A 71,826-nucleotide genomic window follows, 5' to 3' on the forward strand; every position below is an offset into this window, starting at 1 on the left:
AAGGTTAAGTTTTTATTTGGTCAAGTAGTCTAATCACCCCCCCTCTAGACATACTTTCGATCCTACAAGTGGTATCAGAGCTTTGGTCTCCATTTGCTTTGATCTCCATAGCTTTTGGTGGTCATAGCCTTGGTTTCACAACCTAGGAGAGTATGGCGTCTAGCGAGGGAAATTATCACCGTAGAGGTCCTTACTTTGATGGTACTAATTTTGCTAGTTGGAAGCATAAAATGAAAATGCATATTCTTGGACATAACCCCGCCGTTTGGGCTATTGTGTGTGTTGGTTTGCAAGGTGACTTCTTTGATGGGAAAGAACCAAACCGTGAAGCTACCGCGGATGAGTTGAAGATGTTGCAATACAATGCTCAAGCTTGTGATATTCTCTTCAACGGATTGTGCCCCGAAAAATTCAACAAAATCAGCCGCCTTGAGAATGCAAAGGAAATTTGGGACACTTTGATTGATATGCACGAAGGTACCGACTCCGTCAAGGAATCCAAGTTGGATGTGCTTCAAAGCCAACTTGACAAGTTCAAGATGAAGGATGGTGAAGGTGTCGCTGAAATGTACTCTAGGCTTGCTCTCATCACAAATGAGATTGCCGGCTTAGGAAGTGAAGAGATGACCGATAGATTCATCATCAAGAAGATTCTAAGAGCCTTGGATGGAAAATATGATACCGTGTGCACATTGATCCAAATGATTCCCAATTACAAAGATCTCAAGCCAACGGAGGTGATTGGAAGAATTGTTGCTCATGAGATGTCACTTAAGGATAAAGAGGAACTTCACAACAAATCAAGTGGTGCCTTCAAAGCCTCATGTGAAGCCCCTACATCATCAAGTGAGAAACAAAACTTCAATGAAGAATTAAGCTTAATGGTGAAGAACTTCAACAAGTTCTACAAGAGTAGAAGCAAAGATAGAAGCTTCAAGTCAAGGTCCTACAATGACAAAAGATCTTCTAGTCGAGAGCGAAACTGCTACAGTTGTGGAAGACTCGGACACTATTCCAATGAGTGTATGGCTCCCTACAAGAGAAGAGAAGATTCTCCAAAAAGAAGAAGCAAAGAATCACCACCAAGAGAGAGAAGGAGTAGAGATGATCGTTATGAACGAAGATACTCACGGAGAAGCAAGGATTCGAAAAGGAAGGAAAAATCATCAAGGAGCTACACAAAACGAAGACATCAAGCTCATGTTGGTGAATGGGTATCCGGCTCCGACTCCGACAGCCACTCCGAGAGAAGTTATCACTCCGACTCCGAAGATACTCAAGATGAAGGTGTTGCCGGTCTAGCACTTGTGTCAACCAACTCCTATGACATATTTGACTCACCAAATGAAGGAATTGGAAGATGCTTCATGGCCAAAGGTCCTAAGGTAACACACCCCGAGTATGTTGATTTCAATAGTGATGAAGATGACTTGTTAGGTGATGATTTTCTTGTTGACAACTCTAGTGATGAATACTATGATGAAACGTCAATTAATCATGCTAATCAAGATAAAACGAATGACAATGATAAGGAGAAGATTGAGGCTCTAACTAAAGAACTAAACACTCTTAAGTTAGCTCATGAAACTATCTTCGAAGATCATCGAGAACTTTTAAGAGCTCATAAGAAATTACGCTTTGAAAAGCTCAATCTTGAGCAAGAGCATGAGTTCTTAAAAGCAATCAATGATGATCTCCGCAAGAAAAGTTCTTCTTACATTGCCAAGCGTTTACTCTTATCCACTTACATGCCTCAAGTCAAGTCTAGTAACAAGAACAAGAAAGATTCTTCCTCTAGCAGTAACAATGATCATGCTAAATCCAATATTGTTGCTTCTAGTAGTTCTCTTGATTCCACTAATGATTCTCTTAGCCAAGTTACACTTGAGCAAGAAAATATCTTATTGAAGGGAATTATAGAGAAAGGAGTGTACAAAAGTCTTGCCGGGAGTAAGCAATTCGAGGAAATTGTACGCAAGCAAGGAATGCACCGGAAGAATCAAGGTGTTGGCTTTGAATGAAAGTTCAATGCCAATGGAGTTGAGTGGGAAGAAGATCAATACCCCAAGACAAAGTTTGTTCCTCAACAAGAGAAGTATGATACTTCTCTCAAGGGGACACAAGCTCAAGATGATCTTCCACCACAAGACTACAAGCAAAAAGGCAAGGACAAGCTTCAAGAGGAAATTGATGCATTTGAAGAAGCTCCTAAGACCTTAGTCAAGTGGATTCCCAAGACTACCTCAAGTTCCACTTCATTAAGTACGACTACAACTCCAAGGATTCCCATCAAGATGGTGTGGATCCAAAATAAGAAGAACTAGAGAGTTCTTGAGGGTGACTCCGCCAACATACTTCACTCTTATCATTTTGGCAAGAACAAGTGCAATCAACTTCCATATCTTGCACTAGTTCAAGGAGTCACAAACCCTCTTGTTGGTAAGACAAGGGACAAGGTAACCTAAAAGTTTTCATGGACATCATCTTGTGTGTGCATCACTCTATGTCTATGGATATCCTTGTTTGTTCCTTGTGGGACTAACCCATGTAGGTATTGAAAGTGCAATTCACTCAAATGGATAGCTCCAACTGATCTACATAAACATTGAGCATCCACATCTTCAACATCTACATGAAGTCATCATCGACAAAACCCGAGGTTAGTTCATCCCTCTAAAGGGGGGATATCACATCTAGGGGGAGCTTTACTCTAAGACTTGAGCTAAAGCAACTCTAAAGATGTGAACACAACAATGCTTTATGTAAAAGTGGTAACCCACTTGAGCTTAAACGATGAGTATGACCTATGATCAAGTGTTCTCACTTGACTCCTAAGTCAATATACTCATATATAGATGACCTTGTCATCGCAAATTGCTTGATAGATGCTAGAATTGGTTGTGCATGCTTTGTCACATATTTCATTTGCCATCTTATTGTGTGAGCATGCTGGTTGCATATTTTACTCATTCGAGGACATTCACTTGTTGTTTTGATTGTTTGGTTTTATTTCCTTTTGCCAAGTGTATGGACAAGAATGCCTAAGAACCTCCTCTAGCTATCTATGCTTTTCTCGTCTCAAAATCTATTCATGCTACATCACAAAATTTGATCAAGTCAGATTCGAACCACTCTGTGTGAGGAGCGCTCGAAGTCCCCGATTCGTCATAGACTTAAACTTCCAAAACCTCTTTATGATTCTCGGTCTGACCGATACCCCACTTTCGGTCCTACCGAGATCATTAAGTTGATCTAGGTTTTCGATCTCGGTGCAACCGATTTGAACCTTTCGGTCACACCGAGTTGCAACAACTGTATACAGTTTTGCATCTCGGTGCCACCGAGTCGTTCCACTCGGTCACACTGACAGGATCGGGCTATATATAGTCACGGGCAAAAATTTGGAAATTTCTCCGAACCCCTTCGCCCGCGCGATAGCCTGCTCTGCCAACTTGGTCTCCGAATCGTCTCCTCGCCGCCAGCCGCCTCCAGTCGCTGGTCTCCATCGCCGTCAACGGAATTCTACCCCGCCGTTGCCGCCGTAGCGAGTCTCCACCGAACTAGGGTATGGACTCGATCTTTGTGCTATTCTCCAATCCGATTCTTAGCACATTGTGATCATCATGATTCTTGCCACGATTGAAACACTCCTATCTAGTCAATGCGCTCGTAGATTAGGTTTGATTCGAAAATTTTAGGGTTAGGTTTCCGCCGAAACCATCTCGGACCCACCGAGTTGAAAAACTCGGTCCCACCGATTTGGCTTATGCCATTGCACAAGTGAGACTCAGTATGACCGAGAATTACTTATCGGTGTGACCGATTTTGGAACTTTTTGAAACCCTAGCAGTCTCGGTGCCACCGAACTGTGACTCGGTCTGATCGAGTTCACTAGTTTAGGTTCCAAAACTGCTTCGGTACACCGAGTTTAAAAATCGGTAGATCCGAGATGATTTCAGTGGGAAACTAAAACTAAGTTTTTGGATCATTCTTTTGCAAAAATCTCTGCATTTTGTGATGCTCATCTATTCTACCTCATCTATAAACTATTCACAGGGTCAGCAGACAGCTTGTTCATCATGTCAGATCAGAGTGACAGCCAGAATGTGTCAGAACAGCAAGTGCACATGAGTGAGGGCACTAGTCCCTCCAGCTCTTCAGATGATGGCAGCAGGAGCACCCCCAGCAATCTGCCAAAAGCTGCCACCAGACAAAGGAAGAAGAGAACTTCAGATTCTGAGGATGAAGATTATGTGGCAGAAGAGGAAGCAACTTCCAAGAGAGTTGAACCAGCTCAAGGCACAAAGCCAGGGTTAAAGATCAAAAGGCCAGCAGGTAGGCAGCCTATGCCAAAGGCCAGAGCCTCAACTCAGATTCCTGAGCCAGTTGCTGCTGAAGGCAAGAAAAGGAAGGAAAGGGTCAAGAAGACCGTAGCCAGAGTGCTTGGAAAGGCTTCCATCATGGAAGAAGAGGAAGAAGAAGAGGTTGCTGCACCAGCACCTAAGGCACCTAATGTAACACCCTCGATGCGACTATAGCTCCCACGTGTCGAGGCACGACTTAGAGACATAATCGCATTGAAGGCATATGTCGCAAGTTAGGCAATCTTCACAACATCCCATGTAATATGAATAATAAAGGGGAGAACGTAGTTGGCTTACACTCACCACGTCAATCAAGTACATAAATAACATTACATCATCCAAAACACTCATGGCCCGACTACGGCGCCAAAATAGAAGAAAACCCAACATGCGACAACGGTCCCAATCACCCCCAACTGGGCACCACTACTGATCATCGGGAAAGGAAACGTAGTATCGTTGAGAGTCTTCGTCGAACTCCCACTTGAGCTCATACGCATCTCCTGGAGCGGAATCATCGGGCCCTGCATCTGGTGTAATAGTAATCTGTGAGCCACAGGGACTCAGCAATCTCGCACCCTCGCGATCAAGACTATTTAAGCTTATAGGAAAGGAAAGGCAAATATATGTGGAGCTGCAGCAAGCGACTAGCATATATGGTGGCTAACTTATTCGCAAAGGAGAGCGAGAAGAGGAGACAAAGCGCGAGCGAGAAACTAGAGAGCAACCCGCGCAAACATTACTCCAACACCGTGTCCACTTCCCGGACTCCACCGAGAAGAGGCCATCACGGCTACACATTCAGTTGATGCATTTTAATTAATTAAGGTTCAAGTTATCTACAACCGGACATTAACAAATTCCCATCTACCCATAACCGCGGGCACGGCTTTCAAAAGTTCAATCCCTGCAGGGAAGTCCCAACTTAGCCCATGACAAGCTCTCACGGTCAACGAAGGAATAGACCTCCTCCCAAGACGTTCCGATCAGACTCGGTATCTCGGTAACTCAAGACACTTCGACAGGTTAAAACAAGACCAGCAACACCGCCCGAATGTGCCGACAAATCCCGATAGGAGCTACACATATCTCTTTCTCAGGGCACACTCAGATTGTCCTAGGTACGGGTAGGCCAGCCCAGAGTTGCCCCTGGCGGCCACCGGTAGCTGACAGGTGGACCAACACTCAGAGGAGCACTCGCCCGGGGGGGTAAAATAAGATGACCCTTGAGTCTGCAGAACCCAAGGGAAAGAAAAAGGCTAGGTGGCGAATGGTAAAACCAATGTTGGGCATTGCTGGAAAAGCTTTAATCAAGGCGAAATATCAAGGGGTTCCCATTATAACCCAACCGCGTAAGGAACGCAAAATCCGGGAACATAACACCGATATGACGGAAACTAGGGCGGCAAGAGTGGAACAAAACACTAGGCGAGAGGCCGAGCCTTCCACCCTTTACCAAGTATATAGATGCATTAAGATAACATGGCAATATAATGATATCCCAACAAGTAAAAAAAGATGTTCCAACAAGGAACGGCCTCCAATCTTCACCTGCAACTAGCAACGCTATAAGAGGGGCTGAGCAAAGCGGTAACATAGCCAATCAACGGTTTGCTAGGACAATGGTGGGTTAGAGGTTTGACATGGCAATTTGGGAGGCTGACAAGCAAATGGTAGGCATCGTAGCATTGGCATAGCAAAAGAGCGAGCAAACTAGCATAGCAAAGATAGTAGTGATTTCGAGGGTGTGATCATCTTGCCTGCACAGTTGTCAGAGTTGACTGGATCCTCAAGAGCAAACTCAACGGGCTCCTCGTTAGCGAACTCGTCTTCCGGCTCTACCCAAACAAGACAAACAAGCAACAAGGATACAATCAACCACGTGCAAGGATCAAACGACATGATGCAATGATGATATGCTATGCGGGATGCGATGCGGGGTGCAAAATGCAAGATATGACAGGAAATGCATGAAGCTGGCCTCAACATGGAAATACAAGTGTGCCACTGGAAAGATGAGATGAAATTGCTTGAAAACGATATAAAGAACGCCGGAATCGGAGTTACGGTTTGGAAATGGCAAGCGATTCAAAATTGACACCGGTCTGCGATTTACAGCAAGTAGGCATCTAAATGCAATGAGATGAACATGCTACAGCCACCAAACATGACAACAAAACACATGGCAGGGATGCACACAAGATGCTTAACAAAAGACTAGCACTGAGCTACGGCCAATTCATCCATTATGAGGTCCAAACAAGCATGTCAAAAACGCAAATGCAAAACAGATTTCAGACTTAGTGAAATTAACACTTGTCTGAAATTTCAGATCACGAAGCCCTCTTCGGAGCAGCAAAACAACATGATACATGACCTGATTAAGACAAGTAAGAACATGGAATGGAGCTACTCAACAATCTTAACAAAAGACCCAAAGTGACCTGGGGCCAAAAGGGTTCACAAAATATACTAACGGGCACACGAACATAGCTAAAACACAATCAGTTTTCAGACTTAGTGAAAACTGAGACATGCTGAAACATAACTCACGAAGGCATGTTTACGAGCTCGATGCACTCACCACGGTGCAAGTCATGACAAGACAAGCATACATCCTTTAAGAAGGCACAAAATACAAGCTAAAATGGCAAGAAAAATGGCATAGCATGCACGGATCAACTACAATAACATCGGTAAAATCGCAAACAAGTTGACCATCTGCCCAGATTCACCACGAGGCAAAAGTAGAGCTTGATTGACTCAAGTTAGGGTGCTCCATAATTGCAAGTAAATACATGGATGGATAGAGCATAACATGATTAACAAAACTCCTTTACTGATCATCCTCAAAAGAGGCACGGATCACTAGGAAACAAGCTGAACATATGGCATCATGAACTAAATAATCCCAGACTTAGTGAAAACTACTAAGTCCCTAAAAACAGATTTACCGGATGCCTCACTTTGCAAGCTTGCACAAGTCACCACACACATCACAAAAATGCATGGGTTGCACCTCTGGAAAGATAACAAAATGCTTAACAAAACATATAAAGGACTCACAGGCATATCATGCACACAACAATCATGGCAAAAATGACAGAAGTCTAAGATGAACTAGCAGATCTGACAATTAACTCATGAAGCCTCCTTCTAACAGCATTTCGGGCATCAAGATGGACTCAAATGAAAATGATGCAATGGAATGAAACGATGTACTCGTCGAGGCGAACATTTTGATATGCTATATGCATGAATCGGAGCTACGGGTGCAAAGTTACGGAGCCTCGAACAGAGCAACTTGGGCTGAAAATTTAAAGACTTAGAGAAAAAACAACCCCAGATCTAGGGTTGCACGGAAACCGAGGCGCGGCGCTGCACTGTTCACGGAGGTCGCCGGAGATGACGGAGACGACGGCGGCTGGAGCGGGACGAACAGCGGCGAGGTCTCCCGGGCCCGGACCTCACCGGATCCGGCCGGCGGGGGTCGGAGAGGCGGCGGGGACGGCGCGGCCGGCCGCGGCGTGGCGCGGCGATGCGGTCCGAGCTCACCGGCGCGGCGAGGTGGCGGTGGCGCGGCGAGCTCCGGCTCGGCTCGGGGCGGAGCGGTGGCGAGGCGGCCCGCGGCGGCGATGCCCGCCTGAGCCGAGGGAGGCGGCGGAGAGAGGAGGCGGCCTGGCGGCGGGGACTTCGGGCTCGCAGGGGCCCGGATCGGGCCTCCCGGGCTGGCGGCGGTGGTAGGTGGCGGAGGCCACGTGGCGCAGCGGGATAGGGCGGCCGCGGTGTGTCTGGCCGGGTCGGACAATGTCCGGCCGGCGCGAGGGGATTTAGGGTTTCGGAGAGGGAGAGAGAACCGAAAAACGGGGGGTCTATTTATAGGCATAAGTGGAGCTAGGAGAGTCCAAATGAGGTGCGGTTTTCGGCTACGCGGTCGTGATCGAACGCTCTAGGACATGGAGCAGAGTTTGGTGGGTTATGGGCCAAATTGGAGGGGTGTTGGGCTGCAACACACACGAGGCCTTTGCGGTCCCTCGGTTAACCGTTGGAGTATCAAACGAAGTCCAAATGATACGAAACTTGACAGGCGGTCTATCGGTAGTAAACCAAGGCCGCATGACAAGTCTCGGTCCAATCCGGAAATGTTTAATCCCCACACACGAAAGAAAGCTAGAACTGACCACCGGAGGAGAACGAAGCGCCGGAATGCAAAACGGACAACGGGGAAAATGCTCGAATGCATGAGATGAACACGTATGCAAATGCAATGCACATGATGACATGATATGAGATGCATGACAACGACAACAACACACGGAGACGAAAACCCGAACCCGAGGAAATAAATATAACTTAACGCTGGAAACGGCAAGAGTTGGAGTACAAATTGGGAAAGTTACATCCGGGGTGTTACACCTAAGCTTATGGGTGATGCTATCAGGACAGGGGCTGCCACATCTAAGCCCAAAGAAGCACCCAAAGCTGCCTCCAAGCCCAAGTCTGCACCAAAGAGAAATACAAGGAGCATACCTACAGCTGAGAAGAACAAGGCCCCAGTGCCTGAAGCTGCAGAAGAAGATGATGAAGAGCAAGTTCTTAGAAAGCTCAAGCCCAAGATCCCAGACCACAACGATGCTCATCCTGTGGCTGAGGATATGAAGCTCAGGAGAGACTCAGGGCTGAGGAAGTGGAGAGAAGCAGATCCGTATGCTTTAAGGAGGAGGACTGCTGTTGACTACAGGTTCCACACTAAGGAACAGCAGGACTTCTATGAGACAGTTTTGTTGGACAAGAAGCCAATTGTATGTGATATGAGATGGGTCGACTGGCAATACATCAAGGACAACGAAGAGTACTACCCTGGAGTGATTGACAGCTTTAATGCTTGTGGAGTTGCAGACTTTGTTGGGCAGAAGCTCACAAAGTGGAATGAGGAGCTTATCATGTAGTTCTACTCCACAGCACATTTTTATCTAGATGGCATGATTATATGGATGTCAGAGGGTACGAGGTACCAATCTACTGTTGCTGAGTGGGCATAGCTCATCAATGCCCCAGAGGAGCATGAGGATGACTTGGATATCTATGCCAAGAAGAAGATGGACCACAACTCTATGTCCAACATGTACAAGGAGATTCCAAATGAAGCTCTTGAAACATTCAAATTTGGCTCAGTGCATTATCTTCTGTCAGGGCTGCCAACAATTAATTGGATTTTGAGGCACACTCTCTTGCCCAAGTCTGGAGATCACAAGATGATCAGAGGCCATGCAATCAACTTGCTACATATCTTTGATGTGCCACAGAAGTTCAAGGTGATGAGCCTCATGGTAGAGACAATCAAGAGGACTGCAACAGATCAGAAGAGGAGCTGTGGGTATGCCCCACAAATTCAGGAGCTCATTAACTCCAAGATGGGCACGGGCATATACTTATTGGACAAGGAACACCTGCCCATCCGTCTAGATTTTGAGGACAATCAAGTTGTGATGACTGAAAATGAACCATCGTCTGCACAAGCACAAGCAAAGAAGGAGAAGGCAAGGAAGGAGAAAGCTGCCAAGATGCCAACTCAAGAGGAGGCATCTGAATATTTCCTGAAAACCAAACAAGAGCAGCTTGGTTACCTGATTGCATCCACTCTGCGGATTGAGAAAGGACTAGCCACCCTAACTCAGAACCAGGCAAGCCTAGAGAGAATCATGGAACAAAAGTTCTATGACTTGGATGTCAAGGTGACAGAGATTCATACTGCAGTGGAGCAGCTCCAAGATGATATGCAGGAGAGGAAAGGGAAGACAACCACTTATGCCTTTGCCAGAGTGCCACGAGGTCCGAGGTCATCTGCAGTGCCAGTTCCTGACACAAGAGCAACTGCCTCAGCTCCAGCCGTAGCACCAGTCCAACCTGCTCCAGCGTCTACTTCAGCTCCAACTCCAGCGTCTACTTCAACATCTACAGAAGCCTTCGTCCTTGGAGTGATCCGGACTCCACCACCACCTGAAGATCAAGCCTGAGTGTCGATCTAGCACTATGCATTTTCTAGGAACTTTTTGGTAACTTGTTGCCAAAGGGGGAGAAAAATGTATAGATCATAGGCTTCGAGAGAGAGAGTGTTGCTTTTTTCTCTCTTGCTTTATTTGGTGGTTTTTCGAACTTTATTTGCTCTTGAGTGCTTGAGATACTACGTCATTATCTGTGAGACATTGATGATCATGTGTTTGATCATAAGCTACACTTAATGTTTGCTTAATGCTATTATCCTATCTATCTTATGTGATCATTCACTATTCTTGGTGATGAGTGCATGTATTTCATTCTTATCATTTTAAGCGCTCCACCAAGATGTATGTGACATGGAAGAGTAACCCATGACTCTAACTCTTTGTGCATTTGCAGTCCAAAGCAAATTTTAAATATGCACAAATTTAGGGGGAGCTCTTACTTGTCACATACTTCTCAAAGCGACGATATATTTCATGCTTATTATCTTTTGTCGAAGCTTTGATCTATATGTTGTCATCAATTACCAAAAAGGGGGAGATTGAAAGTGCAACTATCCCTAGGTGGTTTTGGTAATTCATAACAACATATAGCTCATTGAGCTAATGCTATTCCAAGATGATTATTTCAGGAAAGCTCAATGATTGGCATGGCATGGATGGTGAAAGTGGAACCCTCAAAATGCTAAGGACAAAGGATTGGCTCAAGCTAAAAAGCTCAAGACTCTTCATTTCATATTTTAGTGATCCAAGATCACATTGAGTCTTTAGGAAAAGCCAATACTATCAAGGAGGGATGAGGTGTTGCTTAATGAGCCTCTTGCTTCATGTGCTTAGTGATATGCTCCAAAATCCTCAGCTACTTTCCCATATCCACATATGACCTAAACCCTAAGCCAAACTCGGTCCTACCGATTCTTTCTATCCGGCGCCACCGAGTTTCACTTGTCATAAGCCACTGCCAAACCCTAGCAATTCGGTTCTACCGATAGGGATCTCGGTCTCACCGAGATGGGATTGTAATCTCTCTATTTCCCTTTCGTAACTTTTCGGTCTCACCGAAAGAGCGAATCGGTCCCACCGAGATTGCAATGTAAATTCAGTGTTTCCTTTTTGTAACTTTTTGGTCTCACTGAAAGAGCAAATCGGTCCCACCGAGTTTGCCTGGCCAACTCTCTGGTTAGCTAATTACCAAATTCGGTCTCACCGAGTTTGTGTAATCGGTCTCACCGAGATTACGTTATGCCCAAACCCTAACCATATCGGTCCTACCGAGTTGCATGTCAGTCCCACCGAAAATCTCTAACGGTCACTAGGTTTACCTTTTCGGTCCGACCGAGTTTGTTGATTCGGTCCCACCGAGATTGGAAAACTGTGTGTAACGGTTGGATTTTGTGTGGAGGCTATATATACCCCTCCACCTCCTCTTCATTCGTAGAGAGAGCCATCAAAACACATACACAATTCCAACTCATATGTTCTGAGAGAGAACCACCTACTCATGTGTTGAGACCAAGATATTCCATTCCTACCATATGAATCTTGATCTCTAGCCTTCCCCAAGTTGCTTTCCACTCAAATCTTCTTTCCACCAAATCCAAATCCTATGAGAGAGAGTTGAGTGTTGGGGAGACTATCATTTGAAGCACAAGAGCAAGGAGTTCATTACCTACACACCATTTGTTACTTCTTGGAGAGTGGTGTCTCCTAGATTGGCTAGTTGTCACTTGGGAGCCTCCGACAAGATTGTGGAGTTGAACCAAGGAGTTTTTAAGGGCAAGGAGATCGCCTACTTCGTGAAGATCTACCGCTAGTGAGGCAAGTCCTTTGTGGGCGATGGCCATGGTGGGATAGACAAGGTTGCTACTTCGTGGACCCTTGTGGGTGGTTGCTTCTTCGTGGACCCTTTGTGGGTGGAGCCCTTCGTGGACTCGCGCAACTGTTACCCTTTGTGGGTGGAGCCCTCCGTGGACTCGCGCAACCGTTACCCTTTGTGGGTTGAAGTCTCCATCAACGTGGATGTAGGATAGCACCACCTATCCGAACCACGGGAAAAACATCCGTGTCTCCAATTGCGTTTGAATTCTCCAAACCCTTCCCTTTACATTCTTGCAAGTTGCATGCTTTACTTTCCGCTGCCAATATACTCTTTGCATGCTTGCTTGAATTGTGTGATGATTGCTTGACTTGTCCTACCATAGCTAAAATCTGCCAAGAACTAAAATTGGGAAAAGGTTAAGTTTTTATTTGGTCAAGTAGTCTAATCACCCCCCTCTAGACATACTTTCGATCCTACAAGTATGCTGAGGCCGAACACCCGGTGCCCTTAAGCGACCAGCTGAAACAGCTGGTCGAGCTCCATAAGGTGGCCGAACAGGCCATGAAGGGCCTCATAGTCCGGCTGTGGCCTGGAGAGGCCATGCCTGGGAGCTACTTCGGGCTGGTGAGGCGGCTGGTGGAGGCCTGTCCAAGGCTCGAAGTCATCATGCGCTCTGTATGCATCGAGGGTGCCCGTAGGGCGCTTTCCCGTGCAAAGGTGCACTGGGGCAAGCTGGATGCTGAGAAGCTTGTGAAGGACGGGCCACCGCCGGGCAAGGAGCATCGCAAGCCCGAGATGTATTATGAGGGCGTTCTGAAGGGTGCTCGCCTTGTGGCGGATGAATGTTCCATGAATGTAATTTTTCAATGAACTCGCTCGTTTTGTCATGTGCGCTGAAAACTTGTTCATGTGCGCTAAACAATGCTTTTTGAATTTAAAATATTACCTTCTGTGCGGCCGTTTATCAAATTTGAGAGATGGCGAGTCGTCGGCTTCTGCCCCCATGGCACGAGTGCTGGGGTGTTCGGGATAAACATGAGCGCTCTTTTTCCCATTCTTGGGTCCTTCGAGGGAGGCGCTCAACACAACGAACAAGGCAATCGGACTATAATGCTTGAACACTCTCACTTAGCCATAGAATTCTATAATTTTAAATTTCGGCGAAGCCCCTAGTGTTCGGTAGACCGAGTTCGGGGCGCTATCCATGCCTAGGCCAGATAAAGCCGACTCCTCGCTCTAAGCGGCATAGGTCTTTAGGGACTCGAAAACCTCTCGAACAGCGACCAGCTCTCGCCTCATCATGACGGTCAGTTTTAGCTTTCTCTACTGAGGTGCTTAGCCCAGCTCAACTGGGGCACAATCGCAGTAGTTCTCCTAGTGCTACCTTAGCCGATATAATGGAATGTAAGGTACCAAAACATAGGAGCCGGGCAAACCTAACTATTGACCCAAGACATGATTCGGAGCCGATGCATATAATGCTATAAGTTCGGGGTGCCGCACTTGTGAAAGTGTTCGTACTTCTCACACCATGTTGTGGGGTACTTAAGCCCCTGGCGTATTGTCCGTACCAAAGTGTACGGGTGCAACATGTCATTAATGAACATATATTCGTAAAAAAGAGGTAATGCAATAATAGACGGAAGCTATGCATTGTTTATTTAAAAAAGCTGCGATCAAAGCAGAATGATACAAATAGTGCGATAAGCAAAAGATGGGACTATCAAATATGTCCTTTCCAAGGGCGAGCTGCGGAATGTTATGCGAAACAGGTATACTGCTCGTTATAGAGACCACCTTAGAGTTCCGTAGTGCGGCGTAGCTTTCTGCTTCCCTGGTTGTATCGTTTGTGCGGCAATTGTACTACCGGACAAGCCCTCCGAAGAATGGAGTCCTGAAAATAAGAGAAAATTAAGAAATCGGCAGCCCCTAGTGCGGTTTAAGCCGCGTTTCGGGCGTGCCGTGATGGTGCCCCTCCCCCTGTGCCCATGGTATTTCTAGAGCGTAGTTATGTACGCGCAACACTGGTTTCACAAGTTCGTGAGGGCTGGGGTTGGGGCCGCATTGCTACGCTTGCTCGGAACGTGCCAGGCGGTCTTGTTGTAGGTTACTCCGGGCGCGCTTGACGGTGTCCAGACGTTTAATGGCCGGACTGGAGAATTGCCTTGAGAGGCTGCTTTGTACTTCCGCTGCGATAGCCGCCGTATGCTCCTTCGTTCGGAGAGAGCGTTCGGTGTTTCCATTGACCGTGATGACTCCTCGAGGGCCTGGCATCTTGAGCTTGAGGTATGCGTAGTGCGGCACCGCATTGAATTTGGCAAATGCGGTTCGCCCGAGCAGTGCGTGATAGCCACTGTGGAACGGGACTATGTCGAAGATTAACTCCTCGCTTCAGAAATTATCCGGAGATCCGAAGACCACTTCAAGTGTAACTGAGCCTGTACAGTTGGCTTCTACACCTGGTATGACGCCTTTAAAGGTCGTTCTGGTGGGTTTAATCCTCGAGGGATCGATGCCCATGTTCCGCACTGTATCCTGATAAAGCAGGTTCAGACTGCTACCGCCGTCCATAAGGACTCTAGTGAGGTGAAATCCGTCAATAATTGGGTCTAGAACCAATGCGGCGAATCCGCCATGACGGATGCTAGTGGGGTGGTCCCTTCGATCAAAAGTGATCGGGCAGGAAGACCATTAGTTGAACTTTGGGGCGACTGGCTCCATCGCGTATACGTCCCTTAGCACACGCTTCCGCTCCCTCTTGGGGACGTGGGTTGCGTATATCATGTTCACCATCCTCACTTGTGGGGGAAAACCTTTCTGTCCACTGCTGTTCGGCGGCCGGGGCTCCTCCTCGTCATCGCTATGCAGCCCCTTGTCTCTGCTTTCGGCATTTAACTTGCCTGCCTGCTTGAACACCCAACAATCCATGTTGGTGTGATTGGCTGGTTTTTCGGGGGTGCCATGTATCTGGCATGAGCGGTCGAGTATTCGGTCCAAACTGGATGGGCCCGGAGTATTTCTTTTGAATGGCTTTTTCTGCTGACCGGGTTTAGAGCCTCTGAATCCGGCATTAACTGTCGTATCCTCAGCATTGTCGCCGTTAATGCGGCGCTTTTGCTTGTTGCGACATGACCTGCCACTATTGTCCTTGGTATCCGAATTACCAGGGCTCTTGGTCATGTTATTGCTGCGAGCTAGCCAGCTGTCTTCTCCCGCACAAAAGCGGGTCATAAGTGTCGTGAGGGCTGCCATAGATTTCGGCTTTTCCTGTCCTAGGTGCCGTGCAAGCCACTCGTCGCGGATGTTATGCTTGAAGGCTGCTAGGGCCTCTGCGTCCGGACAGTCGACGATTTGATTTTTCTTGGTTAGGAACCGTGTCTAGAATTGTCTGGCCGATTCCTCTGGCTGCTGAATTATGTGGCTTAGGTCATCGACGTCTCGTGGTCGCACATAAGTGCCCTGGAAATTGTTGAGGAATGCAGCTTCGAGGTCCTCCCAACAACCAATTGATTCTGCTGGCAAGCTGTTAATCCAATGCCGGGCTGGTCCTTTAAGCTTGAGTGGGAGGTATTTGATGGCGTGTAGGTCATCACCACGGGCCATGTGGATATGAAGGAGAAAGTCCTCGATCCATACCGCAGGATCTGTTGTGCCATCGTATGATTCGACGTTCACGGGTTTGAAACCCTCGAGGATTTGATGATCCATTACTTCATCTGTGAAGCATAGTGGGTGTGCGGCGCCTCTGTATTGGGCTACATCACGACGCAGCTCAAACGAGCTTTGTCTACTGTGTTCGGCCCGGCCGAATTTACTGTATCCAGCGTGACGAGTACCGTCTCGTGCCGTGGGGCGCCCACGTGATCCATAGATCGATCTTGTTTGCCTTGCCTTGTCCTCCAATATATCTCGCAGGTCTGGCGCATTTTCCCATGCCTTGGTGGTTTTTGAGCGACGCCGGGGTGCGGCTTGAGTGGAGGGCCGAGAGGCCTCTCTGTCGCGGCCACGGGGTGGCCGGTCGGCCGCATCATGTGTTGGTGATGTAGGTTTTAAGTGCTTCCTCCTCTAATTGGGGTAGCAACCTGCGCTTTGGGTAGCTCTTGGAGGGGCGTTCGAGTTCATACTCTTCGGCCGCAAGGACTTCAGTCCATCTGTCGGCTAGCAAATCTTGATCAGCTCTAAGCTGTTGCTGTTTTTTCTTGAGGCTGCTCGCCGTGGCCATAAGCCTGTGTTTGAAACGCTCTTGTTCGACGGGATCCTCCGGCATGACAAATTCGTCGTCGTCGAGGCTTGCCTCGTCTTCGGAGGGAGGCATATAATTATCGTCCTCGACCTCTCTGTCTGTCGCTCTCTCATGAGGGCTGGCTTCTCTATCCTCCTGTGCTGAATCTTGCTGGAGGTGGTTGTCTTCGGCACTGTCCGGGGTGTTATTATCCCCCGTGCCGGAATCACCGTTTTTGTTTTGGCGGGATTTAGAGCGGCGCCGCTGACGCCGGCGCTTAGGCTGCTTCTTGGAGGGGTCATCCTGCGCTGTTCCATCGCCATTGCCTTCTTTTGGGGTGTCCACCATGTATATATCATATGACGAGGTGGCTTTCCAGTGCCCTATAGGTGCTGGCTCTTGATCGTCTCCTGCATCGGCGTCCATACCGTCGATGTCTTCGGAGTCGAAGTCGAGCATGTCAGTTAAATCATCGACAGTGGCTATGAAGTGGGTGGTGGGTGGGCTTTGAATTTCTTCATCATCCGCATCCCAACCTTGCTGACCATAGTCCGGCCAGGGCACTCCTGACAAAGAGAGAGACTTTAGTGAATTCAGAATATCGCCGAAGGGCGAGTGCTGAAAGATGTCCGCGGCGGTGAACTCCATGATCGGCGCTCAATCGGGTTCGATCGGTCGGGGCGCGGAGGTCTCGGAGTCTGGAGAGGAGTCCGGCTCCTTGGAGTCATGGGCTTCGCAGAGAATAGGGCTGGTGTTCGGCTCGATCGCCGTAGAGATTGCAGCCCCCGAGGTGGTGTCTAACCACCCATCCTCGGTTGGTGTGATCGGCTCCGAGCTAGGGGTCGGAGCGGACATAGGTGCGGCCTCCAGGGCACTGTTCGGCGGCAGAGCTAAATCATGCCCATCGTGATAGTGCGGTGCGCTCGGCTGTGGCTCGAATCCGTCGAAGATCAAGTCTCCGCGGATGTCGGCCATGTAGTTCAAACTTCCAAAACTGGCCTGATGGCCAGGGGCGTAGCTTTCGATCTGCTCCACATGACCAAGCGAATTGGCCCGCAGTGCAAAGCCGCCGAATACGAAGATCTGTCCGGGGAGAAAAGTCTCACCCTAGATCGCATCGCCGTTGATGATCGGAGAAGCCATCGGGCCTAAAAGTGACGACACAGAGGAACTCTCAATGAAAGCACCAATGTCGGTGTCAAAACCGGTGGATCTCGGGTAGGGGGTCCCGAACTGTGCGTCTAGGCCGGATGGTAACAGGAGGCAGGGGACACGATGTTTTACCCAGGTTCGGGCCCTCTTGATGGAGGTAAAACCCTACGTCCTGCTTGATTAATATTGATGATATGGGTAGTACAAGAGTAGATCTACCACGAGATCAAGGAGGCTAAACCCTAGAAGCTAGCCTATGGTATGATTGTTGTTTGTCCTACGGACTAAAACTCTCCGGTTTATATAGACACCGGAGAGGGCTAGGGTTACACAGAGTCGGTTACAATGGTAGGAGATCTACATATCCGTATCGCCAAGCTTGCCTTCCACGCCAAGGGAAGTCCCTTCCGGACACGGGACGAAGTCTTCAATCTTGTATCTTCATAGTCCAGGAGTCCGGCCGAAGGTATAGTCCGGCTATCCGGACACCCCCTAATCCAGGACTCCCTCAGTAGTCAATCCCTTGAACTTGTCGAAAACCTTTTGCAACAAGTCGAGCTTTATAGACAGTAACATTACCGTCAGCGCCAGTCTTCTTCTTGAAGATCCATTTATTTTCAGTGGATTGCCGATCATCGGGCAAGTCAACCAAAGTCCACACTTTGTTCTCATACATGGATCCCATCTCAGATTTCATGGCCTCAAGCCATTTTGCGGAATCTGGGCTCACCATCGCTTCTTCATAGTTCGTAGGTTCGTCATGGTCCAGTAACGTAACCTCCAGAACAGGATTACCGTACCACTCTGGTGCGGATCTTACTCTAGTTGACCTACGAGGTTCAGTAACAACTTGATCTGAAGTTCCATGATCATCATCATTAACTTCCTCACTAATTGGTGTAGGCGTCACAGCAACCGGTTTCTGTGATGAACTACTTTCCAATAAGGGAGCAGGTACAGTTACCTCATCAAGTTCTACTTTCCTCCCACTCACTTCTTTCGAGAGAAACTCCTTCTCTAGAAAGGATCCATTCTTAGCAACGAATGTCTTGCCTTCGGATCTGTGATAGAAGGTCTACCCAACAGTTTCCTTTGGGTGTCCTATGAAGACACATTTCTCCGATTTGGGTTCGAGCTTATCAGGTTGAAGCTTTTTCACATCAGCATCGCAGCCCCAAACTTTAAGAAACGACAACTTTGGTTTCTTGCCAAACCATAGTTCATAAGGCGTCGTCTCAACGGATTTCGATGGTGCCCTATTTAACGTGAATGCAGCTGTCTCTAAAGCATAACCCCAAAATGATAGCGGTAAATCAGTAAGAGACATCATAGATCGTACCATATCTAGTAAAGTATGATTACGACGTTCGGACACACCATTACGCTCTGGTGTTCCGGGTGGCATGAGTTGCGAAACTATTCCGCATTGTTTCAAATGTAGACCAAACTCGTAACTCAAATATTCTCCTCCACGATCAGATCATAGAAACTTTATTTTCTTGTTATGATGATTTTCAACTTCACTCTGAAATTCTTTGAACTTTTCAAATGTTTCAGACTTATGTTTCATTAAGTAGATATACCCATATCTGCTTAAATCATCTATGAAGGTGAGAAAATAACGATACCCGCCGCGAGCCTCAATATTCATTGGTCCACATACATCAGTATGTATGATCTCCAATAAATCAGTTGCTCGCTCCATTGTTCCGGAGAACGGCGTTTTAGTCATCTTGCCCATGAGGCACGGTTTGCAAGTACCAAGTGATTCATAATCAAGTGGTTCCAAAAGTCCATCAGTATGGAGTTTCTTCATGCGCTTTACACCGATATGACCTAAACGGCAATGCCACAAATAAGTTGCACTATCATTATCAACTCTGCATCTTTTGTCTTCAACATTATGAATATGTGTATCACTACTATCGAGATTCATCAAAAATAGACCACTCTTCAAGGGTGCATGACCATAAAAGATATTACTCATATAAATAGAACAACCATTATTCTCTGATTTAAATGAATAACCGTCTCGCATCAAACAAGATCCAGATATAATGTTCATGCTCAACGCTGGCACCAAATAACAATTATTTAGGTCTAAAACTAATCCCGAAGGTAGATGTACAGGTAGCGTGCCGACGGCGATCACATTGACTTTGGAACCGTTTCCCACGCGCATCGTCACCTCGTCCTTGGCCAGTGTCCGCTTAATCCGTAGTCCCTGTTTTGAGTTGCAAATATTAGCAACAGAACCTGTATCAAATACCCAGGTGCTACTGCGAGCTTTGGTAAGGTACACATCAATAACATGTATATCACATATACCTTTGTTCACCTTGCCATCCTTCTTATCCACCAAATACTTGGGGCAGTTCCGCTTCCAGTGACAAGTCTGCTTGCAGTAGAAGCACTAAGTCTCAGGCTTAGGTCCAGACTTGGGTTTCTTCTCTTGAGCAGCAACTTGTTTGATGTTCTTCTTGAAGTTCCCCTTCTTCTTCCATTTGCCCTTTTTCTTAAAACTGGTGGTCTTATTGACCATCAACACTTGATGCTCCTTCTTGATTTCTACCTCCGCAGCCTTTAGCATTGCGAAGAGCTCGGGAATCGTCTTATCCATCCCTTGCATGTTATAGTTCATCACGAAGCTTTTGTAGCTTGGTGGTAGTGATTGAAGAATTCTGTCACTGACGCTATCATCCGGAAGATTAACTCCCAGTTGAATCAAGTGATTGCAGTACCCAGACATCTTGAGTATATGCTCACTGACAGAACTATTCTCCTCCATCTTGCAGCTGTAGAACTTATTGGAGACTTCATATCTCTCAATCCGGGCATTCTTTTGAAATATTAACTTCAACTCCTGGAACATCTCATATGCTCCATGACGTTCAAAACGTCGTTGAAGTCCCGGTTCTAAGCCATAAAGCATGGCACACTGAACTATCGAGTAGTCATCAACACGCGACTACCAGGCATTCACAATGTCTGCAGTTGCTGGCGCAGGTGGTACACCTAGCGGTGCTTCCAGGACATAACTTTTCTATGCAGCAATGAGGATAATCCTCAAGTTACGGACCCAGTCCGTGTAATTGCTACTATCATCTTTCAACTTTGCTTTCTCAAGGAACGCATTAAAATTCAACGGAACAACAGCATGGGCCATCTATCTACAATCAACATAGACAAGCAAGATACTATCAGGTACTAAGTTCATGATAAATTTAAGTTCAATTAATCATATTACTTAAGAATTCCCACTTAGATAGACATCCCTCTAATCATCTAAGTGATCACGTGATCCAAATCAACTAAACCATAACCGATCATCACGTGAAATGGAGTAGTTTTCAATGGTGAACATCACTATGTTGATCATATCTACTATATGATTCATGCTCGACCTTTCGCTCTCAGTGTTCTGAGGCCATATCTGCATATGCTAGGCTCGTCAAGTTTAACCTGAGTATTCTGCATGTGCAAAACTGGCTTGCACCCGTTGTAGATAGACGTAGAGCTTATCACACCTGATCATCACGTGGTGTCTGGGCACGACGAACTTTGGCAATGGTGCATACTCAGGGAGAACACTTTTATCTTGAAATTTAGTGAGAGATCATCTTATAATGCTACCGTCAATCAAAGCAAGATAAGATGCATAAAAGATAAACATCACATGCAATCAATATAAGTGATATGATATGGCCATCATCATCTTGTGCTTGTGATCTCCATCTCTGAAGCACCATCATGATCACCATCATCACCGGCGCGACACCTTGATCTCCATTGTAGCATCTTTGTCGTCTCGCCAATCTTATGCTTCTACGACTATCGCTACCGCTTAGTGATAAAGTAAAGCATTACAGGGCGATTGCATTGCATACAATAAAGCGACAACCATATGGCTCCTGCCAGTTGCCGATAACTCGGTTACAAAACATGATCATCTCATACAATAAAATTTAGCATCATGTCTTGACCATATCACATCACAACATGCCCTGCAAAAACAAGTTAGACGTCCTCTACTTTGTTGTTGCAAGTTTTACGTGGCTGCTACTGGGCTTAGCAAGAACCGTTCTTACCTACGCATCAAAACCAAAACGATAGTTTGTAAAGTTGGTGCTGTTTTAACCTTCGCAAGGACCGGGCGTAGCCACACACGGTTCAACTAAAGTTGGAGAAACTGACACCCGCCGGCCACCTATGTGCAAAGCACGTCGATAGAACCAGTCTCGCGTAAGCGTACGTGTAATGTCGGTCCGGGCCGCTTCATCCAACAATACCGCCGAACCAAAGTATGACATGTTGGTAAGCAGTATGACTTATATCGCCCACAACTCACTTGTGTTCTACTCGTGCATATGACATCTACGCATAAAACCTGGCTCTGATACCACTGTTGGGGAACGTAGTAATTTCAAAAAAAATTCCTACGCACACGCAAGATCGTGGTGATGCATAGCAACGAGAGGGGAGAGTGTTGTCCACGTACCCTCGTAGACCGAAAGCGGAAGCGTTAGCACAATGCGGTTGATGTAGTCGTACGTCTTCACGATCCGACCGATCAAGTACCGAACGTACGACACCTCCGAGTTCAACACACGTTCAGCCCGATGACGTCCCTCGAACTCCGATCCAGTCGAGTGTTGAGGGAGAGTTTCGTCAGCACGACGGCGTGGTGATGATGATGATGTTCTACCGACGCAGGGCTTCGCCTAAGCACCGCTACAGTATTATCGAGGTGGACTATGGTGGAGGGGGCACCGCACACGGCTAAAAGATCAAACGATCAATTATGTGTCTCTAGGGTGCCCCCCTGCCTCCGTATATAAAGGAGCAAGGGGGCAGGTGCGGCTGGCCAGGAGGGGCGTGCCAAAAGGAGTCCTACTCCCACCGGGAGTAGGACTCCATCCCTTTTCCTTGTTGGATTAGGAGTGGAGGGGGAAAGAGGAGGGAGAGAGGAAGGAAAGGGGATGCGTCGCCCTCCTCTCCTTGTCCTATTCGGACTAGGGGGAGGAGCGTGCGGCCCTGCCCTGGCCGCCTCTCCTCTTCTCCACAAAGGCCCACTATGGCCCATTAAGCCCCGGGGGGGTTCCGGTAACCCCTCGGTACTCTGGTAAAATCCCGATTTCACCCGGAACACTTCCGATATCCAAATATAGGCTTCCAATATATCAATATTCATGTCTCGACCATTTCGAGACTCCTCGTCATGTCCGTGATCACATCCGGAACTCCTAACAACCTTCGGTACATCAAAACTCATAAACTCATAATATAACCGTCACCGAAACTTTAAGTGTGCGGATCCTACGGGTTCGAGAACTATGTAGACATGACCGAGACACATCTTCGGTCAATAACCAATAGCGGAACCTAGATGCTCATATTGACTCCCACATATTCTACGAAGATCTTTATCGGTCAGACCGCATAACAACATACGTTGTTCCCTTTGTCATCGGTATGTTACTTGCCCGAGATTCGATCGTCGGTATCTCAATACCTAGTTCAATCTCGTTACCAGCAAGTCTCTTTACTCGTTTTGTAATACATCAACCCGCAACTAAATCATTAGTTGCAATGCTTGCAAGGCTTAAGTGATGTGCATTACCGAGAGGGCCCAGACATACCTCTCCGACAATCGGAGTGACAAATCCTAATCTCAAAATACGCCAACCCAACAAGTACCTTCGGAGACACCTGTAGAGCACCTTTATAATCACCCAGTTACGTTGTGACGTTTGGTAGCACACAAAGCGTTCCTCCGGTAAACGGGAGTTGCATAATCTCATAGTCACAGGAACATGTATAAGTCATGAAGAAAGCAATAGCAACATACTAAACGATCGAGTGCTAAGCTAAAGGAATGGGTCAAGTCAATCACATCATTCTCCTAATGATGTGATCCCGTTAATCAAATGACAACTCATGTCAATGGCTAGGAAACATAACCATCTTTGATCAACGAGCTAGTCAAGTAGAGGCATACTAGTGACACTCTGTTTGTCTATGTATTCACACATGTATTACGTTTCCGGTTAATACAATTCTAGCATGAGTAATAAACATTTATCATGAGAATAAGGAAATAAATAATAACTTTATTATTGCCTCTAGGGCATATTTCCTTCAAATACATAGTCAAACAAAGTGTCACTAGTATGCCTCTACTTGACTAGCTCATTAATCAAAGATGGTTAAGTTTCCTAACCATAGACATGAGTTGTCATTTGATTAACGGGATCACATCATTAGGAGAATGATGTGATTGACTTGACCCATTCCGTTAGCTTAGCACTTGATCGTTTAGTTTACTGCTATTGCTTTCTTCATAACTCATACATGTTCCTATGACTATGAGGTTATGCAACTCTCGATTACCGGAGGAACACTTTGTGTGCTACCAAACGTCACAATGTAATTGGGTGATCATAAAGGTGCTCTACAGGTGTCTCTGATGGTACTTATTGAGTTGGCATAGATCAAGATTAGGATTTGTCACTCCGATTGTCGGAGAGGTATCTCTGGGCCTACTCAGTAATGCACATCACTATAAGCCTTGCAAGCATTGTAACTAATGAGTTAGTTGTGAGATGATGTATTATGGAATGAGTAAAGAGACTTGCCGGTAACGAGATTGAACTGGGTATTGATATACCGACGATCGAATCTCGGGCAAGTAACATATTGATGACAAAGGGAACAACGTATGTTGTTATGCGGTTTGACCGATAAAGATCTTCGTAGAATATGTGGGAGCCAATATGAGCATCCAGGTTCTTCTATTGGTTATTGACCGGAGATGTGTCTCGGTCATGTCTACATAGTTCTCGAACCCGTAGGGTCCGCACGCTTAAAGTTCGGTGACGATCAGTATTATGAGTTTTTGTGTTTTGATGTACCGAAGGTAGTTCGGAGTCCCGGATATGATCATGGACATGACGAGGAGTCTCGAAATGGTCAAGACGTAAAGATCGATATATTGGACGACTATATTCGGACACCGGAAGTGTTCCGGGTGGTTTCGGAGAAAACTGGAGTGCTGGAGGGTTACCGGAACCCCCCCCCCCCCCGGAGAAATAGTGGGCCTTATGGGCCTTAGTGGAGAGAGAGAGGGCTGGCCTAGGGAAGGCTGCTCGCCCCTCCCCCTCTGGTCCGAATTGGACTAGGAGAGGGGGTGGGGCGCCCCCCTTTCCTTCTCCCTCTCCCCCTTCCTTTCCCCCTCCTAGTAGGAGTAGGAAAGAGGGGAGTCCTACTCCTACTAGGAGGAGGACTCCTCCTCCTGGCACGCCTACAGGGGTCGGTCGGCCTCCTCCCTTGCTCCTTTATATACGGGGGCAGGGGGCACCTCTATACACACAAGTTGATCTGTTGATCTCTCCCAGCCGTGTGCGGTGCCCCCATTCACCATAATCCACCTTGATCATATCGTAGCGGTGCTTAGGCGAAGCCCTGCGTTGGTAGCATCATCATCACCGTCATCACGCCGTCGTGCTGACGAAACTCTCCTGTGAAGCTCTGCCGGATCGGTGTTCGTGGGACATCATCGAGCTGAACGTGTGCTGAACTTGGAGGTGCTGTGCGTTCGGTACTTGGATCGGTCGGATCGTGAAGACGTACGACTACATCAACCGCGTTGTGCTAACGCTTCCGCTTTCGGTCTACGAGGGTATGTGGACACACTCTCCCCTCTCGTTGCTATGCCTCATCATGATCCTGTATGTGCGTAGGAAATTGTTTGAAATTACTATGTTCCCTAACATGATGGGCTCAGAAAAGAGAGAGAATAGAGCGGTCTGGTTGATCTGAAGAAGGTCAACCGAGACAAGGGAGAAATGACAACTACGAGTGGATGCAAGTTCTGAAAACAATGATGGCAACAGAGTGCCAATACAATGCAGATGATGCGATGATGAATGCAACAAACAAATAAAACACACGGCGGTCAAGCAAAACATGGAAGGCGTCTGGAGCGTCGGTCTCGGGGCATCACATTAACTCTTTAGGATCCACCCCCCAAAGGAACCGGACATGAGAATTTATCATCATCCGGCTCGAGCAAGAGTGAAAGAAATAAGACCGCGGAAGATTCTTAATAGAATTAAGGTTTATAATGAGTCAATGACTCTAGGCAAGAAAAGCTTTATCAGATTCTCTTTTCCGAAGTTGCACCTACAACTACTCATTGAAAATAATCCTATTCTTATGGGTGAATGCTCAATATCCAAGTGGGCTTACAAATTTGATCATGATCAATTGCTTTGTGGATTGTCTTATGTCTCTTGATTAGTTGGTATTTATCCCCTCAATATCGCAAGTTTCTTACCTCCAAACAAAATATTTACTTGTTACTAATAAAAAATCAAAAAGTTTAGCCTACATTCTTCCTTAGATGCCTTCTTTTACTCCGATAGTATTGCGGATCACAAACGATGCAAAGAAAATGAATGCATTTCCATACTATAATGAAGAATAAAGAAGAATTACTGCATTTCATAACTGATTTTTTTCTCTTTTTATTTTATTTCTTGTTTATTTATACCTTCTTTATCTTCAGTTTTATCTAGTTAATCAATAGTATCTACCGGCTCGAACTCGAATTTGATCGCCTTCCATACTTCACAAGCTGCGGCTAGCTCAGGACTCCTTTTGCAAGCTGCTCAGATAATTTCATTACCTTCGCGAGCAAGATCGTGCCCTTCGTTACGAGCTTGGACCAGCAGCACCTCCTAGAGTAAAGGCTTCCACAACGGGTTGACCAAAATGAGGATCCCAAATCGCATGAGCAATAGGTCTTACGTGTAAAGGATCATGTATCCATGATTCAAAATTTCCTTGCCAAGCTACATGAAACAGATTTCCGGACGTCCATAGAAAGATTATTGCTAATTGCCCAAAGTGAGAAGCAAAAATGTTCTGATAAAGACGGTCTTCAGTAATATCATCATGACTTTCGAAATCATGTGCGGTAGCAATACCAAACCAAATACGACGAGTAGTGGGGTCTTGAGCTAAGCCTTGCCTAAACCTGGGAAATCTTAATTCCATAATGCCTTTCAAATCCTCCTAGCCACTATCCTACTGCAATAATTCTCGCTAAGAAGAATGTCCGTGTCATGGCAATTCCACCCAGAAGGTAATGGGTTACTCCTACAGCGCGTCCTTGTATAATGCTCAAGGCTCTAGGCTGAGTAGCAGGAGCAACTTTTAATTTGTTATGAGCCCAAACGATAGATTCCATGAGTTCTTGCCAATAACCACGGCCGCTGAATAAAAAACATTAAACTGAAGGCCCACACAAAATGAGCACCTAAGAAAAGAAGACCATATGCTGATAATGAAGAACCATAAGACTGAATGACTTGCGATGCCTGTGCCCACAAGAAATCTCAAAGCCACCCATTAATCGTAATGGAACTATGTGCAAAGTTTCCCCCTGTAATATGAGTTACCACCCCTTGATCACTTATAGTACCCCAAACATCCTACTGCATTTTCCAACTGAAATGGAAAATGACTACCGAAATTGCATTGTACATCTAGAATAAACCTAAGAAAACATGATCCCAGGAGGATACTTGACATGTTCCCCCTTGGCCAGGCCCATCGCAAGGAAAGCGAAAACCTAGATTTGCTTTATCGGGTATCAAACAGGAACTCCAAGCAAATAAAACACCTTTCAAAAGTATTAATGCAGTCACATGTATGGTAAATGCATGAATGTGATGGACTAAAAAATGTTCCTAATGGAATAGGTAACAAAGCCACTTTGCCACCTACTGCTACTAACTCATCGCCTCCCCACGTTAAGCTAGTACCTGTTGTCGCACCAGGAGCTGTTACGCCAGTCGCAGTAGCATGGATATTTTGTACCCATTGAGCAAGGTTAGGTTGTAATTGTATGGCAGTATCCGAAAACATATCTTGTGGACGGCCTAAAGCACTCATGGTATCATTATGAATGTACAAGCCAAAACTATGAAAACCTGGGCCATAATATTTTGTTAATGTCGTCTCTCTTCGTACGATGGACGGTGAGGTAATGGTGGTGTGGGCGAGAGGGATGGTAACAGGGAGGGGGCTAGCTAGCTAGGGTTGCCTCACCATCTGGCTTAAATAGCCGGATTTGTTCCTCGGGCGGCGCACCGGAGCGGCAACATGAATGCGTCTTCACCAAAACCAGAGGAGGCACCCGTTCAAACGATGGGTTTTGGCGCGGGCCCCTGCCGCCAGTCTGACGTGGCGGACGTGTTTGGGCGTCCCCCATATCCTCCCCACATATGGGCTGGGTATGGCGGGTCCCGGACATACAGGGCCGGTTTGAGGGGTCTGGTTGGGTGGCAAAAATGTGATCAGGTCGTCGGCTCGAATGTATAGGGAGGGTTTGAGGGGTCCGGCTGTATGCTCTTGGTAGACGACTATGATGACCCAAAATCACTAGTTAGAGGGTACCCCTTTCAAAGGTCACTCTGACCTTCTCTTGTGATGACAAGTGGCTCAATGCATGTGTGACCTTGTCGCAATCTAGGATTTATGTACTTTTTTTGTTAATTCATTCTTCCAAATGTTTTATCTCTTAAATGTGCGTCTAAATCATGAACCATTCACTGGTGCGTTTCTTGCGTCAGGATCTTCGAAAGTAAATCCCATATTAATTCGCTCAAAGGGTTGAAGGAAGATAGTGCATCAAGTTATTCGCAGGGCCAACTTGATCCTCTTCCCCAGGGATCCCAGATGAGGGAAGCCTAGGAGAGCCGCCGACTCCAACTATCGTCCATGTACGATCCATACTAGATCTGATAGATTTGGACAAACTTTTTTTTTGAAAAAATAGAAATAAGAAAATGAAAACAGGAAAATTAAAAACCACAAAAAAAGATTGAAGACCGACAAAAGGAAACCTGGGAAAAAATAAACCTAAAGTACAACTATGCTTTTTTTTTCCTTTTTGTGAAAGCACAACTATGTTTTTCATTTTTTGGGACCGCCAGAAGCACAACTACCTGAAGCACAACTATACTTTAAAAAAGACACTAGTAAACGTGCACGTGCAATGCACGTACAACCGTTAGAAGATGTTTCTTTGTTCATCTCCGTTAAGAGGCAATTGTTATATAAAATCAACAAAATTATACTTCTATAAACGAATGATAGATTTCAAGTAGTCGGTGTGTAGTAGAAAAAAATCTTTACGACTACGGTCACAAATAGGAAGAATTTCCATTATGTGGAATATTGGATGTTCATTTTTGGTACACAAATATGAGATATGACACCGGATAACATAAAACCATAATTCTCCCAGTCATCGACCCAGCTTATCATTTTTTATGTGCACAGTCAGGATGCTCTCGACATGTTAATCTTTAGTTTATTCTTCACAAAAATATCTCAACACTAAAATTCACAAGCTAAACTTGAGAAGCAACATGCACAATCGTTCTCCAAAGTATCCCCTCTTTCATCTCTTTTATAGTCCAGTCCCGAACATTTCATGTCTAAATGCCAGAAGAAATAGTGTCGGATAAAAACAAGGGTAAACATTGGAAAACTAATTGATTTGATTGTGTTCAAAACAAAACAAAATCCCTGGATTCTAGTTAGTAATGCATAGAACCCTGATTTTCAAGTATACAAGTTTGCATGTAAGAGAAATTTCATGCACACCATGTAAATCCACAAGAAATTATAAATGCTAGTTGGGCAGTTGTCTTACAAGCAACATAAAAATCAAAAGGAATAGATACATGCAGCAAAGCTTGTAGGAGGGCCTCTTCCATCTTGGTCACGTTTTGTAGTGAAGATATGTGAAATTCCATGGCTGCAAGTAGATGAGACATATTATGGGAAAATAAATAAACATGGCATGTTAATAGTTCGAAGGAGGAGCAGAGGCTGGAGAGCAATTTTTACGGCGATTATCTATGTACTTAGGAGGAGACCCATCTTCATTGGTCTCAACAATAGCAGGAGAAATTTATCTTGTGTCCCACATGGACCTCCGTTTCTTAGAAATACCAGTCAAACCTTTGTTTATTAGTCTGATGAAATAGCAGACGTTAAACAGTTCCAGATAGGGAACTACCTCCCTTCCATCTTATCCCTAAATGTCCATATGATCTTCTCTGAAATAGTGAAAGAATGGTACATAGTTGTAATCAACCAAAGCACTATACTTCAAAATATGCACGAGACAAACAGAGATAGCAGCTGTAACTGGAAGGAAGACAGGTTGGGTTACTGTGCAGATAAATCATAACTGCATAGTATGTAAAAGGAATTTGATATGAAGAGTTAGCACAAGAGAAACAAGGTTGTATAACAAATTAGTAGGATCCAAGGTCAGGCAAAAATAAACATGTTTAGTTGGAACGATGCAGAGGACGGAAAAACAATCTTCCATTATCTTAAAAAAAGTTAAGCATATGAAGTGACCAAGATGAAATTTTGTAACCATGACCGTTGCTGAAATCTCTAGTCATTACAAACTTCACAAATTTCATGCCTACAACAACTCTTTGCCTTACCTTCAGCAATCACAGAAATATATACAAACAATGAAAACATGATTAATGTTTTCTACCTTAGCCAGGTCAGAAGGGACCACTGGGTTAGAAAAGCACGGGGCTTCATCATTCTTCTGCCCTAACTGTGATCATTTTTGTAGATCATGGTCCAGCTCTCTAAAGTCAATTTTGCTATGTCCCTTTTTTCTTCTTTGATCCTTGGATTGATAATAATCTGGGAAACAAATATATGAGTATTTTGAGTGCATCCTGGGAGCATAGCGGTCAACCGTAGAACATATGATGCATAGACAAACATCAAAATAGTTGACCTTCATGGTTGATACACAGGTAAGTTTGTACAGGTAGAAAATCATCCAGAAATGTCAACCTCATTAGTGAAATCCTGGGAAAAAAATGCACGACATGAGCCATCATGTATCATGAAAATCAAAGAATCATGATGTGTTGTGCCTATATGGTCACACTGACAACAAAGCACAATTTAGCTGCTTGAGCTAAAGGATTGCGAAGTCCTGAACATGTTGACAGAAAATATCATGCATCGTACCAAAGATAAAGTGAGGAATGAGGGTGACAGACAACAACTCATCAATTATTTCCTGGCATCCTCTATGTTAGACCCGTGCATGCTGAATGAAACAAATCACAATCTCCTAGATATGATCGCTAACACAAATAAATGAAACTGGAGTAGATCAAAGAAGAGAAAATTATAATTCTGCACCATGATCTTGTGGTAACACCACTAAAAAACTAATTAACAGAGGAGAAAAGGAAACAATACCATACGGTACATATCAAATTATCCTGAGAAAACATTCGCATGTCCATCTGCAGTTAAAATAAAAGTTTACATGGTCAGACTGTAAAATGCTGATGGCAGATATCAAACTTGACCACCTCATCTAATAAGTTCAGACTTACTGTGTCTACACTTTGGTAGCAAAAGTATATTTCGCATTCATGGTAGCAAAAGCCTCAAGTAAAAGGCAAAATTAGTATACCGTGGTTCAAAAAAGGCAAAATTAGCAAGATAGAATAAAGTAAAAAAGGAAAATTAGTGATAGAAATTATCATACTTCTCCAAAATTCAGTGGAAGGTGGTGCACTGGGATCCATACGTGTTCAGAGCCAAGGGCATTTTCAAAAAGTAGTTTTTTAGTATGCTAATTTAAGACACACGTACTCATTTATTCTTCTAGACTACTCACAACCTTATACAAAAGGAAGCGACAAACTACATATACAGTGTGAAAAAACAGAAATTTATAAGAGCACACATTTAGTGATGCCGTTTTTGTCCTTTCATAAAAGATTACTATTAAATTGGAAGGGCATTTTATCTATATGGTTCCGTAGAGTTAGGATCACACGAACAATAATGAGACACAATAATGACAAGGCATGGAAGACCAAAACAAATATTGCAGTTTAACAAAAAAGAACGAAGCAATCCGCTAACTTTTATGGACAGGGAACAACAAAATGAAAACAAGATAAGCACTTGGTGCTGTTATCATATATCAAACCTGTGTTATCCCTCCAAGACATCTCTGTACACAATGTTCTTGGTGCTTTTACCCGTTTGATCTATTTATTTATTTGGCTTTGCCAGAACCCGAGTTGTCTGCCTTGAAACACCCCTTGATAGTGCAACATAGAGCTGGCCGTGCGAGAATACATGCTCCGGAAGGTAAATGCCAACAGTTGGGATGGTTTGCCCCTGGGCTTTGTTTATGGTCATTGCAAAACTCAAACGAATAGGGAATTGCTTCATCTTCAATTTGAAAGGAAATGAAATATCCTCCGAGGGTGCTATCGGGATCCTAGGGATGAACACTCTTTCCAGCATGTTGTCCACCAACAATCTCGGCGTCGATTGCGTTATTTTGGAAAGCTCTAATCATCAATCTCGTTCCATTGCAAAGTCCGTTATTAGGATCAAGATTCCAGAGCAGAATGACAGGACAATTGACTTTTACTTTTAAAATATGGGGAGGCAAGCCATTCGGAGTGAGGTTGTTCAAATAGTCAATTGGGTAGTTATTGCGTGTATCATCATTGACGGAATCAAAGCTATAGTATACCTTATCTTGGCCGGGGAACCTGTCAATCATCTTTGCATTTAGGTCGTCCACGTGCTCATTCTTGGTAGAAATAATAGCATGTGTGCTCATGTAGGCACCAGATGAAGCGTTCTCATGAAGAGATGGGAACACATGTTCAATAAGCTTCATGACGGGTGCATCACCAGGTGTGTAACCAATCACAATGTCATCAGGCAGACGCACATAATCATCACCGATCGTCTCCTCCATTCCATTGCCAATTCTCAAGAGGTATTTAGAGAACCACGGGTCAGTCTGTGCTCTCATGTTACGTGTGAGGCGTATTATTCTAATTTTCTCTCATAGGTATGATCTTTGGAGAGTGACGTCAGTAATCTGTGCTCTTGTCCCACGTGGGACCACGGGAAGGACCTGCCTAAAATCCCCTCCAAACACCACAACCTTACCACTAAATGGCATAGCACATCCCATGATATCCTGCAGTGACCTATCCAGTGCCTCAACTGCTCGACGCTTCGTCATGGCAACCTCATCCCAGATTATGAGAGATGCTCTCCGAAGCAACTCTGCAGTACCACTCTGCTTATTGAAGCTGCAGATGTTATTATCCATGAGCTTAAATGGAATTTTGAACCTGGAGTGGGCAGTACGTCCATTGGGCATGATTGATGCGGCTATTCCGGATGTCGCAGTTGCAATAGCTATTTTAACCAATGAACGCACTTTAGCAAGAAGCGCCTTGTAGAGATAAGTCTTCCCCGTGCCACCAGGACCATCAACAAAGAAAACATGTTTCCATCCAAGATTTCCTCAAACCCAGCTCTCTGCTCAATGTTCAGGGATGTATACAGATCCAGATGCTCTTGATCCACACCGTCTGACAACTCCTCTCGAACTTCCCTTAGGACGTCGCCGGAACCATCACCGGTCTCAACCAGCTCCGGAAGGTCATAGCTTTTAATATCTTTGCCCATCGAATGAACCAAATCCCGGATGTCTCTAAGGACCATCTGTTCCAGTTCAGCCTGGTTGGACTGGGTATGACGGTAATCCTCAGACATTGACTCCAAATGCTTCTCCCACAATGCACGGATGTTGGTCGCCTCGCAATACACAAGAATAGTTGCAAAAAGCCTTCTTAGAGCATATGGCATCTGGAAAGTAGCAGACTCAGTCAAGCAGTCGTCAAGAGATTTGTCGGTCTCTATTAGGCCCATGAGCTCACATGCTTCCCTGAAGGTCGAGCAAAGTCATCCATTTACAGTTCTCAAATCCTCATATGAAGTGGCACCTCTTATATGATTTAGAAGCACTCTCAGGAAGTACCTCTCACCATCAGCAGGGTGTGCATAAACAATCCTTCCAACTTGTCCCCGACCCCTTTGGCTTCTTTTCTGCCACTTTTTCTTACCTTTAATCCATCAACAGATGCAGCCTTCTTGTGTGCTCGGGCCATGCGCCGCTTCTGGTTGTACTCCGCTCTCTTCTCATCGGACATTCGTGCATACCAATTTTTACCACTTTTTGGTTTTTCACCATCTTGATTAACAACTAGTTGGTTATGTTGCTCAATGGAGATTGTGGCACATCGAGTGATGAAGAAGAATGTGCCTGGTTTGCAGTCTCATGAGTAGGTGTATTCGTCGGGTCTTTAAATGGGGAACGATCCCCTGATCGTAACGCATGCGGATGATGATTCCTCATCTGTGGCATGTTAAAAAAATGGGGAACATCCTACATCCGTAGGATGACAAAAACGATGCTACAAAGGCATATTATGAGTTGTTATGCAGATTTGTCATGCAATAATCATGGATGTTGATGATGCGGCTATTCCGGATGTCGCAGTTGCAATAGCTATTTTCCCCAATGAACGCACTTTAGCAAGAAGCGCCTTGTAGAGATAAGTCTTCCCCGTGCCACCAGGACCATCAACAAAGAAAACATGTTTCCTATTGTTCACCACGTGATCCAAGATTTCCTCAAACCCAGCTCTCTGCTCAATGTTCAGGGATGTATATAGATCCAGATGCTCTTGATCCACACCGTCTAACAACTCCTCTTGAACTTCCCTTAGGACGTCGCCGGAACCATCACCGGTCTCAACCAGCTCCGGAAGGTCATAGCTTTTAATATCTTTGCCCATCGAATGAACCAAATCCCGGATGTCTCTAAGGACCATCTGTTCCAGTTCAGCCTGGTTGGACTGGGTACGACGATAATCCTTAGACATTGACTCCAAATGCTTCTCCCACAATGCACGGATGTTGGTCGCCTCGCAATACACAAGAATAGTTGCAAAAAACCTTCTTAGAGTTTATGGCATCTGGAAAATAGCAGACTCAGTCAAGTAGTCGTCAAGAGATTTGTCAGTCTCTATTAGGCCCATGAGCTCACACGCTTCCCTAAAGGTCGAGCAAAGCCATCCATTTACGGTTCTCAAATCCTCATATGAAGTGGCACCTCTTATATGATTTAGAAGCACTCTCAAGAAGTACCTCTCACCATCAGCAGGGTGTGCATAAACAATCCTTCCAACTTGTCCCCAACCCCTTTGGCTTCTTTTCTGCCACTTTTTCTTACCTTTAATCCACCAACAGATGCAACCTTCTTGTGTGCTCGGGCCATGCGCCGCTTCTGGTTGTACTCCGCTCTCTTCTCATCGGACATTCGTGCATACCAATTTTTACCACTTTTTGGTTTTTCACCATCTTGATTAACAACTGAGTTGGTTATGTTGCTCAATGGAGATTGTGGCACATCGAGTGATGAAGAAGAATGTGTCTGGTTTGTAGTCTCATGAGTAGGTGTATTCGTCGGATCTTTAAATGGGGAACGATCCCCTGATCGTAACGCATGCGGACGATGATTCCTCATCTGTGGCATGTTAAAAAAATGGGGAACATCCTACATCAGTAGGATGACAAAAACGATGCTACAGAGGCATATTATGAGTTGTTATGCAGATTTGTCATGCAATATTCATGCAATTTTGAGAAGCTCAATTCTTAAATGTTGCGAACAAAGTAAGCACAAACTCAAGTAAATATGAATATGTGACGAAAAGGACCTTAGATGTTGTAGATGCCGATGAGTGCCAATGTTCTGAACCTGTAGAAATAAAGTATGCGTTGTTAGGGAGGAGGCAAAAAAAGAAGATATAAATTATTCTTAGTGAGATTGCCTAAATGCCGTATATCATTGGAGAACCTGGACTGTTGGTTTTCTGCATGCTGTCTACAGAGGCATATTATGAGTTGTTATGCAGATTTGTCATGCAATATTCGTTCAATATTGAGAAGCTCAATTCTGCACATCATCGGGGAACCTGGACCTGAGTAAGCATCTTCAGAACATCAATCAAATGAAAGGCATGGGCAATTTTAAAAAATTTAAAAAATACAATGATAGGCGTGGGAAATTTACTTTTCTTACAGAGCAGGCATTTTAAAAAAATCATGTACATTTAGAACCAATGATGGTATTTTCTTTTTATCTGCGAATGAGCGATCTGATGATGTAGCTTGTAGCATCACTCAAAGTCTATCCAAAAAATGGAGGAACAATAATGAACAAACCAACAAACATCATGTGCTTCTGAAGGGTTATACGTGTGCAGCTATACTTATTCCGGAGGTGCATTTGGCAAGGTGTCTAGGGAGCCAGTTGCAGTAGCAAGTCTATAAGCAGGACCAAAAAGAATTTGTGCCTGGTTGGTTATGAATCTGCGAGGAAAAGATGAGTTGGGTTTTTATGTTTCCTGATAGTTTTCCAACCTGGATTAATAGTGGAGTTATCTGAGACACTAAAAATTGATGCAATTAAAGGGAAACTATGACATAGTTCTGGATAAAAACATATGATAGGGGCAAGCTTAGTTCAATCCATAAGGATCATTCATCGAACAACAAATCCAAGTTAAAATACAATGATAGGCTCTGTAGCGGAGGTGGATACAAATTAAGGTTAAATTGCAACGATAGTCTATAACAATAATAAAAGAAAAGGATCAAAGAAACAAATATGAGACTGATTGAATGCCAACCATCCTCGATATGCCTTCCAAATTATTCACAAAACAAAATTATTCAACAAAACGATTCTAAGAAAATCAAGAAATCAATATAGCTTCTGAATATGCACGACCATGGTTTCAATAGAGAACATATATTGTTAACCTATTATGCTATTTGGATGCATCAGAATTCTTCTGAACAGAAGTTAGAGTAGTACATATCCGTGTTCCAATTCAGCTCATTTAAAAAAGAAAAAGGCCAAGGTGCGACGAGGGCGACCTGCTGCGAAGGGCGTGGGGCGAAGGAGGCTCCGGCTCTAGGGGCGAACTGCGGACAAGGGACTGCGGCCAAGGGCGGTGGCGACCCGCGGCGGCGCGACCTGCGGCGGGTGCTGGCGGCTCCAACGCGACCCGCAGCGGATCCAGCTTTGGGCGGGTTCATCGGCGTCGTCGGCGCGACCTGCGGCGGCTCCAGACTGGCGGCGGCTCGGCGAAGGGCGCGGGGCGCGGCGGCTCGGGGAAGGGCGCGGGCTCCGGTGGCTCCGGCGGCGACTTGGCGCGGGGCGGCGAACGGCGCGGGAGGAGGAGGGGACGAGAGGTCGGGGGCGAGAGGGGGTCGTGCGGGTCGTGCGGACGGTTTGGTTCTTTTTTTTAACAGCGAGGAGGGTTGGATTAATGATAGATGGTTTGTTGCCTTACTGCCTGGCTTGCAGCGTTAAACACCGAAGAATTAAGGACCATTAAATGTTGATGATGGATGGTTGTGATTGTCTGGTTCTCCGCCCTCTCTTTCTTTTATAGGGGTAGTAGATAAGTGTGCTTTTCACTTTTTGAAAAACACAATTGTGCTTCCGCGAGAAACACAACTACAATTGTGCTTCTCGAGGAGAGTTGTAGTTTTCATTTTTTGAAAAATACAACTGTGGGAAGCAAAAAGTACAATTGTGTTTTTCATTTTTCGCAAAGCACATATGTACTTCATGACAAGCACCGTTGTTCCTTTTCGTGAACTGTGTTGTTCGCTTTTGAGAAGTACAACTGTACTTCACTTTCCAAAAAGTACAGTTGTCATACTAAAGTACAGTTGTGCTTTTTCGTAAACCACAAACGTGTTGTGCTTCATCGTGAAGCATGTTTTTATTTTTCACACGGTGTGCTTCACATGAGAAAAAAGAATAAAGAAGACAAAAACCTAAAAAAGACCATGCAAAATCAAAAAACTCGAGAAAAAACGAAAAAATACCTAAAACATGTGCAAAAAAAACTTCTCCATGGGTGCATTCAGCTTGTGACACATGGCGGCGGCTGAACGCACCACCACATGTCGCAGGGTGCACTCCCGAGTGACCGCTCGAGATCACCCACGAAGGGGTACCTCCAATTTTTTTTTCTAGGGAAAGGTTTTTTGTTTTTGAGTGAAAAGTACACTCCAGTTAGTCGTCCCCTGACAACCCAATCTCTATGGGCCAGAGCCAATGATCAGCGTGACGACCCGTTGGCGTTGTAAGTGTGCGTGCCAAGGAGGGCTCAGCTATTCCTGGCCTGTAAGCGAGCAACTGCGTCATGTTATAACCTGTCGATTTTGAACATTAATGAAGAAGATAAGCACATTTCTGCCTTTCGTTCGTCGCTGAATTCTTTCAGTCTTCAAAATAACTTGGGTGACAAAACATATAGATTTCAAAAATCGTGATGAACGAGCAGACCCCGTCTTATATACTTATATACTTACCCATGCGATGTACAAACTTATATACTTACCCATGCGATGCATGAGAGCAGCCCCAGCATTTCAATAATTTGGCTCGCATAACAATCACAGAAAGAAAAGGAGTCCCACATGAAACTCAATGCGACGTTAAACATCTACCACTGTACAGCAATCCCCGGGATACAGGAGAAGATAGACGCGCAAGCACAGACCTGTATCATGGTTTGGAAATGCACTGAGCACGCAACACCTTTATGACAAGTTTCAGCCGGACAGATATCTATACCCGTTGATCATAAGCCGATGAAATCGTCCTTCTGCTCCTTCCGGGGAGTCCTTTCCTGCTGGGAGGCGGTGCCGGCTTTCTTACCAAAGATCATGTCGTCGAGATCCTGAAGCAAGTCATCCCCGCCGCTAGAGCGACCACCGGACCCAGCTGATTTCCTCGAGGGGGTGTCTTTGCCAACAGCGCGTGGGGATTCCTCAGGCTCCACCGTGACTGGAATCATCGCTGGTTCTGGCTCAGGCTCTGCGACGATGGGCTCCTTGAGGTCTTCGTACTTGGACAGAACTTTCTGGAGTTCATCGTGGATACTCAGTGCCTCGAAGAGTTGAGCCTCATTATCACCTGCAGTTTCAACGATTCTCTGGATCGTGTATTGACACTGTTGGCATTGCTGGACCAGGGTGGTAGTCAAGTCATCCTGCATGTATGTGAGGTGCAGTAGAGAATCAGGACACGGAGTTGATGATAGCATCGTACTAGTATAATATTGAATCAGATATCTGAATAAACAGATAAAAATAATAGATGAAGTTCTTTTGCAAACTGTCAGTTAACTACTCTCTCCGTCCCAAAATAAGTGTCTCAGCATTGAACTAACTTCAGTAAAAAGTTGTACTAATCTCGAGACACTTATTTTGAGACGGAGGGAGTACTTACTTTCAGATACTGCTCTGCGCCGAGACTGTGATAAGGTAATAAGGGATAACAGGTTGATTGGCCAGGGCCATTGTTGCAGTATACTAAAAAGACCATTAAATGTAACAAATGCTAGCAACCAATATGTAATTTCCTTAACATATACTACCTCCGTCCGGGTTTATTAGGCCCCCTTGCATTTTGGGTCTAAGTTTGACCATGTATTTAACTAAAAATATATAAAGTATATGCTACCCGAAATATATTGTTGAATTTATATTTGAAAGAGGTTTTCTATGATATAGTTTTCATGACATATAGTTTATATTATATCAGTTAAATACATGGTCAAACTTTGGCTCAAAATGAAAGGGGACCTCATAAACCCGGACAGAGGGAGTAGTCATGTATAAAGATAACAAAACTTCAACCCTGCCTTTTGAGATGCCGACATCACAGACTGCACATTGCCTATATCACAGATTCCAAGCTGAACAACATGAACTACTCACATAAGCGGGAGTTTCTAATTGACCGGCAAAAGAAAAGACTAACCTCTAGAGCCTCTTTTTGTGGAGATGATGATAGCACTGTGGAAAGAAGTTCAACGCTATTACGAGCCACCTCAAGAGCCTCGTCGACTTGTACAGAAGGGGCAGCACGAACTGGAGCAAAACTTTCATCTGGAATTTCTTGATACCCGTCCTGTGCTGCATCAGAATATGGTTCAGCTGCAGGTACTGAACGGGGAGGAGTAAATATTGGCGCAAGGCTCTCATCATCGCGGCCAGGGAAGCGAATTCCCCTAGACCTTAAGCTCTGCAACGAAAACCAAATGTCAACTGAAATCCACATGTTTAACAGCGCTAGTTGACCAGAAGCAATGATATAAGTTTCAGGCACAACACTGTGCTATGGATGCAGTGTAAACTGCACAAAAGAAATGTTTATGAAAATGCATCCTAATTATCCCTCCTGTTAACATAAGTAACTTAATATCTCGTTATCCACAATTAACCAAAGTTCAAAAGGAACGAAATAAGCTCTCTCAGATTCTTGGCAGATCAGCAGTAAAGCACTGTGTTCTGGTTAATTAGCCAGTTTAACAAGAGAGCATTCCATGTATGATGATCATCAATAAGTACCTTGTAAGTTTCTTCATACACAGGAAGGTAGCGGAGCTCTTCTCCTGACTCTCCCCATGCTTCAATAAGCATGAGCGCCTTGTTTCTGTTGTTGACTATAGTCTGTGGGTCATCAATAAGCTTCACCATTTCATCAAGGACCCGCTCCGCAGCAATCTCGGAGAAAGCCTTCTCGCAGTTCTTGACAACGGTCTCGAGGAGGACAAGAGCCAGATACTGCACCCTCGGGCTCTTGAGCATGATTCGCCTCTTGATGGCGCGGATGAGCTCGACACTGTTGACCCTCTCGGTGTTGGCCATATCGCATATCTCAAGATTGGTAGCCCAATCGGGGCCGTCCATGGTCTCCAAGGTGGCCTCGTCAACAATCTTGTCGGCCATGTTCTGGCCTTGGAAAAACTCCTTCATCTTGAAACTCATGCTAGTGACGCCGGTGGACATCTTGCGGCTGACTTCCGCGCCGCTGATCTTGAGGCGCTCGCCCAGGGCGTTAACTTTGTCCATGAGATTGTCGCTCATCTTGCTACAGTGATCCGGCAGTCGATACCTGCCGTGGTTCTGCAGGCAAGTAAAGTGCAACGTTAGGAGACAAGGACAATATAACATAGCAAAGAAAGAAATCGGGCACCAAAATTGCAATTCACTATCAGCCAAGAAGGGGGATCCAAGCAGCCCAGAACATGAACAGCTGCCAGTAGTAGATTGCGGGTGGGAGGTTATCGGAAGCTGAACAACCTACCTATGTTCTTGAGCATATCTGACAGAAACTAGAACCGGTCCTTGTGATGCTACAGCTAGGGTTTCTTGCTTGGTGCCCAGAAAAAAAGGGCGGGCGACGCAACGTGCAGGGCCATTTCTTGGCCGTGGAGATTGAACTGAACTGATAAAGTATCGCGTAGATGGATTGCTACACAAGTTGACAGGACAGGTAGTAGTCTTTATTTATGTACTTAGTTTTTTTTTTTGCACGATTGATTTACAAGAGAAGGGAACACATCGCAAGAAAAGAAACGGAAATCGGGGGACGGTGATGGTTTGATCGTGTTTAGACGAGCAGCATACGATGGACAATTTTGAGTTGGATATGGGGATTGGGGGCGGGGCCGGGGGCGGCGGCGGCAGCAGTGTTAGTAGCAGGGAAGCAAGCAAGAAGAAGAGTAGGCGGGCTGAGAAGGGTGGAGAAACCAGCAGCCCGAAGCGAAGAGCGACGACGGCGGTGACAGAGATCGGGGTCGGGGCTCACCTTGTTCCCACTCCGTCGGCGGCTCCCTCCTCTCCTTCTTCCCCGTCCCCGGCTCAGGCAGGCGCAGAGTAGGCGAGTCGTCTGCTGCGGCTGCCAAGGCCAAGGGCGTGATGGATGGATTTCGGGTCTCAGGATGGAATGGATTCCACCTTGGAGCTCCTTCCGTCCCCACTTCTCCTTTTTCCCTCTTCTACTACCTTTTTTTTAGATTGCTGTTTTCCCTCTTCTACTTTTCGCCTTCCTGTGGGTGGAAGGAATGGTGCAAACCCAGTTGGACGGGCAAAGGTCACGTACGCTAACCTATTAGAGCAGCAATTAGTAACATCGTGTGGTCATCATTTGATTATCCTTCATTATCTACTCGAAATTGCTTCACAGACGATTGTTCCCGCATGATAAGGTAGCAGTACAGGATCGATCTATGCTCTCTGAAATAGTAGTTATTACAGATCCAGTACAAGGGAGCGGCGCTCGAATGGGGAACGAAGAACTAGGGTTCGAGAGGGAGAGAAGGAGGTAGGTAGCCGCCGCCGGTTCATTGATCCACTGGATGCCGATGTCGTCTCGCCTCCTCCTTCAAGTAGCTGCGCCAGTGGGCTTCAGTTAGCCCACGTGGGCCCGAAGACGCGCGGGTTGGGCTTCCTGGGCCTTGACGACCGTGGCGCGTGGGTGACGCGGTCGCTGTGGTTGCTGACTCGTGGCCCTGGTGGGTCAGGGGCGTTGACATCCCCCTCTTCTTGAGTAGAGGCTTGACCCCAAGCCTCAGCTAGCGGGAAGCGCTCCTAGAGACTGGCCTTGTCCTCCCACGTGTCGCCCAGCACCTCCGAATTGGACCAACGTACGTGAACCTGTTCGCGCATCTTGCCCTTCGAGAGCCTCCATCTTGACTGAAGAATGGCTACAGGAACTCCAAGTTCGTCAGCACACTGAGGCAATTGAGATTCGACCATCATACCCGAGTGCAGCACGCGGCATAGCAGAGAAACGTGAAACACTGGGTGAATCGTTGCTTGTGGAGGGAGCTGAAGCTTGTACGCGACGTCATTGATCTTGGCAATGATCGGAAACGGGCCGTAGTACTTGTACGCCAGCTTGTGATTTGCTCTTGGCGCGACGGAGGTTTGGATGTAGGGTTGCAGCTTCAGGAATACTTGATCACCAACTTCGAATGTACGAAATGAGCGCTTCTTATCTGCCTGACTCCTCATCACCTGCCTTGCTCTGTTCAGATGTTGCTGCAACAGTTCTTGCACGGTATCCCTTTCCTCGACCCACGCCTTGAGTGCTGGCACCGAGCAAGTGTTCTCGGCTGTGATCCCCCAGTGCCTCGGCTCGTACCTAAACATGGCTTTGAACGGCGTCATCCCTATAGCCGAGTGATGAGAGTTGTCGTACCAGAATTGAGCTAGCGGAATCCAGAAACTCCACCGTCTTGGGCATGCTTGTGTGAAACATCGTAAGAACGTTTCCACACACTGATTAACCCGTTCGGTTTGGCCATCTGTCTGCGGGTGATTGGCTGTACTGAGCCTGAGCTGAGTGCCTGCGGCCTTGAACAACTCCTGCCAAAAATGACTGGTGAAAACTGGGTCACGATCTGACACAATAGCTCTTAGAAGGCCATGAACCTTGTAAACTTGTTGGATGAAGAGCTGGGCCACCGATGCTGCTGTATAAGGATGGGCTAGGGGCAAAAAGTAGCTGAATTTGGTCCTTCTATCGACGATCACCAACAGGCAGTTGAAACGGCTAGATTGGGGAAGACCCTCCACGAAATCCATGGAGATCATGTCCCAGGGCTTGGTAGGGATTGGCAAGGGCAACAAGAGCCCAGGTGAAGCCGCTCTGTCTGGTTTGGCTTGCTGACACACTGCACAGCACTGCACATAATGTTTAACTCGTATCTTCATCTTGGGCCACGCGAAAAGATGTCTGATACGTCTGTAAGTCACCGGAAACCCTGAGTGACCCCCGACTGGGCTGTCATGGAAAGCTTGGATGATTCGTTGTTGTATTTGCGTTCCTCCTCCCAGCCAAATTCTTCCTCTGAACCGAATAATACCTTGCTGTAGCTGAAACCTGCCCTTGGGATCATCGCGCACGGCTAATTGTTCCAAAAGTTTCTAAGCATGGGGGTTGCTGTTATAGCTGCTGAGCACGTCTTCCAGCCAACTGGGTTGACACGATGTGACCAAGGCAAGAACTTCTATTTGGTTGGCGCGCGATAACGCATCGGCGCCATTGTTTTCAGCTCCTTTCTTGTACTTAATGTGATACCTGAGACCCAGAAGCTTGGTAAAGCTTTCTGCTGCCATGGGGTATTCAGTCGCTGTTCTTCTAAGTGTGTGAGACTTTTCTGGTCGGTGTAGATGATGAACTCCGCGTGCTGCAGGTATGGGTGCCATTGGTCCACAGCTACAATGATAGCTAGGTACTCCTTCTCGTAAGTGGACAGGCCTTGATATCTCGGGCTGAGCGCCTTGCTCATGAAGGCGATGGGATGCCCCTGTTGTTGCAGTATTGCTCCTATGCCTCGATTGCACGCGTCTATTTCCACTGTGAACGGCTGATCAAAATTGGGTAAAGCCAATACCGGAGCTGTGATGAGTTGTTCCTTCAGGACTTGAAAAACCGTTTCTGTGATAGAAGTCCAGAGAAGTGGAGTTCCCTTCTTCAGCAAATCGAACAGTGGTCGCGCTATTACTCCAAAATTGCGGACAAAGCGGCGGTAGTAACCTGCCAGGCCCAAGAAACTGCGGACTTCTTTAACATCCTGTGGGGGAGACCACTTGACCATTGCAGCTATCTTGGATGGATATGTGGCTACCCCTTGCGCGCTGATGACGTGGCCCAGATAAGTTACTTTGCTTTGCCCGAACGCACACTTGCTGAGCTTCACCTTCCATTGGTCCTTGCGAAGCAGTTCCAGAACTTGCCTCACATGGCCTTTGTGTTCTTCCAAGGTGGCGCTGAAGATTAAAATGTCATCGAAGAAGCATAACACACAGACACATATAACTGGCTTGAGAGTCATCGTTAGCCCCTCGATGAAAGTAGGTGGGGCCCCGGCTAGCCCAAAAGACAAAACCTTGAACTCAAAATGGCCCTGATGAGTTGAGAAAGTTGTCTTGTACTCCTCCCCTGACACGAGTCTGATCTGATGATACCCTGCCCGTAAATCGAGCTTGGAAAACCACGCTGCTCCATGCAATTCATCCAGAAGCTTTTCGATAACAGGTACTGGGAACTTTCCGACCACCGTGATTGCGTTTAATTGCCGGTAATCAATACATAGGCACCAAGTGCCGTCTTTCTTCTTGACTAGAATGACCGGCGAGGAAAAGGGACTGTTGCTGCGCTGAATGACACCTGACTTTAAAAGGGCCTCGACCTGCGCTTCTATTTCTGTTTTCTGCTCCGGTTTGTAACGGTACTGCCTGACATTGACTGGCCGCGTTCCTGGGATCAGAGGTATGCGATGATCGCACGCCCTCCTAGGTGGTAGCCCCACTGGCTCCTCAAACACATCCTAGAATTGGTCCAGAACCTCTTGAATGCATGCTGGAGTCTGCTCCAATTCTTCTTGTTGGGAAGCAACCACGCATAGGTGAATGATGTGCGTGATCGACCCATTGCTGCACAGATTTTGTAGCTGCAAACTGTTGATGGTCTGGCAGCTTGTTGAATCCGCGTCGTGCCCCAAGAGACGCAGAGGACCTGCTGGTGCAGGGATCTCGATGAAGCGGGCGCGCCAGTCAACTTGCATCGGACTGTGTTCTTCCAACCAGTCCATCCCCAAAATGACGTCGTACGTGCCTAATGCCAGCACCTTCAGATCCATGTAAAACTCGTGCCCTTGGGCGTACCATGCGCACCGCAGCGCAAATTCAGTGCAGATTAGCTCACCCCCATCCGCGACCCTCACACGGCCGGGTTTGATCAGCGGCTGGACTCCTGGGAGTTGACTTGCGAGGCGCTTGTTGATGAAAGAGTTGGAGCTGCCCGAATCGACCAGCATAAGCACTTCGTGCCCCTGGAGCCATGCTCGAAGTTGAAACGCTTTGGCTGACACGCCTCCTGTTACCGCAGATACTGAAATGGCCATGGCAGTGTCTTGAAATCCTTGCTCTGAACTCACTTGGGTGTTGATGAAGTTATCGAAGCCAAAAAGGTCCAGTAATTCCTCGACGACGTGCAACTGCACCGAGGTGGGACACACATGGTCGTGCCCCCACTTCTCGCCGCACTTGAAACATAGGCCGCGAGCTCGCCTGTATTCTCTCAGTGCCTTGAGCTTGGATGGTTCGGCGCGGGCTGCGTCAATGCCACGGCGATCGGTGGCGACCGTGGCTGTAGGGTGACGCAGAGGAGGCGCTGGTAAGGGCAGAGGCACCCCCGTGCGCTGCGGAGTCTCCGGAGGCCGTGCTGGGGGTGTACGCGCTCCGTCGGCCACTTCCTCCTGAAGCAGCGCCAAAGCACACGCCGTGTCGAGATCGGGCGGGCGTTGCACCATCACCACCGCCCGTATATCAGACCTCAGTCCCTCGACAAAACGAGTTAAGAAATAGTAAGGATGCATAGTATCTGAATATGAACTTAGATGATTGATAATCACTTCGAATTTCTCAATATAATCCGCCACCGATGTGGTTTGGTGGATGGTGAAAAACTGCCGAATGAGCATCTGGTGACGATCTCGGCCGAAACGCGTGCTCAGAAGAGTCGTAAACGAGTCCCAATCAAACTCATGCAACTTTTTCTGAATTGACTGCAGCCAGATGGCCGCCGGCCCAGAGAAATTGAGGGCAGCCATGGGAACCCAAAAGGCTTGAGTAATCCCGAACATGCTAAAATATTGCTCACACAGGGTTTTCCAGAGATTGGGATTCTCGCCCGCGAATTGCGGGAAAACGATCGAGGGATGAGCCTGGCCTAGCCCGGTGAGCATCTGACTAGCATGAGTAAACGGGGACATGGAAATAGGCGAAATCGGGGCTGCGTCTGACCTTTTGCCGGGGGCGGAGGCGGCGTCACCAGGGACGCCACTGGATGCCCCCGTTGAAGAGGAATTGCGTCGTGGCCATCGGGCCCATGAAGAATGCTTGTCGTGCCTGCCGAGGTGCCGATGTGGTCGCCCGGCGGCTGCAACGTGGTGGTACGCTGGTCCTCCTGCTCCGCCAGCGGTGGTGTGGGCGCGGCTTGGAGAGCGGCCACCGCGTCGCTGAGATCTGCAACGCGGCGCTCGAGATCGGGGCGCCAGCTGAGGAGATCGTCGATTTTTGTCGCCGTATTCTGCTGCGCCTTGGTGAGGCCGTCGATGGCGGCCTCGATCTTCGTCTCGAAGCGGCTGAGAAACGCGGACACACCTGGATCCATGGCGTCGCGAGCTTGTTTGAGGCCGCGCGTCTCGATGAGATGCGCCAGGGCGGAGCGGAAGAGGTGGTGGTTGACGTCTCTGATACCAGATGATAAGGTAGCAGTATGGGATCGATCTATGCTCTCTGAAGTAGTAGCTATTACAGATCCAGTACAAGGAAGCGGCGCTCGAATGGGGAACGAAGAACTAGGGTTCGAGAGGGGGAGAAGGAGGTAGGTAGCCGCCGCCGGTTCGTTGATCCACTGGATGCCGATACCATCTCGCCTCCTCCTTCAAGTAGCTGCGCCAGTGGGCTTCAGTTAGCCCACGTGGGCCCGAAGACGCGCGGGTTGGGCTTCCTGGGCCTTGACGACCGTGACGCGTGGGTGACGCGGTCGCTGTCGTTGCTGACTCGTGGCCCTGGTGGGTCAGGGGCGTTGACACCGCACGACCTGTACAGCAGCGCTCTTATCTACTGATATGATAGTCTTCATAATCCTGGTGATCGTGTCATCAGGTGATTCATCAAACTCAACGGTAAAATCAGCCAGAATTCCCTGAGGAAGGAAATCGAGAGAAAATCAACCATGCTCGCCTAATCAATCTTCCTTCTTTCAGGATCAGGAGGAGGATTCAGACTCCAGTCGTGTTGGCTTGCCGCGTCTTCAGAGCCCTGCCTGCATGCGACCGCGTGCTCTGGACCTATAAAATTCAACGCGCTCACGCATACAAATAATCTTTCTTCCACACCTATTCATATCTTCCTACTGTCGCCGTCCAAATCCAAATGCTCCAGTAAATAAATTCAGACGAGAGCGACCGACGCCTCCAGATAAAACACAGGTTACATCCACACAAGGTCAACAGTAAGGAGCAAGACAAATAGGAAGGCGACACATATTGGGCTCTGTATGTATATATCATGTTGTGTCTCCAAATTTCGGAGCAAAAGAATTAATATGTACACAAAACTAATCAAAAAATAAGACGAGTTAACTTTTAGCACAAAAAGAAAATCGAGCCAACTGCCTGCCAGGATCCAGGGACCAATCTGTATTTGCTGGACCAATCTGGCCCAGATGATAGCCATCTGATACAGCAGTAGCTCTTCACAAAAGATGAACACATGCATCATCTGCTGCTGGTTCCGCCGTGCAATTTAGGATTAGACTGACAACAGCCGCACTTCTTGTCACTAAATGAACACGGTGTAGCAGCATATCACACGGTTTTTCCTTCACGCGACTTCAACAACTTACAGGGTCTGCAAGGCCGCCGTCGCAGCCCATTCCTAACTGTGACGACATCAAAGTTTAAGGCCTTCCCAGCAAAAACCCACAACGTTGCACTATAGCAGTTCATCTGCTCTGTCGAAAAGAAATGAGAAATCCAGGCCTGAAAATTGAAGGAGCCGCAAATTTGTTATGCAAATGCAATCCATCAAATAAACTTCTAAGCTAAGAAAATTATCTTTGGAATGGAACAACACGAGGCAGTACATGAGGAATGGAAACGGTTACTCCTATGGCTATTATGTTCAATACATTACTACAATCACTTATCTTTTGCAGGGGTCGCTTACTAGATCAGATGCATCATACAAAAATATGAAATCACAATTTCTTGCACGCTATCAACGGTCTTCTGATTTCTCATGCAATCTGCATATGCAAAACTGCTACAGCATTTATGAGCTCCACTTTCTTTGCTGATCGACTAGCATAAACATAAAGAAACGGAATCTACGTACACAAAAAGTCCATGTGAAATTGCACTTTGCACCAACCCAAACTCACGCATGTCAAATTACCAAACTGGCAAATGTCGCAGTGGGGTAAATGCATGTATGTGTTTAATGCAAGAAACAAATACTACCTCCGTCTGGAATTAGTTGTCGCTGAAATGGATGTATCTAGACGTATTTCAGTGCTAGATACATCCGTTTGAGCGACAAGTAATTCCGGATGGAGGGAGTAGAAGCGAATGGTGATCAGGCCAGTACAGAACAAACCTGAGAAAGCTTAGTTTCATCGCCACGGTTGCGAGAGTGAAATGGCAGGGTTTGACGAAACTGCTCCACGGTCTCTAAAGATAGCAGACTTGAGGACATTATATTGATCAACAACTGAATTGTACAGAGCCTCTGAGAATGTCCCCCTTGCCTGTATTTAATAAATCAAACAAAGAAAAAACACTAAACAAAGAAACACAAGGTCCAACAAAAAATACAAGTGAGCAAAAGCTGAAAGTAACTTAAAGAAATTGCAAGCACTACGCTAAGTTTTCTGTGCAATAATTTTCAGGATGATATTTTCAGGAATGCAGATCTTTATCCACCAGTTGGATGAGGAACCCACAATGCACGCGGGCCTTTCGAGTTTTCAAAAGAAAAGAAAAATAATCATGTATAAAGGTTATGGTATATCCCGTGCCCTGTATGGAAAAGAAAATGTATAAATTTCACTAAAAATAAGACTACTTATAACCTGCACATAAAAAAATGAACCCGGTTAGTGAAGGACCAGAGAAGCTTTCTAGTTATGAATCGGGTATAGAACCCATGGGAGGGGCTTGGGTACAATTCCGAATACGCTATTATATGTTTGCGCTCGTTTTTGTTGTTTTTGATGTGGAAACCGTCTTTCTATACCCTTGGGCAATGAGTTTCGACGTATTGGGTGTATCCGTTTTTATCGAAGCTTTGATTTTCGTGCTTATCTTAGTTGTTGGTTTAGTTTATGCATGGCGAAAAGGAGCCTTGGAATGGTCCTAACTGAATATTTAGACAAAAAAAAGAATTCAGAAGATCTTCTTCAGTCTTACTCAAAAGGTCCAATAGTGTATGCATATTGGCCCTTTTTAGACAATTATACGTTCTAGAAGTCAATTCTAATTGATCAATAAAAATACAATTCAATGGAATTCCTTTTTTGTTTTTCTTTAGATTAGTTAATCTTTTTTGAAAAGTAAAAAGGGGTGGAGTAAACCTGTTTTTATTTTCTTCGAAACTAGCATTCGGAACCTTTCTCTAGATGGAATCCTGATTCGACTTTCAAAGGCAAGAGCAAGAATGCCGTGAGGGAGCCCTATCTAAAAAATGCAAGGCCAGATCCCACTTTCTTTAATTCGAGCGGGCAAGGGATCGCAAACATCTTTTCTTTTCAGAGAAAAGGTTTTCAAAAGATATCCCGAAGGGGTCTTAGGTAAGGTAAGGAGTGACAGCTCTATTCAATAAGCTGGCTCTTTAAGGGAAGATAGGGCATCTCCTAAAATGTGGAAGTTTGGTGCTTTAGAGATAGGGCCGGCACGCTTTGCTGGAAAGCAATAAGTCAACAAAACAAGGTAGGTCTACCCCCTAATAAAGGTTTCGCTCGACGACCCTGTATCCATTCTCGATTAAAGCACGGAGAGTTAGGTTTATAGTATCATGTTACTATTCACATAGTTCTTTTTTGTCCTGAACAGGTCGCCAATGATCCTATTTTTGCAGATGCTCATGATATATCATAAACCTTTGCAGACGCGTGCAACATGGGTTGCAAAAGCCACCGATTGCAGATTCTATTTACCGACTTTCAGACTAAAGACGAATGGCTAGCGTGAGTTAAAATTTACAAGATTACCAACATTCACAATGCAACATGGAAATCCATCCACCAGTCCCAAGGGAGATTGATAGAGTTGGTGATGTAGAATCAGAAGAAAAAACAGTGGAAACAAATACCTAATTATGCAATAATGCAACAATAACTTGATTCCCACCCATCAAACAAAAACAAGAGCAGGCCAATCATTCGTGACTTAAGGCTTTGTGCCTATTCACTCTAAGAAGACTTCCAAATGGAAGGGCCTACCACTGATGAATAGCGTACATATTCAGACACTTCCACCATATAGACTACACTATGTATATGAATTTTGACAATGGCTCATTACCGAGTTTAGATGTAAGCAGTAGTTCTCAGTACAAAGGCAATCACAGCGACAGAAGCTAATCTAACATTACTCTTCTACGTGAACATTGTTTAGAGGCTCCGCAACGATGCCCTGCCTCAGCAAACAAGAAAAAGGCAAACAGAATGTGCAGCTTACAAACTAGCCCAAATGTATCAGTATAGCCAGCTATTTGCAGGCACCAAAAGTTTTTCCAATATTGAATGGTTCTACCAATATAGAATGGTCCTATCGATAACAGGCCTAACACTTCACAGAAACTAGAGCAGGAATATCAATAGATATACAGAAATGAAACATGAAAGTATACAAACCTCATCAGCATTCCGAGATTGAGCAGTAACATCCCCATACTTTATTTCTTCAGCTACTGACAAGCCTACACCATGGAAGGATATCACCCTTTGCTCACCAATCTCTTTCTCAATCTGTTCAGATAAAAACAAAAATTCAAAAGAGTAAAAATATTGGAACTGGCGAGATATGGCAAGTAACCATACGTCCATACCTGTTGTGGTGGAGGCATAATCTCATAGCATAGCAATGATAATGGATATATGTGCCCAGGAACGCCAGAATGCTCCAGAAGCCTCCTCATATTATCCACTGCAGATGCATCAAACGGCGCCTGCCCTTGTTTTTGTAAGTAGCAGACAGGTCAAGGTAAGGGGAACTAAAACAAAATCAATCTCTTTGTTGCAGTTCTTTCATAGTACCCTCCCATTTCCTTTGTCATAACAATGTCATTGGATTGAAAGAAAAATGTGCATGATCATACACAGCAACCTCTGTAACATGATAAGACAGCCAAACCATATAGACTAGCAGGGAAGAGAACATACCGGGTGCCATTCTCCAGTCAAAGGGTCAGGACGGTCTCTACCGCCACTCGGAGCTATCCAAATTATATGTGAACCCCCACTACATATTATCATAAAAGATAAGCATTATCCTCTGGTGCAAAAAGTGATCCTAGTCTAGCATGTCTTCCCTTAAAAAGAGAACAAAGCCAGTTCCATGATGGTGAGCATGAAGTCAATATTGCTTATGTGCCCATGTGGTTATCTCCTTAACTCTATTTGCCTTTGAGCGCAATTGAACAATCTTCACTGCACCAGCACTAGATTTAAACCAAAACTCATATCATATTTTACACTAAAAGTGAGTTCACTGTCACTAACTTGTAGTGCTTAAACATACACATCAATTAGGCTAGCTACTGACAGGAAAATAGGATGAAAATAACCACCTATTGTAAGGAAATAGTACCGTAAAAGCAAAGCCATTTCCTTGAGACTTCGAGTGTTTGCCCTCCTCTTCATTTCAATTAGCTCAGGAAAATCATTCATATGCTTTTTTGAGTACACACAGAGGAGGTTTCTGTTATGAGAAAATGTTTAGGTGGCTGATGCTTTCCGGTAACAGGATTAGAAGAAAGCAGAAACAACAATTTAGCATTATTATACAAACTGACCTTCCCATGCTAAATGGCTTGCAAAGAGGATCTGTAAGAACCCTATCCCCAGCAACATAAACCTATAGCAAATGGAGTTTTTGATACCAATGCGGTTAGCTTATGATGATTCACAAGAAAATGGTAGTATGTTCAGAGAGTTCCCTTACTATGTTCTCGCTAATCCACGGATTGCTTCTTTCAAGTGACAAGGCAATAACTGCTGGATCCGCTTCTGTCTGATGATTAGACATCAGAACAACATTATGACCCTGCAATGACATAAAAAATCAGAAAATATTTTGCTTATGCATGTTCAGTAAATAATATTTAACATTGTGAATTGAAAGAGTAACATAAGTTAGATACATAAATATATGGCGCTAGGGGGTGCCATGTGGTAAGATGCACTATAACGCTTTCTCTGCTAGAATTTAAGGATCGGCTGGTGATGCCATCTACATGGAAACTTGATTACATTGCTCTATTTCACCAAGTAAGCAACATCTCTCTCGACCATTTTGTGACCTTTGGAGTCTGGTAACCATTTTCTGATTCATAATAGCGTTTCTGCTTTTCTTCTTAAAAAATCATGATGGTTTGCATTTACTAGAATACTAAAAAGGTTTGACGCCCAAGAAGATAGTGTTTGGCATTTCATGAGAAAACATGACGAAGGTTAGACAAGTTCACCTGCCGAAGCTGCTTCTCCATATCACTGAATACAGAAATGTTACCGACATAAGAGTTCCTGAGCATAAGGAAACCATGTTTGATAGGTCAAAGATCAATTTTGGATAGATATGAAATTATGAATGTAGGAACTCTCCTGCCACATGATGGTAATTAAAATAAACTAGAGTATGTTAACAAATACCACTGTTCTGTTGACGAAAAATATATTATGACTAATGTTAGTTAAAAATAAAATAAATACTTGTTGCAATAGAATAGGCAGATACATCTTCCAGGAACTGGAGATTGCAGGTCAGATACTGTGCATTACAATATAAAGCACAGATTTATTATCATCTTCAAAATAAATTCCTCAGCACGAAGGAAATATGTGTACAGCATCCAGAATTTTCATCATAACTCATGAATATTAAATATGTATTTGTCCAATAGACTGTGAAGGGACGTGAATGACCAAAAAAAAGTAAGGGTCTGTGACAGTAGATGTGCAATACAATTAATATGCACCCTGTGAAAGCAGTAACATACTGTAACAAATGAGTCTGATGAGGCATAATGTATCACTATTCCTGTTTACACAGAAGATGTCCATGAGAAGTACAGCAAACTTCGTATGACACCATATGAACCAAACAGGGCCTCTTATATGTGCTCAGATCAGATTCTTCATTACCTAAAATCTACCAGTGGCCTAATGTAGTTCTGACCGAAAGTGTAATAGTCAAACGGTTCTCTGATGGCCTTGTGATAAGGCTGAAACGTAAATGGATTCTGCAAAAGAACATGAAGATTGGTGTAAAAGTGCATCTTGGAACAAAGAGAAAATGTGAGAGCGAATTGGGAAGGTAACGGGCATAGAAATAGGACCTCTTCATCCAGCAGAACGCGGTCAAATAAATCCATCATGTTGGAAAGCATGATCTGATATGCATTTGGATCCCCATTTTGTAGGACCTGAAGACGCCAAAGCAATCACAGAATATACGTCATGAGTAAGTGAATAAGGATCTAACTATACCAGACAGGAAACAGGAAGTATATTCACCGCATTCTTGTAATTGTAGTACAGGTTTTCAAAGTTGTCGGCAACATCCGGACGCAACTTCCCTCTCTCCACTTCCTTCCTGACGCGTAGAACGAACTCTGCACACCACATGCAACTGATGGTTTCATATGAATGAAAAAGAACGAGGTGAGATGAGATTTCTGGGATCACTCCTCTACGAGACTTAACAAATGTGCGAGTCAAGAATGCATTTGAGAGCAGCAGCGGACCTTGCTCGCTGCGCACGTCGAGAAGGGGCGATGGCCCCGCGACCTCCTCGTCCGCCCCCGTGTCGGAGGCGAGCACGGCGCCCTTGGCCGGTAGCCGCGGGGCCCGGCCGCCTCCGGCCGCCCTCCACGCGGGCAGCCGGAGCGCGCCGCGCCTGGGACGGCGGAGGCTCGCCGGCGCCGCTAATATGGCAGGTCGATGGGAGGCCCAGGCGCCTCCGGCGAGCGCGGCGAGCGGCGGGGCTTGCATGGAGCGGGCGGGCGGGCGGGCGTGAGGTTCTAGAAACCGAAAACCCTAGCCAGTGGGAAGGAGAGTGGTGGTGGTGGTGGGCGCGGACTCGCCTTGGCACGAATCGGCGGAAAAGGAAGACGGGCGACGGAGGCGACGAGGCGGCGACGGGAACGGTGCCGATTTTCGCTTCTTGGTTTCTTCTCAACGCAAGGGAAAAGAAGGATTTTCAAGTGGATTAGGATTCTCGTGCGAGCTGATTGGCACCGCTCCTTTATATTTTTGCACATACGTCCCTCTCCTCCCCTCTCTCCGAATCTAGCCTTTTATGCCCACGCAGGGGCGAATCATGCTATTTGTCACGATTTTAAATCTCTTTTTGCCTAACAACCTGAATTCCTCTTTGGATATTCAATGGAACAAACAAACCTTTCTAGACAATTGTTGGAAATATTATCACTTTTTCGATTAGTCTAATCACGAGTAGATAACAAACATGGCAATGGCAATATGCAGCTCATACCGAAAGCTAAGCATGTGAGCACATACAGTATATAGAAACGAAACATCTATGAACACAGAGTATGCAGCTAGCACATGAACGGGTAAGTAGGGGATACAAAAGTCATACACTCTGGTTGGCCAGGCCAATGCGGCGCGGCGGTAGCCTTGGCGTCGTTCGCGGCCTTCTTCTTGGCGGCGGCGACGGCCATGAAGTCGATGCAGGGGAAGTAGTCGAAACAGAGGCGGATGGGGATGGGGACGGGTCGGGAGTGGTCATGCCGTTACGCTCTCGAAAAATCTGCTCTTCTCCTGAGCAAGACCTCAAAGGACGGGATTTCGGAGGCACCTGCTCTGCCAACCAACTCTGCACGCGGTCGCCGCGATGGGGTCATCAGAAGCAGCACAGTGAGAGAAACGATAGATAGCGGCCACGGTTGCGCGAGGAGGGAGTGAGTGTGTGTCGGCCGTACTGGCCAACTCCTTAAATATATAGGTCGTCGGGTAGATGGGTTTGGGCTCAGGCCCACGACCGTGTCCGCGAACAACCCATGGTCCAACATCTTGGACAGTGGCACTTCAGTTGGGAACCATTTCTGACTGGCAAAAATAAAGCGCATGGGTTTAAGCTCAGCTCGGCTCATTCCCGCAACCCGTGGCGCGTGCATCATGATGAGGCATGGCGTGGCGTGGCGAGACGAGCGGCGAAGGAGGAGTGCGCGTGTACAACTCCTCTTCTCAAGATCCTAGTGGCATATGGTAGAGCGGCCCTAATAAAGGGGTCTCGCTCTCACTCCACTAGCATTATGGTAATAAACTTCCCACCACTTTCCATGCACCTAAATGGGGCTTAGAGATTAACCATGGATTATTGTCTTATATGGGCCAAATCCGATCTATAATCCAATAAACCCCCACCAGATCTCGAGGCACATTAGTTTTTTATTTGTTCCAAACAATGTTTTGATATACCAAAATTTCTAGTGAAGATTGTTAAGTTGAACTTCCACCTAGAGCAACACGATTAGACTTCTTCACAATTGAACAATGGACTATGCCTTGAGTTGTCAGTTTAGCATGCAGAAGTTTCGCCTATTTGTTAGCTGATACGTGGCTGCCAAAGGCAAACCCCACTGGTGAAGATTATTAGTCATTACTCCTAACTTGTTCATGAGCTTTCTAGAGATTACCCTATCTCATAGACTGTGACCAGCAGCCGGGCTCACATAGGTGTGCTCTTTCAAAGAATGGTATGTAGGATAGCATATTGCTTACACGAGCTTTGAAACACATTAAGAAAAAATTCAACTTGCCTTACAGATTGCGAGAGTATAACATCTTCAACGGAGTGGGTTAGTAAGGATACTCTCACCAGTTGACCGCTGGATTGTTGTCCTAATTCATGGGATCTCCGATCACATAGGTTGGGTTACCCCCATGGTACCTTACGTGGGTCTCATGTCCATCTCCCTTGATGCATTTTCTATCACAATACGTGATAGCTCTTTTGTAAAGGGATATGCTAGATTCTTAGCCGTCTGGATATAATTCAACACTATTACTCAAGAGTTTTTTGAATGTCGAACAGATTTCAATCTTCTTCTTATGTGCTTTGTGGATTGCATGTTGTCCTTTGAACTTTTTGCCTTGCCAATCACTCTCTGATTGTCAAAGTTCATAAGGATAGTCGGAACTGGCTTACCAACCACTGGCAAATCCATCAAAAGCTCTCGAAGCCATTTTGCTTCGACGCATGATGTGTCGAATGATGTGAGTTCTGCTTCCATGGTCGATCTTGTTAAGATCGTCTGCTTGCAAGACTTCCATGAAACAACACCACCACAAAGTGTGAACACATAACCACTTGTGGCTTTCATCTCATCAGCATCGGATATCCAATTCAAATCACTATACCCCTCAAGTACCATTGGGTACCAAGTATAGTAAATTACGTAGTTCACAGTACCTTGCAAATAACGCATGACTTGTTGATAACCCACAAGTATAGGGGATCGCAACAGTTTTCGAGGGTATAGTATTCAACCCAAATTTATAAATTCGACACAAGGGGAGCCAAAGAATATTTGAAGGTATTAGCAGCTGAGTTGTCAATTCAACCACACCTGGAGATTAATTATCTGCAGCAAAGTGATCAGTAGCACAGTAGTATGATAGTTTTGATAATAGTAGCAGCAGCAATAGTAACGGTAACAATGATAGCAATAGTTTGTAGCAAGCGTAACAGTGATGATAGCGGTAGTAACTTAACAGAAACAATATAGGATAAATTCGTAGGCATTGCATCGGTGACTTGTTGGATGATATTCATCATGAGACAATTATAACCTAGGGCGATATGGCACTAGCTCCAGTTCATCGATATAATGTAGGCATGTATCCCGTAAATAGTCATACGTGCTTTATTAAAAGAACTTGCATGACATCTTTTGTCCTACCCTCCCGTGGCAGCGGGGTCCATATTGGAAACTAAGGGATATTAAGGCCTCCTTTTAATAGAGAACCGGAGTAAAGCATTAACACATAGTGAATACATGAACTCCTCAAACTACTGTAATCACCGAAAGAAATCCCGGTTATTGTCGCTCCGGGGTTACCGGATCATAACACGTAGTAGGTGACTATAACTTGCAAGATCGGATCTAGAACATGAATATAATGGTGATAACATAAACGGTTCAGATCTGAAATCATGGCACTCGGGCCCAAAGTGTCAAGCATTAAGCATGGCAAAGTCATAGCAACATCAATCTAAGAACATAGTGGATACTAGGGATCAAGCCCTAACAAAACTAACTCAATTACATGATGAATCTCATCCAACTCCTCACCGCCCAGTGAGCCTATGAAGGAATTACTCACTCCCGGTGGGGAGCATCATGGAATTGGCGATGGGGAAGGGTTGGTGATAACGAAGAACGAAGATCCCCCTCTCCGGAGCCCCAAACGGACTCCGGATCTGCCCTCCCGAGGAAGAACAGGGCTTGGCGGTGGCTCTGTCTCATGATCACGATAATTCTTTCTCCCTGATTTTTTCTCCGAAAATAGGAATTTATAGCGTTGGTTTCAGGGTCAGCGGGGCCACCAGGTGGGGACAACCTGAAGGAAATATGCCCTAGAGGCAATAATAAAGTTATTATTTATTTCCTTATAATCATGATAAATGTTTATTATTCATGCTAGAATTGTATTAACCGGAAACATAATACATGTGTGAATACATAGACAAACAAAGTGTCACTAGTATGCCTCTACTTGACTAGCTCGTTAATCAAAGATGGTTATGTTTCCTGACCATGAACAATGAGTTGTTATTTGATTAACGAGGTCACATCATTAGTTGAATGATCTGATTGACATGACCCATTCCATTAGCTTAGCACCCGATCGTTTAGTATGTTGCTATTGCTTTCTTCATGACTTATACATGTTCCTATGACTATGAGATTATGCAACTCCCGTTTGCCGGAGGAACACTTTGGGTGCTACCAAACGTCACAACGTAACTGGGTGATTATAAAGGAGCATTACAGGTGTCTCCAAAGGTAAATGTTGGGTTGGCGTATTTCGAGATTAGGATTTGTCACTCCGATTGTCAGAGAGGTATCTCTGGGCCCTCTCGGTAATACACATCACATAAGACTTGCAAGCATTACAACTAATATGTTAGTTGTGAGATGATGTATTACGGAACGAGTAAAGAGACTTGCCGGTAACGAGATTGAACTAGGTATTGGATACCGACGATCGAATCTCGGGCAAGTAACATACCGATGACAAAGGGAACAACGTATGTTGTTATGCGGTCTGACCGATAAAGATCTTCGTAGAATATGTAGGAGCCAATATGGGCATCCAGGTCCCGCTATTGGTTATTGACCGGAGACGTGTCTCGGTCATGTCTACATTGTTCTCGAACCCGTAGGGTCCGCACGCTTAAGGTTACGATGACAGTTATATTATGAGTTTATGCATTTTGATGTACCGAAGGTTGTTCGGAGTCCCGGATGTGATCACGGACATGACGAGGAGTCTTGAAATGGTCGAGACGTAAAGATTGATATATTGGAAGCCTATGTTTGGACATCGGAAGTGTTCCGGGTGAAATCAGGATTTTACCGGGTTGCCGGGAGGTTACTGGAACCCCCCGGGAGCCATATGGGCCTTATTGGGCCTTAGTGGAATGGTGAAAGGGCTGCCCATAAGGGCTGCGCGCCTCCCCCCTTCCCCTAGTCCTATTAGGACTAGGAGAGGTGGCCGGCCACCCCTCTCCCTCTTTCCCCCTTGGGAATCCTAGTTGGAATAGGATTGGGGGGGGGGGGAGTCCTACTCCCGGAAGGAGTAGGACTCCTCCTGCGCCCTCCTCCTGGCCGGCGCCCCCCTCCCCCTTGGCTCCTTTATATACTGAGGCAGAGGCACCCCAGAAACACACAAGTTGATCCACGTGATCTATTCCTTAGCCGTGTGCGGTGCCCCCTGCCACCATATTCCTCGATAATACTGTAGCGGAGTTTAGGCGAAGCCCTGCTGCTGTAGTTCATCAAGATCGTCACCACGCCGTCGTGCTGACGGAACTCTTCCCCGACACTTTGCTGGATCGGAGTCCGGGGATCGTCATCGAGCTGAACGTGTGCTCGAACTCGGAGGTGTCGTAGTTTCGGTGCTTGATCGGTTAGATCGTGAAGACGCACGACTACTTCCTCTACGTCGTGTCAGCGCTTCCGCAGTCGGTCTGCGTTGGGTACATAGACAACACTCTCCCCTCTCGTTGCTATGCATCACCATGATCTTGTGTGTGCGTAGGAAAATTTTGAAATCACTACGTTCCCCAATAGTGGCATCCGAGCCTAGGTTTTATGGTTTGATGTTATTTGCACGAGTAGAACACAAGTGAGTTGTGGACGATACAAGTCATACTGCCTACCAGCATGTCATACTTTGGTTCGGCGGTATTGTTGGACGAGACGACCCGGACCAACCTTACGCGTACGCTTACGCGAGACCGGTTCCCTCGACGTGCTTTGCACATAGATGGCTTGCGGGCGACTGTCTCTCCAACTTTAGTTGAACCGAGTGTGGCTACGCCCGGTCCTTGCGAAGGTTAAAACGGAGTCTATTTGACAAACTATCGTTGTGGTTTTGATGCGTAGGTGAGATTGGTTCTTACTTAAGCCCGTAGCAGCCACGTAAAACTTGCAACAACAAAGTAGAGGACATCTAACTTGTTTTTGCAGGGCATGTTGTGATATGATATGGTCAAGGCATGATGCTGAATTTTATTGTATGAGATGATCATGTTTTGTAACCGAGTTATCGGCAACTGGCAGGAGCCATATGGTTGTCGCTTTATTGTATGCAATGCAATCGGATGTAATGCTTTACTTTATTACTAAACGGTAGTGATAGTCATGGAAGCATAAGATTGGCGAGACGACAACGATGCTACGATGGAGATCAAGGTGTCGCGCCGGTGACGATGGTGATCATGACGGTGCTTCGGAGATGGAGATCACAAGCACAAGATGATGATGGCCATATCATATCACTTAAATTGATTGCATGTGATGTTTATCTTTTTATGCATCTTATCTTGCTTTGATTGACGGTAGCATTATAAGATGATCTCTCACTAAATTATCAAGAAGTGTTCTCCCTGAGTATGCACCGTTGCCAAAGTTCGTCGTGCCCAGACACCACATGATGATCGGGTGTGATAAGCTCTACGTCCATCTACAACGGGTGCAAGCCAGTTTTGCACACGCAGAATACTCAGGTTAAACTTGACGAGCCTAGCATATGCAGATATGGCCTCGGAACACGGAGACCGAAAGGTCGAGCGTGAATCATATAGTAGATATGATCAACATAACGATGTTCACCATTGAAAACTACTCCATCTCACGTGATGATCGGTTATGGTTTAGTTGATTTGGATCACGTAATCACTTAGAAGATTAGAGGGATGTCTATCTAAGTGGGAGTTCTTAAGTAATTTGATTAATTGAACTTAAATTTATCATGAACTTAGTCCCTGATAGTATCTTGCTTGTTTATATTGATTGTAGATAGATGGCTCGTGTTGTTGTTCCGTTGAATTTTAATGCGTTCCTTGAGAAAGCAAAGTTGAAAGATGATGGTAGCAATTACACGGACTGGGTCCGTAACTTGAGGATTATCCTCATTGCTGCTCAGAAGAATTACGTCCTGGAAGCACCGCTGGGTGCCAGGCCTGCTGCTGGAGCAACACCAAATGTTATGAACGTCTGGCAGAGCAAAGCTGATGACTACTCAATAGTTCAGTGTGCCATGCTTTACGGCTTAGAATCGGGACTTCAACGACGTTTTGAACGTCATGGAGCATATGAGATGTTCCAGGAGTTGAAGTTAATATTTCAAGCAAATGCCTGGATTGAGAGATATGAAGTCTCCAATAAGTTCTATAGCTGCAAGATGGAGGAGAACAGTTCTGTCAGTGAGCATATACTCAAAATGTCTGGGTATAATAATCACTTGATTCAATTGGGAGTTAATCTTCCGGATGATTGCGTCATTGACAGAATTCTCCAATCACCGCCACCAAGCTACAAGAGCTTCGTGATGAACTATAATATGCAAGGGATGAACAAGACTATTCCCGAGCTCTTCGCAATGCTGAAAGCCGCGGAGGTAGAAATCAAGAAGGAGCATCAAGTGTTGATGGTTAACAAGACCACTAGTTTCAAGAAAAAGGGCAAAGGAAAGAAGAAGGGGAACTTCAAGAAGAACAGTAAGCAAGTTGCTGCTCAGGAGAAGAAACCCAAGTCTGGACCTAAGCCTGAAACTGAGTGCTTCTACTGCAAGCAGACTGGTCACTGGAAGCGGAACTGCCCCAAGTATTTGGCGGATAAGAAGGATGGCAAGGTGAACAAAGGTATATGTGATATACATGTTATTGATGTGTACCTTACTAGAGCTCGCAGTAGCACCTGGGTATTTGATACTGGTTCTGTTGCTAATATTTGCAACTCGAAACAGGGGCTACGGAATAAGCGGGCAGTGGCAAAGGACGAGGTGACGATGCGCGTGGGAAACGGTTCCAAAGTCGATGTGATCGCGGTCGGCACGCTACCTCTACATCTACCTTCGGGATTAATATTAGACCTAAATAATTGTTATTTGGTGCCAGCGTTGAGCATGAACATTATATCTGGATCTTGTTTAATGCGAGACGGTTATTCATTTAAATCAGAGAATAATGGTTGTTCTATTTATATGAGTAATATCTTTTATGGTCATGCACCCTTGAAGAGTGGTCTATTCTTATTGAATCTCGATAGTAGTAATACACATATTCATAATGTTGAAGCCAAAAGATGCAGAGTTGATAATGAAAGTGCAACTTATTTGTGGCACTGTCGTTTAGGTCATATCGGTATAAAGCGCATGAAGAAACTCCATACTGATGGACTTTTGGAACCACTTGATTATGAATCACTTGGTACTTGCGAACCGTGCCTCATGGGCAAGATGACTAAAACACCATTCTCCGGTACTATGGAGAGAGCAACAGATTTGTTGGAGATCATACATACCGATGTATGTGGTCCGATGAATATTGAGGCTCGTGGCGGATATCGTTATTTTCTCACCTTCACAGATGATTTAAGCAGATATGGGTATATCTACTTAATGAAACATAAATCTGAAACATTTGAAAAGTTCAAAGAATTTCAGAGTGAAGTTGAAAATCATCGTAATAAGAAAATAAAGTTTCTACGATCTGATCATGGAGGAGAATATTTGAGTTACGAGTTTGGTGTACATTTGAAAAACTGTGGAATAGTTTCGCAACTCACGCCACCCGGAACACCACAGCATAATGGTGTGTCCGAACGTCGTAATCGTACTTTATTGGACATGGTGCGATCTATGATGTCTCTTACTGATTTACCACTATCGTTTTGGGGTTATGCTCTAGAGACGACCGCATTCATGTTAAATAGGGCACCATCAAAATCCGTTGAGACGACGCCTTATGAACTGTGGTTTGGCAAGAAACCAAAGTTGTCGTTTCTTAAAGTTTGGGGCTGCGATGCTTATGTGAAAAAGCTTCAACCTGATAAGCTCGAACCCAAATCGGAGAAATGTGTCTTCATAGGATACCCAAAGGAAACTGTTGGGTACACCTTCTATCACAGATCCAAAGGTAAGACATTCGTTGCTAAGAATGGATCCTTTCTAGAGAAGGAGTTTCTCTCGAAAGAAGTGAGTGGGAGGAAAGTAGAACTTGACGAGGTAACTGTACCTGCTCCCTTACTGGAAAGTGGTTCATCACAGAAAACTGTTTCAGTGACACCTACACCAGTTAGTGAGGAAGCCAATGATAATGATCATGAAACTTCAGATCAAGATACTACTGAACCTCGTAGATCAACCAGAGTAAGATCCGCACCAGAGTGGTACGGTAATCCTGTTCTGGAAGTCATGATACTAGATCATGATGAACCTACGAACTATGAAGAAGCGATGGTGAGCCCAGATTCTGCAAAGTGGCTTGAAGCCATGAAATCTGAGATGGGATCCATGTATGAGAACAAAGTATGGACTTTGGTTGACTTGCCCGATGATCGGCAAGCAATTGAAAATAAATGGATCTTTAAGAAGAAGACTGACGCTGATGGTAATGTTACTGTCTACAAAGCTCGACTTGTTGCAAAAGGTTTTCGGCAAGTTCAAGGGATTGACTACGATGAGACCTTCTCACCCGTAGCGATGCTTAAGTCCGTCCGAATCATGTTAGCGATTGCCGCATTTTATGATTATGAAATTTGGCAGATGGATGTCAAAACTGCATTCCTGAATGGATTTCTGGAAGAAGAGTTGTATATGATGCAACGGAAGGTTTTGTCGATCCAAAGGGAGCTAACAAAGTGTGCAAGCTCCAGCGATCCATTTATGGACTGGTGCAAGCCTCTCGGAGTTGGAATAAACGTTTTGATAGTGTGATCAAAGCATTTGGTTTTATACAGACTTTTGGAGAAGCCTGTATTTACAAGAAAGTGAGTGGTAGCTCTGTAGCATTTCTGATATTATATGTGGATGACATATTGCTGATTGGAAATGATATAGAATTTCTGGATAGCATAAAGGGATACTTGAATAAAAGTTTTTCAATGAAAGACCTCGGTGAAGCTGCTTACATATTAGGCATTAAGATCTATAGAGATAGATCAAGACGCTTAATTGGACTTTCACAAAGCACATACCTTGACAAAATTTTGAAGAAGTTCAAAATGGATCAAGCAAAGAAAGGGTTCTTGCCTGTGTTACAAGGTGTGAAGTTGAGTAAGACTCAATGCCCGACCACTGTAGAAGATAGAGAGAATATGAAAGATGTTCCCTATGCATCAGCCATGGGATCTATCATGTATGCAATGCTGTGTACCAGACCTGATGTGTGCCTTGCTATAAGTTTAGCAGGGAGGTACCAAAGTAATCCAGGAGTGGATCACTGGACAGCGGTCAAGAACATCCTGAAATACCTGAAAAGGACTAAGGATATGTTTCTCGTATATGGAGGTGACAAAGAGCTCACCGTAAAAGGTTACGTTGATGCAAGCTTTGACACTGATCCGGACGATTCTAAATCGCAAACCGGATACGTGTTTACATTAAACGGTGGAGCTGTCAGTTGGTGCAGTTCTAAACAAAGCGTCGTAGCGGGATCTACATGTGAAGCGGAGTACATAGCTGCTTCGGAAGCAGCGAACGAAGGAGTCTGGATGAAGGAGTTCATATCCGATCTAGGTGTCATACCTAATGCATCGGGTCCAATGAAAATCTTTTTTGACAATACTGGTGCAATTGCCTTGGCAAAGGAATCCAGATTTCACAAAAGGACCAAACACATCAAGAGACGCTTCAACTCCATCCAGGATCTAGTCCAGGTGGGAGACATAGAGATTTGCAAGATACATACGGATCTGAATGTTGCAGACCCGTTGACTAAGCCTCTTCCACGAGCAAAACATGATCAGCACCAAGGCTCCATGGGTGTTAGAATCATTACAGTGTAATCTAGATTATTGACTCTAGTGCAAGTGGGAGACTGAAGGAAATATGCCCTAGAGGCAATAATAAAGTTATTATTTATTTCCTTATAATCATGATAAATGTTTATTATTCATGCTAGAATTGTATTAACCGGAAACACAATACATGTGTGAATACATAGACAAACAAAGTGTCACTAGTATGCCTCTACTTGACTAGCTCGTTAATCAAAGATGGTTATGTTTCCTGACCATGAACAATGAGTTGTTATTTGATTAACGAGGTCACATCATTAGTTGAATGATCTGATTGACATGACCCATTCCATTAGCTTAGCACCCGATCGTTTAGTATGTTGCTATTGCTTTCTTCATGACTTATACATGTTCCTATGACTATGAGATTATGCAACTCCCGTTTGCCGGAGGAACACTTTGGGTGCTACCAAACGTCACAACGTAACTGGGTGATTATAAAGGAGCATTACAGGTGTCTCCAAAGGTAGATGTTGGGTTGGCGTATTTTGAGATTAGGATTTGTCACTCCGATTGTCGGAGAGGTATCTCTGGGCCCTCTCGGTAATACACATCACATAAGCCTTGCAAGCATTACAACTAATATGTTAGTTGTGAGATGATGTATTACGGAACGAGTAAAGAGACTTGCCGGTAACGAGATTGAACTAGGTATTGGATACCGACGATCGAATCTCGGGCAAGTAACATACCGATGACAAAGGGAACAACGTATGTTGTTATGCGGTCTGACCGATAAAGATCTTCGTAGAATATGTAGGAGCCAATATGGGCATCCAGGTCCCGCTATTGGTTATTGACCGGAGACGTGTCTCGGTCATGTCTACATTGTTCTCGAACCCGTAGGGTCCGCACGCTTAAGGTTACGATGACAGTTATATTATGAGTTTATGCATTTTGATGTACCGAAGGTTGTTCGGAGTCCCGGATGTGATCACGGACATGACGAGGAGTCTCGAAATGGTCGAGACGTAAAGATTGATATATTGGAAGCCTATGTTTGGACATCGGAAGTGTTCCGGGTGAAATCAGGATTTTACCGGGTTACCGGGAGGTTACCGGAACCCCCCGGGAGCCATATGGGCCTTATTGGGCCTTAGTGAAAAGGTGAAAGGGCTGCCCATAAGGGCTGCGTGCCTCCCCCCTTCCCCTAGTCCTATTAGGACTAGGAGAGGTGGCCGGCCACCCCTCTCCCTCTTTCCCCCTTGGGAATCCTAGTTGGAATAGGATTGGGGGGGGGGGAGTCCTACTCCCGGAAGGAGTAGGACTCCTCCTGCGCCCTCCTCCTGGCCGGCGCCCCCCCTCCCCCTTGGCTCCTTTATATACTGAGGCAGAGGCACCCCAGAGACAGACAAGTTGATCCACGTGATCTATTCCTTAGCCGTGTGCGGTGCCCCCTGCCACCATATTCCTCGATAATACTGTAGCGGAGTTTAGGCGAAGCCCTGCTGCTGTAGTTCATCAAGATCGCCACCACGCCGTCGTGCTGACGGAACTCTTCCCCGACACTTTGCTGGATCGGAGTCCGGGGATCGTCATCAAGCTGAACGTGTGCTCGAACTCGGAGGTGCCGTAGTTTCGGTGCTTGATCGGTTAGATCGTGAAGACGTACGACTACTTCCTCTACGTCGTGTCAGCGCTTCCGCAGTCGGTCTGTGTTGGGTACGTAGACAACACTCTCCCCTCTCGTTGCTATGCATCACCATGATCTTGTGTGTGCGTAGGAAAATTTTGAAATTACTACGTTCCCCAACACAACCCACGTGGGCGCGCCAGGAGAGGAGGCGCACCCTGGTGGGTTGTGCCCACCCAGGGGGGCCTCTCCGGTAGGTCTTGGCTCCATAAATTCTTATATATTATATAAAAATTCCTCGCAAAGTTTCATTCCATTCCGATAACTTTTATTTTTGCACAAAAACAACACCATGGTAGTTCTGCTGAAAACATCGTTAGTCCGGGGTTAGTTTCATTCAAATCATGCAAATTAGAGTCCAAAACAAGAGGAAAAGCGTTAGGAAAGGTAGATACGTTGGAGACGTATCACTTGTTCAATAGCATGCCAGTGCACATCTCCTGGATTGGGAACAAATCGGCTCAGTTTGCACACAACAAGTGAGATGTCAGGTCGAGTAGCACAAGCTAGGTGCATGAGTGAACCAATCACTTGAGAGTATCTCAATTGATCAACAACCATGCCTTCAAACTTTTGAATCCGCATGTTAGGATCATATGATGTTGCAGAAGGTTTGCAGTCTGAATATCCAAAACAACTTAAAATCTTCTCAACATAGTGGGATTGCAGAAGTGTAATTCCACCCTCAGTATATCTCAATAACTTGATGTTCAAGATAACATCAGCCGCACCCAGGTCTTTCATTTCAAAGTTACGAGATAGAAAAGTCTTGACCTCCTCAATGACTCTAAGTTAGGTCCCAAATATTAGCATGTCATCGGCATACAGACATGGTATAAATCCTTTGCCCCCACCATGGTGATAGTATACACATTTGTCAACTTTGTTAACAACAAAGCCAACTGATGTCAAAGTTCTATTGCACTTCTCATGCCATTGCTTGGGCGCTTGTTTAAGGACATACAGAGATTTCAATAGCTTGCACACCTTCCTTTCCTAACCATTTACTAGAAAGCCATCTGGTTGTTGCATGTAAATTTCCTCGTCTAGCTCTCCGTTAAGGAAAGTTGTCTTAACGTCTGATGACCCACGAGTATAGGGGATCTATCGCAATCCTTTCGATAAGTAAGAGTGTCGAACCCAACGAGGAGCAGAAGGAAATGACAAGTGGTTTTTAGCAAGGTATTCTCTGCAAGCACTAGAATTGTCGGTAACAAATAGTTGTGTGATACGATAAATCGTAATGGGTAACAAGTAACAAAAGTAACTAAGGTGTAGCAAGGTGGCCCAATCCTTTTTTAAGCAAAGGACAAGCCTGGACGAACTCTTATATAAAGCAAAGCGCTCCCGAGGACACATGGGAATTGTTGTCAAGCTAGTTTTCATCATGCCCATATGATTCACGTTCGTTACTTTGATAATTTGATATGTGGGTGGACTGGTGCTTGGGTGCTGCCTTCCTTGGACAAGCCTCCCACTTATGATTAACCCCTCTCGCAAGCATCCGCAACTACGAAAGAAGAATTAAGATAAATCTAACCATAGCATGAAACATATGGATCCAAATCAGCCCCTTACGAAGCAATGCATAAACTAGGGTTTAAGCTTCTGTCACTCTAGCAACCCATCATCTACTTATTACTTCCCAATGCATTCCCCTAGGCCCAAAAAATTGTGAAGTGTCATATAGTCGACGTTCACATAACACCACTAGAGAAAAAGACAACATACATCTCATCAATATATCGAACGAATACCAAATTCACAGTTGTCGGTGTCAAAACCAGCAGATCTCGGGTAGGGGGTCCCAAACTGTGCGTCTAAGGATCGATGGTAACAGGAGACAGGGGACACGATGTTTACCCAGGTTCGGGCCCTCTTGATGGAGGTAATACCCTACTTCCTGCTTGATTGACTTTGATGAGTATAGGGGTTACAAGAGTTGATCTACCACGAGATCGTAATGGCTAAACCCTATATGTCTAGCCTATATGATTATGATTGCGATTGCCTCTACGGACTAAACCCTCCGGTTTATATAGACACTGGAGGGGACTAGGGTTTGTAGGGAGTCGGTTTATAGAAAAAGGAATCTTCATATCCGCATGCTAAGCTTGCCTTCCATGCCAAGGAGAGTCCCATCCGGACACGGGGAAAAGTCTTTTGTCTTGTATCTCCACGACCCATTAGTCCGGCCCATATCACATAGCCCGGACGCCCAAGGACCCCGTAATCCTGGACTCCCTTAGTTGCCTCTGAACCAGTCTTCAATGACGATGTGTCCGGCGCGCAGATTGTCTTCGGCATTGCAAGGCGGGTTCCTCCTCTAAACACTTCAAAGCAGTTGATCATCAGTACTATATTCGGCTTTGTACAACAGTCATACCTCTGAATTACAAGGGCAGAATACAAATAAGTTCTGTCTTCTGAAGATTTCACTGGTGAGACGTTACGTCTGGCCATTTTATTATTTCAAACCGTTTTTGGCCTCTCGTTTCGCGTTTCGAGACGCAACCACCGAAGACACGTTTTGTCAAAGCAGAGATCGTGCCCCCTTATTACAGGATTCTCATCAATACGGGTTTGGGAAACCCAACCGTGTTGTTTCGCACGACCCCTTGGAAATAGGCGAGCTTTAAGGCTCGTGGGGGACGCATGATATTCACTGCCTCTATAAGGAGATAAGATTCCCCCTTTTTACCCCACTCCTTCCCCTTCCTCATCCCATCCGCCCTCAAGCTCCAGCGCCTAAGCTTCAATCCTCTCCGTTCCCAGAAAGTACTCCAGCCATGTCCGTATCCGGAGCACAGGGCAAGTGGATGGCTTCCTCCGTCACGGAGAAAACATCAAGGAACTCCGAGAAGCGGGGTACTTGGCCAAGGAGATCGCCCACCGGCTTCCAGCCAAAAAGCAGATCATCCCCACTCCAAAGCCCGGCGAGAGGGTAGTGTTTATCCCTCATTTTCTTCGCGGACTGGGGTTTCCCCTTCATCCTTTCGTCTGCGGCCTCATGTTTTACTACGGGCTAGATTTCCATGATCTAGCCCCAAATTCTTTCCTCAACATTTCGGCGTTTATCGTCGTATGTGAGGCATTCCTCCGTATTTCCCCCCACTTTGGCCTATGGCTCAAGGTCTTCAATGTGAAGCCGAAAGTGGTGGATGGCCAGCAGGCGGATTGCGGTGGTGCTATGGTGAGCAAACTGCCCAACTTCACTTGGCCCCAGGGCACCTTCATGGAGACCGTGAAGGGATGGCAGCAGGGGTGGTTCTATGTCACAGAGCCCCGTGACTCCACATGGGCTGCTCCTGCGGAGTTCAAGTCCGAACCCCCCGATGCGGCTGATATCCTGGCTCAACAAGGGCCTAGACTGGGCGTCGTCTGATGAGGTAACGGTGCTGCAGAAGCAAATCAAGAGCATGGTAGATAAAAATACCAGCCTCACTAGCGTGATCCAGGTGATGCTCTTCCGCCGGATTCTCCCCTGTCAGGCGCGTCAAGAGCCCATGTGGAAGTTGCCGGTCCCCGGACCCTGCAACGGTTCTTCGGAACAAAGCACGAAGACATGTGGAAGGTGCTCTTCAAGACCCAGAAGTCATGGCCGGAGACAACCGAAGACCTCGGCTACGACAACACCCACACTACGCCCCTCGTAAGTTCTTCGATAACCTTACTTTGCGAATCCAAGGAGCACACTAAACCATCCATTTACTTTTGCAAGGCTGGACGAAGAAAGTGGACCGGATTCACTGTCCGGCTCCGCTGCCCGAAGACCCAGTTATTCCTCTATTGACGAGGATGCTGGTCACGGCGCTGTACCAGGCACCGAAAAAGAAAGCCAAGGAGAAGGGCAAGGAGGCCAAGAGCGGCCTCCGCCGTAAGGGTGCTTCGGACATAGTATCTGAGGACACCGGAACCCTCTCCTCCACGGACGAAGAGGAAGAGGAGGAAGAAGAGAGCAACTCCCCCTAAGGGGAAGAAGAAGAAAAGGGTAGCCTCCACCGATCTAGAGGCGGAGGCGTCCAAGAAAGGGAGGACGTCCCTTACGGATGACTCTGAATCGGACGCCGACGAGTGGTGCCCTAGGCCGAAGCCTGATACATCTCCAATGTATCTACTTTTCCAAACACTTTTGCCCTTGTTTTGGACTCTAACTTGTATGATTTGAATGGAACTAACCCGGACTGACGCTGTTTTCAGCAGAATTGCCATGGCGTTGTTTTTGTGTAGAAATAAAAGTTCTCAGAATGACCTGAAAATTTATGGAGACACGTTTTGGAATTTATAGAAAAATACTGGTGAAAGAATCATCGTAAGGGGGCCCACACCCTGTCCACGAGGGTACAGGGCGCACGGGCGCGCCCCCTGCCTCGTGGCCCCCCTGAGGCTCCATCGACGTCAACTCCAACTCTATATATTCATGTTCGAGGAGAAAAAAAATAAAGAGAATGATTCATCGCGTTTTACAATATGGAGCCGCCGCCAAGCCCTAATCTTCATCGGGAGGGCTGATCTGGAGTCCGTTCGGGGCTCCAGAGAGGGAAATCCGTCGCCATCGTTGATACGTCCATTTTGCATCATGCTTTTATATCGATATTTATCGCATTATGGAATGTTATTTCACTTTATGTCACAATACTTATGGCTATTCTCTCTTATATTACAAGGTTTACATAAGGAGGGAGAATGCCGGCAGCTAGAATTCTGGTCTGGAAAAGGAGCAAATATTAGAGACCTATTCTGCGCAACTCCAAAAGTCCTGAAACTCCACGGAACGTCTTAAAAGAAACAAAGAAAAATCCATGCCAAAGATGAAGGCCAGGAGGCCCACACCCTGCTCACGAGGGTGGGGGGCGCGCCCCCTACCTCGTGGGCCCCCTGGTGGCTCTCCGACGCCCATCTTCTCCTATATGAGGTCTTTCGATGAGAAAAAAATAAAGAAGGAACTTTTCAGGACGAAACTCCGCCGCCATGAGGCGAAACCTTGGCGGATCCAATCTAGAGCTCCGGCAGAGCTGTTCTGCCGGGGAAACTTCCCTCCCGGAGGGGGAAATCATCACCATCGTCATCACCAATGCTCCTCTCATCGGGAGAGGGCAATCTTCATCAACATCTTCACCAACACCATCTCATCTCCAAACCCTAGTTCATCTCTTGTATCCAATTCTTGTCTCAAAGTCCGGGATTGGTGCTAGTAGGTTGCTAGTAGTGTTGATTACTCCTTGTAGTTGATGCTAGTTGGTTTAATTGGTGGAAGATCATATGTTCAGATCCTATATGCATATTATTACCCCTCTGATTATGAACATGAATATGCTTTGTGAGTAATTACGTTCGTTCCTGAGGACAAGGGAGAAGTCGTGCTATGAGTAGTCATGTGAATTTGGTATTCGTTTGATATTTTGATAAGATGTATGTTGTCTAGCCTCTAGTGGTGTTATGTG

The 71,826-nt window shown here is 45.7% G+C and overlaps 3 protein-coding genes and 1 long non-coding RNA gene across 5 annotated transcripts; all 4 read right to left on the bottom strand.

The window, feature by feature from the left end:
- Positions 1-29,105: 29,105 nt before the first annotated feature.
- Positions 29,106-36,829, bottom strand: LOC147991227 (uncharacterized). The gene is made up of 7 exons (XR_015602371.1): positions 36,463-36,829; positions 35,378-35,501; positions 35,238-35,278; positions 30,883-30,929; positions 30,407-30,480; positions 30,152-30,309; positions 29,106-29,693 (listed from the first exon to the last, which is right to left on the bottom strand). It is a non-coding gene; the product is annotated as an uncharacterized LOC147991227 (long non-coding RNA).
- Positions 36,830-38,003: 1,174 nt separating this feature from the next.
- LOC125511394 (TOM1-like protein 1) lies at positions 38,004-41,482 on the bottom strand. Its single transcript, XM_048676758.2, has 4 exons — positions 41,204-41,482; positions 39,961-40,518; positions 39,371-39,634; positions 38,004-38,597 (listed from the first exon to the last, which is right to left on the bottom strand). Exons 2-4 carry the CDS (start codon positions 40,477-40,479, stop codon positions 38,187-38,189), a joined length of 1,194 nt encoding a protein of 397 aa, XP_048532715.2. The 5' UTR covers positions 40,480-40,518; positions 41,204-41,482; the 3' UTR covers positions 38,004-38,186.
- Positions 41,483-41,985: 503 nt separating this feature from the next.
- LOC147991228 (uncharacterized) lies at positions 41,986-42,567 on the bottom strand. The gene has a single exon (XM_087538579.1). It carries the CDS (start codon positions 42,565-42,567, stop codon positions 41,986-41,988), a length of 582 nt encoding a protein of 193 aa, XP_087394705.1.
- A 4,875-nt stretch (positions 42,568-47,442) lies between these two features.
- On the bottom strand, positions 47,443-54,403 carry ATS1 (phospholipid/glycerol acyltransferase family protein). Of its 2 annotated transcripts, none has more exons than XM_048676765.2 (13): positions 53,938-54,402; positions 53,708-53,805; positions 53,530-53,616; positions 53,336-53,433; positions 52,660-52,717; positions 52,137-52,238; positions 51,988-52,049; positions 51,783-51,893; positions 51,356-51,434; positions 51,022-51,141; positions 50,828-50,941; positions 48,571-48,721; positions 47,443-47,954 (listed from the first exon to the last, which is right to left on the bottom strand). In XM_048676765.2, the coding sequence occupies exons 1-12, from the start codon at positions 54,182-54,184 to the stop codon at positions 48,587-48,589; spliced, it is 1,311 nt and encodes a 436-aa protein (XP_048532722.1). In that variant the 5' UTR covers positions 54,185-54,402; the 3' UTR covers positions 47,443-47,954; positions 48,571-48,586. The 2 variants fall into 2 exon arrangements, with proteins under 2 accessions (XP_048532722.1, XP_048532728.1); XM_048676771.2 differs by lacking the exon at positions 47,443-47,954 and adding an exon at positions 47,974-48,234 and having other exon boundaries at positions 53,938-54,403.
- Between the last annotated feature and the right edge of the window lie 17,423 nt (positions 54,404-71,826).

The sequence above is a fragment of the Triticum urartu genome, chromosome 1A (genome assembly GCF_056163025.1).
Source record: "Triticum urartu cultivar PI428250 chromosome 1A, HENAU_Tu73, whole genome shotgun sequence".
Taxonomy (NCBI): Eukaryota; Viridiplantae; Streptophyta; class Magnoliopsida; order Poales; family Poaceae; genus Triticum; species Triticum urartu.

What these genes read in the sequence shown, in the direction of transcription:
- LOC125511394 (XM_048676758.2), bottom strand. Translation starts at nt 40,479, where the DNA reads ATGAGCGACAATCTCATGGACAAAGTTAACGCCCTGGGCGAGCGCCTC. An exon ending in TGTATGAAGAAACTTACAAG is followed by an intron (nt 39,635 to 39,960) that starts GTACTTATTGAT and finishes TTTTCGTTGCAG; the next exon opens with AGCTTAAGGTCTAGGGGAAT. An exon ending in CACAAAAAGAGGCTCTAGAG is followed by an intron (nt 38,598 to 39,370) that starts GTTAGTCTTTTC and finishes ACATACATGCAG; the next exon opens with GATGACTTGACTACCACCCT.
- LOC147991228 (XM_087538579.1), bottom strand. Translation starts at nt 42,567, where the DNA reads ATGACGCCGTTCAAAGCCATGTTTAGGTACGAGCCGAGGCACTGGGGG.
- ATS1 (XM_048676765.2), bottom strand. Translation starts at nt 54,184, where the DNA reads ATGCAAGCCCCGCCGCTCGCCGCGCTCGCCGGAGGCGCCTGGGCCTCC. An exon ending in AAGCCATTTAGCATGGGAAG is followed by an intron (nt 51,894 to 51,987) that starts GTCAGTTTGTAT and finishes TTCTCATAACAG; the next exon opens with AAACCTCCTCTGTGTGTACT. An exon ending in GAAATGGCTTTGCTTTTACG is followed by an intron (nt 51,435 to 51,782) that starts GTACTATTTCCT and finishes GATAATATGTAG; the next exon opens with TGGGGGTTCACATATAATTT.